Raw genomic sequence first — 64669 nt, forward strand, 5'->3', positions numbered from 1 at the left:
CAAGATGCCTAATGCAACGCATGCAAAAATACAACTAAAATAGGCTCGGCTATTTAAGATGGCATATGAATGCAATACTTGATAACATGCTTTGAAACACGTATTCAAGTAGATATTGAAATACAATGCAATTTGAATGATGTGCCGAGCCCGGTGCATGCAATACAAATGAATGATGCACTCATGCAAACATAAGGTATGCTAATTGAAATATGCCCTAATCTAACCATCGAAAGCGGTAAGTAAAAGGGAGAAAGAAGAGGGGTTGGAAGACATGCGCACACACACGCACGCTTATTACAAAAGGGAGAAAGAAGTGGGGTCCGAATAAACAAGCCAACTAGCTACGCTAATTAAGCTACTTAACTAATCTATATTAAGCTAATTAGACTAATTATTACATAACAAAATGAATAACTAGTAAACTACTTACTAATTATTACAACACTTAATTAATTAACAAACTAATTAATTAAACTACAAATTTAAGCTAACTAACAAGTAAAGCTAATTACAAAGTACACCACCTCAGCTTTGTTCCAAGAGGTTGAAGATGCATGCTCGGTCGGCGTTCGCTCAGAAATCCATTACTATGCTGTCAATTGCCTCTGCTTGCACTTGCCTTGATCTCTGAAAATTGTGCCAACCTCCAGATTGCCTTTACTTTAAAATAGGGACCTGCTGGTGAGCTGCCAGCCAGAAAAGGTGGCTGCCAGCCACTAAAATTGGCCGGTCGGCTAGTTGCTTTTCCAAACTTCTGGTTTTGCTGCAACAGAGAACAATAGAGGCACAGCAATGTATTTGCAAGATAATGTAGGCACTACCATTCTCCTTATCCTGTCTCAAGCTCAAAGGAGTGTGGCACTCGACTCTCAAGCCACCAACCAAGCACCTCGATGCATGGTGGCCGAGAACCAAGCTTATACCATGTTGATGAATGCACAAACAACACACAAAGAGCTTTCACCCTATCATGCACAATCAAGGGGGACGGCGACCAAGAAATGTGACACGTTTCATTACTTCAAGTATGAAACGTCCCATATTTCTTGTGTTTGGATTAACATCCGATCCAAACACATGCAATGCAACACACGCATGTTATCTTGGCATATTTTACTTTGCTCAATTCTTATTCACACATTTTACATTACCAATCCATTCCTTAATTGGTTAAGTCCAATGTGCAAGTCCTCTAAGGAGAGGAGGTCAACCAAAAGAATGGTTTAAGACATAGGAGAGGCCATGCCTTTGACTAGGAGGAACCCTCAAAAAAGGGTTAAAGCCATTTAAGCACAAGCCTTAATCCCAAGCTCAAACACAAACTCAAGGCCAACCAACCCTCAAATGAAATGGAAGAATGAAGAAATGAGGGAGGTGGCAGATGTTTTAGTACTGAAATGGCATGCTAAAGACCTTAAAGCATGCAAACAATGCAAGCATAACATGTTGAGGGCCAAAAACATCAAAGCTAGTAAAGAGCAATACACAAAAGGCATGCAATACATAGCACAAATGTCCAAACCAGCCCTGGACGGAGCTCAATCATGCCAAAATAATGGTCTGAACATGCTAAAATGAAAGCTCAAAATACTAGAAAAACATGCACACATGTTGGCCTATAAGCAAGGCATAATACACAACCCTCAAAAGCTATGAAGAAGTGAAGTATACAAGTGTGACTACACTATATACACTGAAATTGCATGTCAAATGGTGCCATACCATGCAAACATCACATGCATAACATGTTAAAGGCCTCAAAACTCAAAGCTAGTCAAGGTCCTTTACACTACAACCATACTAAGCAATGCTCAAATGACCTTAACCACTCAAAACAGACCTAAGGCAGGTCGAAACAATAGCAAAAACATGCTAGACTTGCAGCATAGATGGCAAGAAAAATATGCTCATGTATTGGCTTGCAAACAAGGCATGAGGTTCAACTTCTCAAAAGCCTTGAAAGAGTGATACATATGAGAGTATGACAGTGATATATGCTCTGAAATCACATATTAAACGATGACATATCATGCAAACAACCCAAGCAAAGCATGCTAGAGGACTCAAAACACAAAGCTATCAAAGCCTATCATGTTATAGCCATACAAAGCAAGCCTCAAAGGGCCAAGACCACTCCAAACAGAGTTAAAGCATGTTAAATAATGGCCAAAAACATGCTGGAGTAAAGCTAATATATGCTAGGATAATGGACTAACTCATGAGTCATGCTAGGCCAACAAGTAGGATTACACTATAAGCGTAAGATGCAAGCAACCAATGACCAAATCAACCAAAAAAAGAGTTATGGTAGGTCTAAAGAGTCACAAAAACATGCTTGAACTAAGCCACAAAAAGGGAGAAACACATGCCCATTTGGTGGGCCATCAACACATGCAAACAAGAGATGAGGAGAGGGGACCACCCCCTCCCATTTTGGCCTTCAAAACCACTTTTCCACCACTGAAATTCCTTTGGAATTCAGCAGTTAAAAGGCCAAAAATAGATAGTTGAGTAGCCTTAAAAGGTGGTACAAAAGCTTAGCAAATAAGCAAAAAAAGGGGAGTGAACCACCCCTAACTCCAACGAAGACTCAAACCAACATTTTTAACACTTAAAAATAGAGGTTTTTGTAGTTAACAACCAAGCCTAAAACAGCATGCAAAGGTGGCCAAGAGAATGTACAAAAATAAGCTTAAAAGGGAAAGAGACTTACCCTTGAAGCACAACAGCAAGATGGCAACTTCTGAGCCAAGAATCAGCTTTAAGAGGTCCAAACAAGCCTTAAGGAATCTCAGCTCCAAGGTCAAGATATTTGGCTGAGGGGGGTTGTATGCAAATATATCAAGAACACTCACTTTCAAGCACTATAGAGCACAATATATATATATATATATATAGAGAGAGAGAGAGAGAGAGAATTCTAGAGAGAGAGTAAAAAAAGCTTCTAAAATTTCTGAACCCCTCTAAAGGGAGAGGGACGTCCCCTTATATAGGCAATGTAAGCAAAAACTTGTTTTGCTTGACAAGCTTAAAGCTTGTCTCCATCCCTCCATACGTGGAGGATAGCTTCAATGCTCAACAGCTGGCTCAAAATATCTGAAAATATCAGAAAAAAGAGAAAAATGGCTGCCGGCCAGTTCAAGTGGCCGACCGGCCACTTCAACTAGCTGACCGACAACCCCAACTAGCTGGCAAAGATAAAAAGTGGCTGGCAAATGCCACAAGTGGCCGGCAAGGCCCCACTCTCCTTCAGCCAAAAAGCACCAAGGTATGGTCCAAAAATCAGGCCAAAACACAGAGAGTTTAGAGGCTCAAAGACAAGGCGCCGAGACCTTCGGGCGCTCAAAACGAGCACAAACATGCGCAATCATCGAGTGCACCACCGATGACGTCAAAGTCTTGAGGTCGGTCAAAAATGGGGTGTCTACACATTGACACAAAACAAACCACGTCTAACACAAAAAAGGTGCCGACATCCTCAAACCACAATTCTTGTAGAATAGGTGCATACACATTATCAGAGAACCATGCTTCAACGTGGGAAAGGCATGAGCACATGTCAAACTAAGCTTAACATGAAAAGGATGCAAGCAATAAAATGGTATGATGTAATGGATGTAATAGATAATGGGGTGTAAGGTTTGGGATTAGAGCTTGAATCTAAATTTCTTTGCTAAGAATTCAAAAGATTGCACAATGTAACTTTCATCATGGGGTGTTCAAAATGAAGCGCCCAAGTCTTAGGGACGGTCAAAATGGGGTGTCTACACTTGTGCACATAGGTACACAATGTGCTGGCTTAGTTAACAGGCCGACTATCACCCACACGACTTCATTACCCCTTTGAGTCCTCAAAAAACCCACAACAAAATCCATCGTGACATGCTCCTGCTTCTACTAGGCTATAGGTAAGGGTTGTAACAAACCAACTGGTCTTTGATGCTCGGCCTTCACTTGTTAACAAGGAACGTCAAAACAAACAAAACTACGTCTCTCTTCATCCTTCTCTACCAAAATTGGCGACTAAGGTCGTGGTACATCTTTATGCCGTCCAGATGTACCGCAAGGCATGAAACACTCGAGTCAGAATACACGTTCAAACCCTTCTCTACCTTCCCACTAGATATCTTCCCTTGGATAGCCTCTACTTCGTGATCACCCTGCTGTGCTTCTATAACTTGGCTCACTAATGTAGGTTGTGAAACTACCATGAACAAAATTGCCGCAAGTCGAACTGGCCAATAGCACCCAACATCTCTTATTCCTGAATGGCAATATTAGCTACACTGCTTACAGATTTCCTACTCAAGGCGTCAGTCACTACATTGGCCTTTGCCAGATGATAGTGTAATTCAAAATCATAATCCTCCATAAACTTCATCCATCTTATCTGTCTCAAATTCAAATCCCTCTGTGAGAACAGATATTTCAAACTCTTATGATCAGAAAGCACCTCAAATCTCTCACTATATAAATAATGTCTCTAGATTTTTAAGGCAAAAATCACCACCACTAGCTCTAAGTCGTGAGTAGTGTAATTTCTCTCTTATGTTTTCAACTACCGTGAACTGTACACTACTACTTTGCCATTTTACATCAATACACAACCCAAATCTTCTTGAGACACATCACAATAAACCGAATAACCCATATCCCTCTTCAGAATAATCAATACTGGAGCAATGGTAAGTCTATCCTTAAATTTTTTAGATGACTTTTCACAAGTCTCACTCCACACAAATTTCATCTCCTTCCTCTTCAATCTAGTCAATGGTGAGGCCAATCTAGAGAAGTCTTTCACAAAACATCGGTAAGACCGTCTAGCCCAAGAAACTCCGGATTTCAAAAGCTTTCTTAGGTTGTTCCCAATCTTACACTGCCTCTATCTTAGAAGAGTCTACAATCACCCCTTCCTTAGATACCACATGGCCTAAGAACTTAACTTCCTTTGGCCAAAACTCTCATTTCCTGAACTTAGCATATAAACAGTGTGCTCTAAGTAACTCAAGTACAACCTGCAAGTGTTTCTCGTGTTCTTTCTCGGAGGGTGAGTAGATTTAGATGTCGTCAGCAAAGACAACTACAAAATGGTCTAGGAACTCACGGAAGATTCAATTCATCAAATCCATAAACAAAGCTGATGCATTAGTTAGCCTAAAAGGCATCACTAAAAACTGATAGTGGCTATACCGCGTATGGAATGCCATTTTCTGAATATCCTTCTCCCTCACCTCAACTGTCGATAACCCGATCTCAAGTCAATCTTAGAAAAAACAATAAGACCCTTTCAACTAATCAAATAAATCATCTATACATGGTAATCAGTACTTGTTCTTAACAGTTACCTTGTTCAACTTCTGGTAATCGATGCACAGTCGTAAGGTGCCATCCTTCTTCTTAGCAAAGAGAGTTGGTGCTTCCCAAGGCGATGTACTAGGGCGAATGAAGCCCTTATCTAACAACTTTTGGAGTTGAATCTCCAACTCACACAACTCGGCAGGTACAAATCTATACAGTGCCGTGTCAGGCACTAAGTCAATAGAGAACTCAATCTCTCGGTGGGGTGGCAAACTAGTAAGATCTTCGGGAAAGATGCCTGGGTATTCATAAACTACCCACAGTAAAACACCTTAGAGTACATCACTCTCATTACCCAAGAAGGCTGCAAGAAGACAATTAAGCTCGCCTCGACCACGTGAGTCATGTACTGGCGACAGAACTTTATTAGCCTAGTCCTTTAGAAAATAGAAACAATCACCACTCGATGTGCACACCGTAACTCTCTGACAGTAACAGTCTATAGTAGCACGGTACGACGACAACCAATCCATGCCTAGAATGACATCAAAACCCAACATGTCAAATAATACGAAAGCAAAAGGAAGTCGCCGACCGACAACCTCTATCTTACAACTGCAACATCCCTGGTCTAAGACAACCTTACCTCCAACAAGTGACTTTACCTTGAGCGAAGAGGCTAACTGAGCTACTTCTAACCCCAAAACTGATGCGAATGTAGACGAAATAAAGAAATGAGATGCACTAGTATCAATTAACAAATTGGTAATAGAATTGAACAACAAAAAGTTACCTCTTATAACAGAGGGTGCTGGCAACTGATCTGGCATGGTAACAGCATACACACGCCCTGTGGGTCTCTACTCTACCTGCTCACCCCTCGGAGCATAGGACTGATACACTTATTGAGTTGAACAGGCTCCCTTAGTGGCCCTCGAGGCCTGTGCCTCAAACTAGACACACCAGATATACCACCTACCTAACTGCAAAACCTTCTCAAGTGTCCCGACTGCCCACACTGACAACAGGTAGGTGACTACCCTCTCCCTTGACTTTAGCTCTAAGGATGGGCCGAAAATAGTGCAGACTGTTGCCCTCCTTCTCTTTGCGGGTAAACTAATGACTTGTGGCCCAACTGACCACACTTGAAACAAGTGATTCCACCCTAACTACCTCTCCCTAAACCAAAACTCGGTACAAGAAAAGTGGGTCTGAACTATGCTGCTTAGGACTGATGTGGAGTGAAACCCCTTTGTCTTTTGTTGTCCCGAGTCACCCCCCTAAACCTCCTGACTCGTCTGCTTAGAGCCCCCCATTCGCTCCTCCTCTGCCTAGATCACAATCTCAAGATGAGCCGCCGCCTCCACAAGACAACAGTAATCTCTAATCATAGTCCTGGCTACCTTGAAAAAGAGCCCAGTTCTCAACCTCTTCTTAAACTCAATACAACATTGTTCTTCTGTCGCCATAAGTTCTAGTGCAAATCTAGAAAGGCTAGTAAAAGAGGCCTCAAACTCGGCAACCAACGTGTTCATCTACTTGAGCTTCAAGAACTGACCCCTCAACTTCTCCTTAGCAGTGGGAGGCAAAAACTTGTCTTGGAAGGCACTAACAAAGGCCTCCCAAGTCACCCCAATATGCCCTCGCGCATACTTCCACCATTGACCCGCATCTCCCTTCAGCTAAAAGGATACCAAGGTCATCCTCAAACCATCATCCTCGATGCGAAGCATCTCGAACGTCTTCAACATCTATTCAAGCCACTCATCCGCCTTCAATGGCTTCCTTAGATCTCCCAATCATCCAGATTTGACCAGAAGAACTCCCTCTTCAAAAAAGACAACCCTGTTTCAATAACATGGGCTTGGACTTGATTCTCAACCCTGAGAATGTCCATGGATTCCCCATAAAGCTCCAGCCATCTCATGGTCCAAATCACCCATGGCTTGCTAACCTGCTAGCTCAGCCACGTTGGCTTGACCAACTCCCTCCTCTTGCGCCGAAATATCATCCAATAACGGCACCTCCTGCCGCCTAGGCCTACCATGCCTACCACCACTACATCCACGTCCTGACATCCTAATAAAGGTAACACAATAGATTAGCACATTTACAAATATTCCAAAGCTAATTCACTCACATCCCAATACGGTGGACGACAATTAATTCACTCCACATAAGCACCTAATCATATAAATAGAAACAAATTTCCTTTTCAGATAATGATCATCCTGCGACATTACCAGAGTTCCAGTTAGAAATAGCAGTGATCAAGTGCTCTTCTAACAGGACTTCTAGAAACTCGTAGACGCAATCATTATCTTAGAAATTAAATCCCATACTCATTTAATCACATAAGCATGTTATCACATAGCATACCAGGTCTACTTCTAATATCATCTAGTGAGATAACCTATTATGGTAAAAACCACATCCCACGATCCCAAAGTACTTAAATATGGTTGCTCTGATACCAAGTTGTAATGCCCCAAAATAATAACAATAGCCCATTACATGACCTTACTTACAATTGAACAATAACATCACATTATATATTCCATAATGAACTTGATGATAGAAAAGATGACATATATGGTATATATTCATAAATCCTTGATCTTGAATCTATAACATGTGACATGGATACACAAATAAAGAAAAAGTAAAATCCCAGAAATTATATGCCCTAATGGCTACAGCTTTCCAAGGCAAGGCTTGGTTACATCAAAATGAATTCAACTCAATACAATTAAAGCCCAAGGCTTGTACAAAAATAATTACATCAAATAGCAAAAAAGAAGCCCATGGCTCCAAGTCCTCCCAAGCTATGTCCTTGGCAAACGAATATCATCAGCACCTAAAAGTTATTTTCTACATAAGGTAAGCCAAAGCCTAGTAGAGATACTTCAACGTAATATATGAATCTTAACAAAGTCATAAGCTAAATTCATATGCATGCCTTTTGTCAAACATTTCTCATTTCCATCTCAAAACTATGCAATGCTAGATTATAAATCAATTCATGAAAATAATCATTTTATAATAGAAAATAGGGCAATGGGTACAAAACACTGGGAATCTCTAGGTATGTGTCTCCCAGTAGGCTATATAAGCACTACCAAAGCCATTTTACCAATACTAACCAAAAGGATCGGCACCTAACCGCACAAGTTTCTGGACTTTCACTAAGGACACAAAGGGCAATATAATAACCACAACCACACCCCCCAACTAGATTCACCAAGGTATTCACCAATTTTTATCAAAACAAAGCAGTTTCAATGTTCAAGTATGCAACAATGCTCAATGTAAGATAAATGAATGATTAGTTTCAATTTACCTAATCCTTATGCAATTTCTACAACAATCAAAGCTATCCTCCACCAATAGCCCAAAACAGATATTTCTATATAACACAATTTTCCTACAATAGATATAATCTCTTCATTTTCAAAATGGGAGTGATATTACATAGCCAACTCCACCATCATCATCATCATACACATTGTTCCATTCTTACCAAATCTAACATCATTTTCCATTTTCTTTCACAAAACCAAATATCCATAATTTTAGAACAAAGCCTACTTTACTTACAAAATCAATTTTAAGTAAAGAAATCCACCATTTTAACACATCCCAATCACAAACACATAACCATAACTTTTTTCAAGAACCCATTCGAAAACCCCTTTTTTCAATACAAAACCAAACCCTAGGTTTAACCCAAAATCCCTGAATCACTAGATTCTATCAATAGACAAATAACTAAGGTTAGAATCATAACAAAGGTTAAAGAAATCCTAACCTCAAGATTAGAAGACAATAGAGAACAAGGGTTGAAGCTTGACGAAGCTGAAAACGATAACTCCTCTGATTAAAACAAAGCCCACGATGTGCTCTACATTTTTCTCCAAAGGCTAGGGTTAGGAAATCAATAAATTAGGAGTATTTGGAGCTTGAATGCAAGAACTAGAGAGAGAAAGTGAAGATTTAGGATTTTGAAATGTTTAGAGAGAGAGATGAAAAAGTGACACAGAATATCCTTTTCTCGGACTGATATACACAGACCGCTCGAGCTACCAAAACAGCGCTCGAGTGTAAGACACGATAAGTGACACTGCTCGAGTGACCAAAACTACCGCTCGAGCGCACAATGACCCTCTTTCAGAAGTTCAAACCTACAAAAGACAACTCGAGCACAAGAAAGACTGCTTGAGCAATGATAACACACTGCAAGTAGTTTTGTAGACTGTCCAAGCGCAAAAAGAATTGCTCGAGTGAACAGACGCAACAAGTCTTTTGAAAAACTATCTCCAAACCTATTTCAAACACAACCATAACTCCCAAATAGCCAAACTCAACTAGTAACAAGATGAAAAAGAAAATGAAAAATAGTTAAGGACACGAATTCCCATATTCAAAAAGCAAGAAATGGGTCGGGTCTAAATAGGAATCCTTATAAAAAGTATCGTCATGTTTCAACTAGATGCAGTAAAGTATATGGAGAATAAAATTGACTTGAAGGTACAAGGGATTAGCACTTACTAGTTAAATTTGTGACTTAGGCACACTTTTTATCTCCAAGACATCCTTTTATGATCTAGTGAACATTAATTAGTCATGAATCATTACCTAGTTGGGCCTAAACCTTTACACTTGTCTTTGAGAACTCACACAATAGGATGATTGGAATTAGTTTATGACTTTGGTCATGAACCGATAGCTTATTGTACTTAATCACATTGACAAGAATGTGACATGGATTGTTTGAGTAGGCCCTCTTGGGCCCACTCACTTGCGGCATCTTGCTCTCATGTGAATGTGCAACTTTGCTCGCAATGGCTGCACACAAGTAAGTTAGAAAGCCACAAAAGGGCATCTGTATTGGCGCAATTGATCACATAAAGTTTTCTTAGCAGAGGTGACATGAATAGAGTTTTGGAACTCTATAAGATAGAGAATTCTAGGCATGGCTCTTTACGTAGTCTAGTTGAGAATGGAAAGAAATTTCCAATATCCTAGGGACAGTGGGACCAACGTGTCTACTAGCGGATTACTCCACTAGAGAAAAATACTCTACATTCTTAGTTGTGTGGTAGCAAATGTGAAAATTTTCCACATCATCCCTAGGTGATTGAGAGGAAAACATTTATGATTACTCTGCAAAATGATAAAGAGCCTAGGATAATGTCAAAGTCTCTCTAGTCCCCTGTTTTTCAAAAGTGGATCAATATTGCACATTTTAAGACGAAATCTTTTAGGATTAACCATTTTTAAGATTTGGTTAACTTTCCGCTATAACGCGAAACTGTTCTAAAGTTATATGCGATAAGGCTTGCTAGTGAGGCTTACTTTGACTTAGGCTATGATTGACATGAGTTTGGAACTTTACTTTGTGAACATTGTGACCTAACTTCTCATTGGAGAATTAGATAAGTAGATCCTTAGGGATTTACCTTCTTCTTTTATAGCGAAAAGATAGGAGCGCAAAAGATTGCTAGTCCCAATAAATCTTTTACAACCTAAAATAGTAATCCAAATAGTGATTCTTAAATTTCATCGAGCCATGATGGGCCAAAAATGATCGATGAAGATCACTGAGGCATGATCAATGATCCAAAAGAAATTTGTCCTTACTTAATCATTAAGAGCTAGGAATTTATAGGGTTTTTGCCACCTAGGGTTGGCAGTCCTCTGTTTTAGACATGATGGACATGGATGATGTAATTTATATGCTCGAATGTACAATCCTTAGGGATTATTCTAGGACAATTCTTGGTTTGTCTTTGAAGACTTAGATAAGGAAAATCCTAGAATTATTCTAGATGTGAAATTGCAAACCCATTGACTTACCTATCGGTAAAAGCTAGAGCCCTAACTATTCTCAAATTGTCTCTGAGAGAAACAGATGACCTATATTTTTTGATCTTTTGTTGTGGGAGCCTAAAGTACATTATATGGGTGTATTCGGCATTATGAGTGTTATCTTTCGTAAATGGTCAATTGATTAGTTTAGACCATGACCTTGCTTATTAGACTATCGATAGGATGCTTTACTGGTTGTGTATAAATTGGTCCCTTGTATGATGCAATGTGCTAGCTGGGCGCATCTTGAATAAACGCAAATTGGTCACTAGAATGTCTTTAGAGAGGTAGTTACGCAAGAGGTAATGATCTTGAACCACTTTATGTGAGGCGCACATGGTAGATTCCATTGTATATGCTTATTGCAAGAGGTGCTAATAGGGCCTATGTTTAGAAGCTAGAATTGCACAAATTGTGGTTGTGTTTTTAAATCGATTGCTTGTTTTTGTGAGATTATGGGATATTGATGCTATTATGGCTTGTGTCATAATGATTAGCAGATGATGATGTTAGCAAGCAAGATTGACTCACTCACATGAGCAATCGCCCTTGGCGCTTGGGAGCGAGCAAGGATGAGACTAGTGGTTTATTTTAGTTTGGAGCCAAAAAAGGATTAAAATTATCCACTATGTATGTTGCCTTGGTTGCAGCCAAGATGAGGTCATGTTAAAGACGAAATATGGATGTTAGTACCCACTTTCCATATTCTTCCTATTATGATTAATCGGATACGAGATATCAATTTGGCACCTAGAAGGCGAGCAAATAAAGAATTCGGGTTAGGAGCTAGAAAACGACTCGTGTACTTAAGAGCTACTAGACTAAGATCTGGATGGTGTATTAAGTATGATGTTACTCTTTGGAAAAATTACTCCACCGTAGCATGTATTCATATTACATGTGCTTGGCGACTGAGTAATGCTAGTAATAGCACTATTCCTCAGCCTGCCGAGATCAGCACCCTCTTCACAGCAGCCAAAATAGCTGATCCCTTTACCGCCACAACCTCGCAACCAACTGGCCTAAACTGAAACCAAAGAACCTTTACCCCTCTTCACATGAGCCCCGCCCACACACTTAAACTCCTGATAGAGAAAGGGCACCTTAAGCCTCTTGAACCTCGACCTCTCACTGATCCACTCCCACCTAGACACGAACCCACCCAGTACTACATCTTCCATCAATAGCATGGTCATCCTACTGATCGGTGCTATCACTTACGTCATGAGATCCAAGATCTCATTAACAATAAAATCATCGCCCCACCCTCCAAACCGAATATGACCACCAACCCACTTCCTGCCCATAACCAGGTCCCACCACCAAAGAACATCAATTTTAATCCATACACTACCACCCACCTTTAATCCCAACTCATATATCACCCCATCTTATCTACCTAAGCTAGAGGTGGTTATTCCGGAAAGCACAAACATGTGCATAATGGACATAAGACCTAAAACCCAACTAGGGCCTGTGGTGGTATAAGTGGAGAAAAAGAAGAAAGCACTAGAGAAGAGGTTGTCTAACACCTAAGTTATAAAGAAATGGGCCTCACTAGCAGAAGAATATGACCCCAGCCTGTACATTGTGGCTGCTAACTAGCCAAAGCCTGTATTGCCAGATTCCCTCAGTATCAACGCCATTGGGGAAGACGAGCTAGGGCAAAATCTGCATAGCTGGCCTGAACAAGGTCAAGATGACCTAGCGGAATTAGAAGAAGACCTAGTGGACTTAGAGGAAGATCTAGAGAATCTCCACTTTTTTGAAGAAGAATATATGAGTAGCGTACAGATTGGATGGTGGGATCCAAGCCAACCCAAAACCAGCAACAGGTGGTTGAGTGAAGAAGAATCAAATATGGAGGAGCGGACAAAAGCGATTGTGAAAAGAGAGGAAGTTGGTGCTAGTAGCAAGGTTGAGGTCGTGCCTATGGCTGAGGCCATGCCTAAAACTGACAAAGAATGTGAGTTGGAGAAATTTCAATGAGAAAGAATAGAGGAAATTCAGAGGAAGATAGCTCAAGAGCAGGAAAAAGGAAAGAGAAAAGAAGGGACCGAGACAACAGTGGATGATGTCCAAACCATAGAGAAGCCTATGAGGGAGTCTGGTGACAAGGGAAAGATGCCAAAGAAACTCAGACAATATCGGAAGGAAGAAATTAAATCAACTACAGAAGAGGAGTGGTATGTCGATAGAGGATTGATGTGAATATGATCCGGGTAGAGCCCGATAATGGCCTAGCAATGGCTGTAGGGGAATGGTGGGAAGACAATGATCTGAGCCATGCGTATACTGACGAAGGGTGGAAAGCTGATACCTCTTATAATATGTGGTATGCAGATGAGATTAACCACATGACCCGAAGTGGTCGGTATTTCAAACCCCCAGCTCTAAATCAACCAGAATTTTCTGGGAAAGAGGCTGAGAAATTGAAGGAGAAAACCATTGAAGAATACCTAGTCTTGAAATAACTCAGGAAGATTCAGGTAGACATATCGAACTGGGGGCTGCTGATGGCTTCCCAGAAGCATAGGCAGGCGTTGCTAGAGGTAATGAACATAATGAAGCCTATCGACACCACCATTGACCAATTGGTGTCTTTGGTCACGTCTGGGGACATTACTCCAGTGATATCTTTTACGGATAAAGAGTTGCCACTTGAGGGTATGAACCACAACAGACCCCTGTATGTGACCCTGGAAAGCCGGAAGAAGTGGATCCCGGTGGTACTAGTGGATACCAGTTCAGCAATTAACGTGTGTTCGACAAGGACTGCTTACGCCATAGGTTTGAAGCCAGCTAACTTCACGCCTACAACTCAAGCTAGTCGAGCCTATGACAACACCAGCCAAGATGTTAAGGGGACTTTCAAGAGCCAAATATTACTCAGCCCGTCTGAGCGTGAGGTTGAATTCCATGTTATGGACGTGCTAGCAACTTTCAATCTGTTCTTAGGAAGGCCTTGGCTGCATCAAATAAGGGCAGTGTCATTAACAGTTCACCAGCTGGTAAAATATCCCTTTAAGGATGGAATTGCTATTGTTTACGGCAATTCTTCTATCTACCCTCCCTCAAGAACCACCACGCCCTTATTAGAGATAATGCATAGGGAAAAGGATGTGTTCCCTTCCGGCTTCTCCTTGGCAGAGGCCCGGCTAGTACAATCTATCATGGCAGAAGATGACGGGAACTACGTAAACACCCAGTCCATTTACTTGATGAATAAGCAAGGACACATTCCCGGATCGGGACTAGGCAAGAGTGGCAGGCAATGAGGTACTATTACCAGAGAGATAAGTCACAACCCCCATGCTTTTGGGCTAGGGTATAAGCCTACTGCCGAAGACTGGAGGAGAAATGAGGATGAGTTGAGAGGGAGACTTAAAGCGAAAAGGGCCGGGAGGCAATACGAATTAGTCCACAAGCTAATTCGAGGAACCCTGAATGGACGTTTTGTTCGCCAAGGGGAAGATTTCCCGTTCTGTGGATTTCCGAAGCCATGGGTTGACCGAGAAACAAAGACAAGGTGCCCAGGATTTGAGATTTCCTTCGGGCACCAGTTATCAGAAGATGAGGATGAGAAGATTAACCTGAGCATCAATGCAGAGCAAGACAGGACTACAAGCTTGGACATCGACGAAGAGGAGCTGCTAGGGAAGGCACTGGTTGACCAACTAATGGATTCTAATGCTAGGGTTAAGTTCGTTAACTTGGGGGATAGTGTTACTAGCTCTATGATCGGGGACAAACCAGCTGCGGATCACTCTAGTCTCATCATGGACGCGTGGTATGGCAATTTGAGAAAGGCACCATTAGTTGTTCTAAACTGGATAATGAGTTTGAATCTGATTCCACCAAGTCTGTTGAGTTGCGATCAGATTCGAGTTCTTCTAAGGACTCTGAGTTTGATACTTCTGGTGGTGGTAACCCGAATGCCAAAATCTTGTCGAGGTATTCTTTTAGTTTTTCTTTTGAGTCAACTATAACCGAGGATCTGGACTTTGCTAATGGGAACGCAGTAGATTTCACTTACCTTTATGTGCCTTTAGTTTGTTATACTGATCTTGATTTTCAAGATTTTGACTTAAACGAAAAGGAAGAAATTCCTCGGGCTTTGAAAAATTTGGCTGATCATGAGGAGGAGAGGCATGTTAAGCCCCGCATGAATAAAATCATTGCAATTAACGTCGGTACTGAGGAAGATCCCCGATTGGTCCAGATCGAGTCCACGTTATCTTTAGAGGAACGCGAGTATTTAATCGCTTTATTTAAAGATTTCAAAGATGTTTTATCGTGGTCCTACGAAGACATGCCTAGAATCGATCCTGAGATCATACAACACCGGATCCCTCTTGAACTTGAGGCCCGACCAGTTAAACAGAAACTCTGTAGAGTCCATCCGGACTGGGCGTTGAAGATTAAAGAGGTCACTAAACAGATTAATGCCAATTTTTTATGGTATTTGAGTACTCGACTTGGCTGGCCAATATCGTTCTGGTTCCATAAAAGGATGGCAAAATCAGAGTCTGCGTCGACTTTAGGGATCTAAACAGAGCTAGCCCAAAAAATAACTTTCCATTGCCGCACATCGATGAGCTAATAGATTTCACTACATGCCATGTCTTGCTTTCATTCGTGGATGGATTTTCTGAGTATAATCAAATTTTGATGGCACCGGATGACAGAGAGAAGATTGCTTTTACCATACTGTAGGGTACCTACTACTACAGAGTCATGCCTTTTGGGTTAAAAAATGCTGGGGCTACATATCAGAGGGCTGCGACCACAATTTTGCACAACATGATCCATAAAGAAATTGAGGTGTATGTGGATGACGTCAAGTCTAAGGAGCGAGAAGGCCACTACACCACATTGGAAAAATTCTTTGAACGGATCAGGGAGTACAAATTGAGGTTGAACCCACAGAAATACACCTTTGGGATGACTACAGGAAAAATGCTGGGATTTTTTGTTACGCAAAAGGGAATTGAAGTAGATCCGTCCAAAATCAAGGCCATCCTAGAAATGCCCACCGAGGACTGAAGAGGAGGTGCGCGGCTTTCTGGGTAAAGTGCAATTCATATGACGATTTATCTCAAAATTAACCTTGACTTGTGAGCCACTGTTTGGTCTTTTGAAGAAAGGGAAGAAGTTCCAATGGGATGATCGATGTCAGTTTGCCTTTGAGCAAGTCGAGCAGTACCCTCAGAATCTACCTGTATTGTCGCCACCAGAATTGAGGAAGCTACTGATCTTATACCTTTCGGTAATGGATTCGACCATGGGGTGCATGCTGGCGCAAGAATCATAAGCTAAGGTGGAGAAGGCCATCTACTATTTGAGCAAGAAGATGCTAGAGTACGAGACCCGCTACACTCCCCTCGAGAAAGCTTGTTTAGCCTTGGTATAGGCAATGAGGAAGTAGAGACATTACTTGTTAGCTCACTCTGTAATTCTAGTTTTGAGATTAGATACAATCAAATATCTCTTTGAGAAACCAATGCATACGGGTAGGCTAGCTCGTTGGTTGCTTCTTCTCTCCGAGTTTGACCTCAAATATGTCACGTGCAAGTCAATCAAAGAGAGAGCCTTAACGAAATTCCTGGCAAACCACCCAGTGAAAGAAGATGAAGCGATAGAGTATCTATTCCCAGATGAAGACATTCTGTAGGTAGAAAAGGAAACATGGACAAGGTACTTTGACAGAGCGTCTAATTAGTACACTCATGGGATAGGTGTGTTGCTAATAGCACCCGACAACTCCTACATAGCCCTAGCTTTCAAACTCCAGTTCAAAGTATCCAATAATGAAGCAGAATACGAGGTGTGTATCGCTGGATTGGAAGTTGCCCTAGAACTAGGGGCAATAAAGTTGGACGTCATTAGATATTCAAATTTGGTTGTTTCTCAAGCCAACGGGGATTGGAAGGTCAAGGAAGAGAACATGAAGGTTTATCATCAGACCCTGGATGTTCTAATTCCGAGGTTTGAAAAACTAATATTCATGTATCTGCTAAGAGAGAACAACCAGTTCACTGATGCATTAGCAACTCTATCTTCCATGATAGACATCCAGCTGAGAATGAAGGTGCATCCAATCATCATTGAACAGAAGTATACGCCTGCTTATGAGACCATTGTTGTGATAGATGAGGTTCAAGACAAAAACACCTGGTATTACGACATTTGGAATTTTCTGGAAAAGGATACGTATCCACCAAGGGCAAATGCTAAGGTTAAACGGGAAATACGGCGTCTAGCTGTCCAATTCATCATCTACAAAACATAAGCTGTATAAGAGAGGTCATCTAGAAATGCACAAGCTCTGTGTTGAAGAAGAGAAGTCGAAGCGTCTCAGGAGGCCATTCATGGAGGAGAATGTGGAGCATACATGAATGGTGTGATGTTGGCTCTGAAAATCCTCAGGCAAGGCTATTATTGGTCAACTATGGAGAAGGATTGTATTACCTTTGTTCAGCAATGCCATAAATCTCAAATCCATGCAAATTGCATGAACATCTCGTCGTCAAAGCTTTACAACATGACTTCGCCATGGCCTTTCTCAGTCTGAGGAATTGATGTCATTAAGGCAGTCTAGCCAAAGGGCTCAAATGGATATCACACTCACGTGATAAGGGGAGGGGGTACTAGCTAAATCACACTCACGTGATAAGGGGAGGGGTCCAAGCCAAATCGCACTCACGCAATAAGGGTGAACTCAAAAGGTATGACGCACACGGATACAACATAATGCGGTATAATTATTGTAATTGATATAAATATGATGCAATGCATGTTCCATGCAATGTAATAGAAAGCACGCACAAAAGTGGTGCTATCGAAAGCACCCTACAAGGAAAGCGGTAGGGAACACCCTACCGTGCATAGGGATATGCCATCACATACCCTAAGAGGAGAGAAAATCGCTCGCGAACATGCTCCATAGTTCTAAGAAAAGAAAACCGCTCGAGAATGTACTTCACACATCCCGAGATAAGCTCGAGAACCACAATCCTAAAAACACGCTCCGGCGTGAAAGGACAAACAATACAATGATGTGATGCAAATCGATGCAATAAGTGAGATAATCAATATAACAATGCATGCAGAGGAAGATGTTTTGAACCATAATGCAAAGTAAGGCAGTGTTTTTAGAAAAATACCTCACAGAGAACTTTATTTATCTCCAACTCATAGTTCGGGAATCCTCAAGTGTTTAGAAAAGGATACAACTTGCTTAGTTTTAAGTTTGGGGCACTTCCACATTTTGGAGAAATTACGGGACTCAAAATGACATAATTGGAACACAATCTCAGGACTTTCCGAAGCCAAAACAAACCCAAATTCTTCAATTTCCCCTTTAGGATGAACACAAGACCCTCCATGCATAGAATATACAAGATCTCAGTCAAAATCCGTTCTGGACCACATAAGGAGTTGGCCGACCAAAAGAATTGGACGGCTGGCCACATAATTGGCCGGCCAGCCACCCGATCAGTTTCGGGGGTAGATTAGGGTTTTCACACTCGTGGCCTACCTAAAACACATCTTGGCTCATTATAACTCACACATACCATCCGAAATCACTCTCCCTCTCTCTCTATGTGTGCGCTCTCTCTAGATTTTCACCCTACACGTGTTACCCAACAAACCACGTGACTTTTTTTCGTAAAACCCTCTTACTCCTCTACACTTTGAACCGATTGGATTTTGTTTTGGTTGAGTTTTTGGGCTTTTCATTGTTTCGGGCTCATTTCTCATGGGTTTTTCTTGGTTTCAGTACTTTCTCCCAGGTTTTGACTTTTTCTCTCTCCTAGGGTTTGACTTTTCAGGTTTTTCACCTATTTTTCTCATTTTACCTCATTTTCACTTACCACCCACAATATTGCTCATAGCAGATGACATTCCACATGATGGTGCCCCTTCCGAGGTACTAGTGCCAGATGAGAACAGCGAAGGACATCGGTGCCGACCTTACAGCAAAGGAGATCCACCTTCCCGAGCACAAACCTGGGCTACCACCACTGAGGGTGAGGCCGTTCAACCTAGCCACTTACCATCCATGGACACATGTGACATGTTGCGGTTTGAGGATTTCGCCATGGGTGTGCCCAAGGGTTTCCTTTTGAGGGAGTATGCCTTTCATCTCTTCTACAACGCTGCTCAGGTAAGAACTTTCATTTCCTGCACTTTGCTTGTTTTGCCAGTTCATTACAGTCTTTCATTTCATTATGCATCTAACACATTCTTCTCTTTTCAACACAAGGTGATGCTCTCGCCTGGAGAGGCTACAGAGCGGTGATCGCCAAGGACTGGTACCAGGAGCTCCCTGCTCGAGTCCGAGAGCAAGTTGACAAGGCGGGCTTTGACCTATTCTACTTAGGGTTCACACGACTCCAGGCCAGTCGGGCCTTACTTGGCGCTTTGGTGGAGAGGTGGTGGGACACCACCAACTCCTTCCACTTCTCATGCACCAGAGAGATGACGATGACCCGTACGACTTCTTTATGATTACAAGGCTAAAAGTATGGGGTGATTCGATCCCCTTTGACATAGATATAGGCCAATGGAAGGCTGCTTAGATTCATCTACTTGGGGCACGCACTTCTCTAGACAGACCGACTATGGTGAGATACAACTGATTCTATGACCGTTTTCACGTAAGCCATCCGGAGACTCAGGAGGAGATTGAGTAGTACACCCGGGACTTCTTGACATTTCTGCTCGGTACAACCTTGTTTATGAGCAAGTGGAATACCATAGGTCTGTATGTGCTGAGTGCTCTGGTGGTGTTACCACGAGTCCGGTTCTATGATTGGGGTGGCGCTGGCCTCGCCACCCTATACGAGTACATGAGCTCCGGTTCCGCAAGAAAGAGAACAACGACAGGGGCTACTGGATGGCCTGGGAGGTACACACAACACTTTCGCTTTCAAATTTTGTTTATTCATTATGCTTTCTTCTTTTCACTTTCTGTCTTTATCTCCATTTCTACCTGTTGACTCACAAATTGATCTTTCCTTGGAACTTTGGGTCTACGCGTACTTCCCTGCTCTTGCCCTGGTTCCACGAGATGAGGTAGAGGCTGTTGTGCCCTACTCCCGGCTATATGATGGCAGGTGTCATCCTCAGCGTTATGGCAATACCATTTTTGCTTACTACTGCCGATTCTTTGACACAGTGGCGGCACATGAGGTAATCTAAAACTCGCACCCATTCCATTCTGTTGCTACGACTTTGATCCACACTCTGACAACTGATGATAACTAAAAACTATGAATTCTCTATTTGCAGATTGTGTGGTAGCTGTAGGCGATGATGCCAGGTCTTGGGATACCTCCTGGCCACAGATCCTACTAGAGGGCCCTTCTGCAAGACTTGGTACCTGGGAGAGAGATTTTTGCACCAGACTCTAGGTTCACCTTCCCCTGTTGTTCCTGCTCCACCTCCACCATCTATGAGGACAGCCGATGGTCTACCAGTCGAGGCCATTGTACAATTTATGGCGGGGATGCCTACCCATTCTACGGGGTTGGGGACTATGTTGCCTTCATCCGAACTCATCTGATGCCACCCCTGACCAAAGCTCACGCAGGAGATGTTGCAGGTGCACCAGTTATTGGAGGTGCTGCTCATGCCGTCAAGCCTGACGCTGGAGGATCTACCCCCGCCGTTCGTGTAGCCGGTCTGCCCATGATTCCGACTGTGATCCCGTGTTGGCGGCCGAGTGAGACGACATACTAAATTCTGATTGAGCTACCGAAGGAGGAGCATGGGTACGTCAGGGACTCTGACGTGTAGCAAATATGCACTTTGCCTCACAATTTGCATTTTATACTCCCCTTTCTAGATACTGATGCCCCAAACTCATTTGCAAGTGCCAGTGGATTATATAGATGGCCTCCTCGAATAGGTTAGCTCTTTAGTGCAGATCGTGCGTAGGAGGGAGGCACTACTTGCTCTTCACGGTTATCAAGTATTCTACCTCTCTCATTTATCTGACTACTCTGATTCTCTTTTGCCATATTCATACTATTCTGCACCACACTGTACTGATTCGTCACATTCATGTTGATTATGCACTGACACTTTGTTTCTTGCTTTCAACCTCCACCCGCACTTGTGGCACCGACGTCCCCAGTGGCACCGACTCCGGCTGGGAGAAGGAGAGGCAGACAAGCTCTAGAACGCGGTAGGGATGAGAGTCGAGGTCTGGGTAGAGACAGGGGTAACCAGAGTTAGAGCAAAGAGTCCCAGGCATTGGAGACTTCCTCCTCGGATTCGATTTTGAGTGGGGATGATTATGAGATTAGCGGCACTGAGGAGTCGTTAAGCAGGCGCTCTAAGTCTGGGAGCGAAGATGATAATGATGCTGCCTCGAAGTTAGGAAGCAAGGAGGATGACACCGGCTCTGGCTCTGAGTTCCACCCTTCTGACGATAACGGCATTGATGGTAACAGTGCTCCTGAGTCCCCTCCACGGAAGAGGACGAAGAGGCCCTCTCGCGCCTGACTCTGATTTTTGTTTTTTTTTTGCTCTTTTCTTTACCTTTGTAGTTTAGCATTTTGTATAGCTTTAGATAGGTCTGTTACTTTTTGTTTTGAACACTTGTATTCTTCTTTGTAAGAACTATGATCGAGGTTGAACCCTACAATTTTATGAAAGAAGGATTTTGTTTTGCAGAGCATCTCGAGAATGGCACCTCACTTGCATGAAATGTAACTAAATATGAAACTGAAAATGCTTATATTTTGAACGATGTTCATAACCGAATATTGAGCCTTTAACTGACCAAATGCAAAATATAACTCGATAAAGGAAAAACAAAGTAAAAACAACCTAAACATACCTAATTACATGTGCCAGAAACAAAAGACTCAAAAACAAAATGGACCAAACACAACACTGTTGCTCAACTGCTTGGCCAACTATTGGTTGGCCAACCACTAGAATGGCCGGTCGGCTAGAAAAGGTGGGCCAGCCGGCTAATCTCTCTAGCTGGACAGCTAGCAACAGCTGTTTGCCACTCACACAACCTTATCCTCTATAAACGTCTTCTCTTGCTCTTTCTTTCGAAAAAACACCATTTTTTCTGTTGTTTTCTTTGAAAATGGAGATATTTCTTACGGGGAGGCTCAAGGATTGGACGGCCACCTTGGATGGCACGGAAAAGCTAATTTTTTGTGATTTCGACATAAACGTGCTTTTACTATTGAGCTGTATTTCGCTTTGTTTTCCGTTCCTTCATGCCACTGTACGATGTTGGAACCCGGTTACACATGTGTTTCGCTTCAAAGCGCAAGAGATATGTCCTACGCTCGAAGAATTTCAAGCATTAATGGAGTCCCGGCGGGATGAGAAGATTATGCCTAAACCCCGTTTTGGCCATGCATGGGCTCTTGAACGAATGTGCAGGCTTACTTTCTGCGAGGCTCTGTCCTTGACTCATGATGGGGAGCTAGATATATCCAGCTTGATTCATCGTTTTTCCGGCATTGGAGACAAAGGTGACCTTCTCTAGCGAGGTTATCGTCAACATACCCTCTGCTTATGTTTACTTGCACATTTTCTATTTACCCCTAGTTACAGCAGAGCTAGCATTAGGTTGAGCGAAGCGGCCCATTGTCTCAAGGACGGTAAGAGCTGCATAGGTTTGGCATTAGTCGAGACTTTGATGGGTTTGGATGCCTTCCATCGACAGGAGACTTCTCAGTTTGCGGGGAATTCACTACTTCTTCAAGTATTTTTTCCCACCCTCTCTTATTTATGATTTCTCACATCACTCTGGCACTCAATCTCTATTTCCTCTCAAAACCCTTTCCTTACTTTTTCTCTCAACGTACATCTTTCTATTATTTAATCTCTGTTATTTTTCATCCCTTCCCAGGTGTGGTTGATGGATAAGCTGAAGGTGGTGGACCCTTGCCCAAAGTATTCAGTCATATCCTACTTCTTTCGTCCATGGGTAGTGGATTTTCCCTCAGAGGGATTGTGATATGATTGGATGTGCAGCAAATCTGCAGTTGACATTGCTTGGCATTGCTCCTGGTTGCACTTGACTGAGATGAGCTATAGAACGTACCGACAGTCAAGTATATAGTTGATTGGTCTCACACCCTGTGTATTTTATTTTTCATTTCTGTTCAGATGCCAGTTTGGACGTGATCAGACCCATCCAGAAGAAGGGATGGAAAACCCAGCGCCATGTCCAGTTCGTGCCTCGTACTTGGCCCTATACCTCACCGTTTGGAGGATGAGGGAGCTTCTAACTCTTGCCACTAGCTTTAGCTATGCCCTTTCCGGCCAATGCTTGGCTTGGCTTGAGGATAAGACATAGGTTGGACCATCCTTGGCTGTAGAGACTTCCGACAGCGCGAGCATGAGGCAAAAGACTAGCACCTAACTCATCCTAGTTTATTGCTTTGATTTTCCTTTTCAAGTTTTTATGATGTAAAAGCGACTTTGATTAACAGAAGAGTGGAAGAATATACTTGTGTTTGAAATCATGTAATTAAAGTTATGAGTACTAAAAATTTTTCTTTTTGGTCTAAATAATGGTCTGTGTTGAAAAATGTGAAATTTTGAGAAAGTCAGCCTCATTAAAACTTTCCAAAACAATTTTCAGAAACGGTCACTACCTAACACACATGGAATCAGTCCTTAAGACGTACAACCCTGAATCAAAAGATCGTAACTGCCCACAACTGCATTCACAATCACTGCTCTGTCTTACAATTGGTCATTCTACCAAATGGACAGGACAAGTAAATAGATGGTGGAAGAAGATGGACCGATCAAACAAATGGACAGGATAGTTAAGTTGAAAACAGTTATGACCAAACTTCAGGACAAAGTTGCCTACATATCCCAAATATGGGAATCAGGTTCGGTTAGGGTTCACTTGAGTATTAACTCTCTCCGTTGCGCTCTAACTTTTGCCAAAGTCACCCTTTTAGGTTTTCAACCTTGCGAGCTCTATTTTTCTTTATTTCTAATTTTGCCAAAGTCGCCCTTTTAGGTTTTCGGCCTAGCGAGCCTCTCAAGGGTAGTATTTCTTCAACTTGTCCATGTTGATCAGCTGTCAGAACTCCAAGCCATCCAAATCCATAAGGATAATTGCTCCTCCTAACCAGATAGACTTAATGATGTAAGGACCAGTCCAATTGGGTCTGAACTTGCCCCAAGCGTCATGGATGGGAGCTCGGTTGTCTTTGAGCACCATATCTCCTTATTTGAGGTTCTTGAATTTAACTTTCTTGTTGAAGGCCCCGGTACTTCTGCGCTGATACCCTTGGATATGATACAACGCCTTCAACATCCTCTCGTTAAACAACGTCAATTCTTCGAACTTGTTCTGCTACCAATCTGCCTCTATTATCTGACACTCAGCCATGATTCTCAGCGATGGTACTTCGATCTCAATCGGCAAAACAGCTTCCATCTCATATACTATAGAATAGGGGGTTGTCCCTATAGATGTTCGAATCAACGCCCTATATCCCTAGAGTGCAAAGGGTAGTTTATCTGGCCAATCTTTGTAAGTTTCCACCATCTTTCATAGAATGTTCTTGACATTCTTGTTTGCGGCCTAAACAGCTTTATTAGTCTCTGGTCTGTATGTTAATGACTTGTGAAAAGCCACATTGTATTTCTCAAGCAAATCCACCACCTCTTTCTTGAAGTGCGAGCCATTGTCCGATATGATCTCATTTGGTACCCCATACCTACAGATGATGTTGTTTCTGATAAACTTGGCCACATGTGACGCTTTTAACACTGAGTAAGACTGCACTTCCATCCACTTGGTAAAATAGTTGATCGTCACCAAGATAAACTCATGTCTATTTAAGCCCTTTGGCGAGACTGCTCCAATAACGTCAATTCCCCAAACTGAGAAAGGCCATGGTGATGTCATGTTGTAAAGCTTTGACGGCGAGATGTTCATGCGATTAGCATGAATTTGACATTTGTGGCATCGCCGAACAAAGTTGATACAATCCTCCTCCATAATTAGCCAATAATAGCCTTGCCTGAGGATCTTCCTAGCCGACATCACACCATTCATGTACGCTCCACACTCTCCTTCGTGGATGGCCTCCATGAGACGGTTTGACTCCTCTTCCTCAACGCAGAGCTTGTGCATTCCCAAATGGCCTCTTTTATATAACTTATTTTCGCAAATGATGAACTGGAAGGCCAGACACCATGTTCCCCGTTTATCCTTGGAATTTGCCCCTGGTGGATACACATCCTTTTCCAGGAAGTTCCAAATGTCATAATACCAGGGGTTCTTATCTTGAACTTCATCTATTGCAGCTATCATTTCATAAGCAGACGTATACTTACGTTCAATGATGATTGGACGCATCTTAACCCCAAGCGGTATGTCTACCATGGAGGATAGAGTTTCCAGCGCATCAGCAAACCAATTATTCTCTCTCAGCAGATGTATGAATGTTAGTTTTTCAAACCTTTGAGTCAGAATGTCCATGTTCTGATGATAAACCTTCATTTGCTCTTCTTTGACCTTCCAGCGCATCAGCAAACCAATTATTCTCTCTCAGCAAATGTATGAATGTTAGTTTTTCAAACCTTCAAAATCAGAATGTCCATGTTCTGATGATAAACCTTCATTTGCTCTTCTTTGACCTTCCAGTCTCTGTTGGCTTAAGAAACAACTAGGTTCGAGTCTTTGATGACGTCCAACCTTATTGCCCCTAGTTCTAGGGCAACTTCTAATCCAGCGATACACACCTTGTATTTTGCTTCATTGTCAAACACTTTGAACCGGAGTTTGAAGGCTAGGGATATATGAGAATTGTCTAGTGCTATCAGCAACACGCCAATCCCATAACCATACTAATTAGCTGCTCTGTCAAAGTACATTGTCCATGTCTGCTCTTCTACCTGCAAAATCTCTTCATTCGGGAATAGGTACTCTACTGCTTCATCTCCTTCTACTAGGTGGTCCACCAGAAATTTCGCTACTACTCTCTCTTTGACAGACTTGCGAGTGACGTACTTAAGGTCAAACTCAAAGAGAAGAAACAACCAACAAGCTAGCCTACCCATAAGCACCAGTTTCTCAAAGAGATATTTGATGGGATCTAATCTCGAAACCAGAATTACGGAGCGACCTAAAAAGTAGTACCTCAGCTCTCTAGTGGCCAAAACCAAAGTTAAGCAAGCTTTCTCTAGAGAAGTGTAGCGGGTTTCGTAATCCAGCATCTTCTCACTCATATAGTAGATGGCCTTCTCCACTTTAGCTTCTGAGTCTTGAACTAGCATGCACCCTATGGTTGCATCTATTACCGACAAATACATGATCAGCGACATCCCTGGCTCTATCGGCGACAATACAAGTGGATTCTAAAGGTACTACTTGATCTGTTCGAAAGCGAACTGACATTAGTCATCCCATCGAAACTTCTTTCCCTTCTTCAAAAGGCCAAATAGTGGTTCACAAGTCAAGGTTAATTTTGAGATAAACTGTCTTATGAACCTAAAAAGCCGCGCACCTCCTTTTCAGTCCTTGGTGGTGGCATTTCGAAGATAGCCTTGATCTTGGGTGGATCTACTTCAATTCCCCTCTGTGTAATCAGAAATCCCAGCATTTTCCCTGTAATCACCCCAAAAGTACACTTCTGCGGGTTCAACCTCAGTCTGTACTCCCTGATCCGTTCAAAGAATTTTTCCAACGCGGTGTAGTGGCCTTCTTGCTCTTTGGATTTTATAATCAGGTCATCCACATACACCTCGACTTCCTTATGGATCATGTCATGCATAATGGTGGTTGCAACCCTTTGATATGTAGCCCTAGCGTTCTTCAACCCGAATGGCATAACTCAGTAGCAATAGGTCCCCTACAGTGTAGTGAATGCGATCTTCTCTGTCCTCAGGCACCATCAAAATCTAATTATATCCAGAAAACCCATTCATGAACGATAGCAATGCATGACCGGTAGTGAAGTCTACCAATTCATCAATGTCCGGCAGTAGAAAGTCGTCCTTTGGACTAGTCGTGTTTAGATCCCGGAAGTCGACGTAAACCCTGATTATGTCGTCTTTCCTCGGAACTAGAATGATAGTGGCTAACCAAGTAGGGTACTCAAACACCATCAAGAATCTCGCATCAATCTGCTTAGTGACTTCCTCTTTAATCTTCAGTGCCCAATCTAGATGGATCCTACGGAGTTTCTGCATAATAGGTCGGGCCTCAGGATCAAGAGGGATCTGGTGCTGTACAATCTCAAGATCGATGCTAGGCATGTCTTCATAGGACCACGCGAAAACATCTTTGAAATCTTTTAATAAAGTGATTAAACGTTGCCTTCCTCCGAAGACAACATGGACCCAATCTGGACTAAATGGGGATCCTTCTTAGTACCCACATTAATTGCAATGATTTCATCTATACAGGGCTTAACACGCCTCTTCTCCTCTCGGTCAATCAAATTTTTCAAAGCCTGAGGAATTTCTTCCTCTTTGTTTTCATTAAAATTTTGAAAATCTCGGTCAATGCAATAAATTAATGGCACAGAGAACTAAACAAAATCTGCAGCATTCTCATTCAGATATTCTAGCTCCTCGGTTACTGACTCAAAAGAAAATGCAAAAGAGGACCTAGACAGGACCTTGGCACCCAGGATACCACCCCTGAAGTGCCAGACTCAGACTCCTCAAAAGGACTCCAATCTGATTCTGATTCAACAGACTCAGTGGAATCAGATTTAGGCTCATCATTCGATTCAGAACTGTCACCCTTTCTTGAATTGCCAAACTAGGTGTGAAGCCTCAGCTGTGTCCACAATGAGATCGGAGTAATCTGACGCTAGTTCATCCCCAATCATAGAGATAGTAACACTATCCCCCAAGTTAACGGGCTCAGCCCTAGTGTTGGAATCCATTAATAGGTCAGCCAATGCCATCCCCAACAGTTTCCTTTAATCGCTAACCCGAGCTGGTGTTTCTACCTTGCCCTATATCAATGCTTGGATTGATCCTCTTCTCCTTGCCATCTGATAACTTGTGATTGAAGAATATCTCAAACCCAGGGTATCTCTTCTTTGTTTCTTGGTCGACCCACGGCTCTGGGAACCCACAGAAAGGGAAGTCTTCTCCTCATGGACAAAGAGTCCATTTAGGGTCCCTTGATCAGCTTGTGGACTAACTCATATTGCCTTTCGACTCTCTTTGCTTTAATTTTCTCCTTCAATTCATCCCTCTTTCTCTTCCAATCTCCTGTATTTGGCTTGTACCCCAGCCCAAAAGCATGGGGGTTATGGCTTATTTCTTTGGCAATAGTATTTCCTTGCTTCCCACTTCTACCGAGTCCCGATCCGAGAAGGTGTCCTTGCTTATTCATCATATAGATGGATTGGGAGCTCACATAAGTCCCATGATCCTCCGCCATGATAGACTGCACCAACTGGGCCTCTACCAAGGTGAACCCGGAGAGAAACACATCCTGTTCTCCATGCAATATCTCCAACAAGGGTGTGGTAATTCCTAGGGGAGGATGGATCAAATAATTTCCATAACTAGTTGTAATCCCCTCTTTAAAAAGATACTTCACCAGTGCACCGTTGAAGAAACTGCCTTCATTTGATGCAGCCAAGGTCTACCCAAGAGTAGATTAAAAGTCGCTGGTACATCTATCACATGGAATTCAACCTCATGCTCAGATGGGCCAATTAGTATTTGGCTCTTGAAGGTTCTCACGACATCACAACTGGTATTGTCGTAATCTCAAACAGCTTGAGTCGTAGGCATGAAGTCAGCTAGCTTCAAGCATATGGCATAAGTGGTCCTCGCCAGACATACGTTGATTGTAGAGCCGGTGTCCACCAACACTACTGGGATCCACTTCTTCCGGCTTTCCAAGGTTACATACAAGGGTTTGTTATGGTTGGCACCCTTAGGTGGCAGCTCTTTGTCCGTAAAGGACAATAATAGAGTAACATCCCCAGATGTGACCAAAGACACCAGTTGGTCGGTCGTGGTGTCTATGGGCAGCTTGGTCTTGTTTAGTGCCTCCAGCAACGCTTGCCTGTGTTCGCGGGAAGCCATCAACAACCCCCAAATCGATATATCTGCCTGGATCTTCTTAAGTTGCCTTAATACTAGGTCTTATTCTATGTCCTTCCCCTTCAACTTCTCAGCCTTTTTCCTGGAGCGTTCTGCTTGATCTAGGGATGGGGGTTTGAAATAATGACCACTTCTGGTCATGTGGTTAATCTCATCTGTGTACCATGTATTGTCTGGGGCACCAGCTTTCCGCCCCTCATCAATGTATGCGAGATTCAGATCACTGTCCTCCCACTATTCTCCTACAGTCATTGATAGGCCATTATCAGGTTCCACACGGATCATATTCACATTGCACCCTCTATCATTGTGCTGCTTCTCCTCTATAGATAATTCAATCTCTGTCTCCTGATACTATCTGAGTTTCTTTGGCATTCTTTCCCTATCACCGGATTCCCATCCAGGCTTTTCTATAATTTGGACATCGTCCGCCTTTGATTTGACATCTTCCCTTCTCTTCCATTTCTCCTATTCCCTGGCTATTTTCCTTTGTATTTCCTGTATTATTTCTTATTGGAACTTTTCCAACGCTCACTCCTTCTCAGCCATAGGCATGGCCTCAACCTTTCTATTCTCACCAATTTCTTCTCCTTTCAAATTCCCCTTTGTCTACTTTTCTGTATCGGATTCCTCTTCGCTACTCAACCACCTGTGGCTGGATTCAAGTTGGCTTAGATCCCACCACCCAATCTGAACACTACCCACATCCTCTTTCTCATAGAAGTAAAGGTTCTCTAAGTCCTCTTCTAGTTCTGCCAGGTCACCAAGACCTTGTTCAGGCCAGTCATCCAGACTTTGCCTAGGCCCATTAGCTCCAATGGCGTTGATGCTAAACGAATCTGGTAATATGATTACGGGCTTTGGTTAATCAGAAGCCACAATATACCAGCTGGGGTCATACTCTTCCACGGGTGAGGGACCTTTCTCCACTACTTGGGTGTCAGACATCCCTTCCTCTGGTGAATTCCACTTCTTTTCCACTTTCGCCACCATAGGCCTTGATTGGGTTTTGGGTGTTATATCCATCATGCACAAATCCGTGCTTTCGGGAATAACCACCTCAGGTTTAGGCAGATAGGATGGGGTGAAGGTGGGCAGTAGTGTATAGTGTATAGATAAGGTTGATATTTCTGGGTGGGGGAACTTAGTTGTGGACAGGGAGTGGGTTGGTGGTCACATTTGGCTTTAAGGGTGGAGCTATGACTTTGTTGTCAATAAGATCCTAGATCTCATGACATTGGCGATAACAACAATCGGTGGGGTGACTGTGCTGTTGGTGGAAGACTCAGTACTGGGTGGGGTCATGTTTGGCTGCGAGTGGATCGGGGAAAGGTCAAGGATCAAGGTGCTTAAGGTGCCCTTTCTCCATTACAAGTTTGAGAGCACGGGCTGGGATCATGTGAAGGGGGTAAAGGTTCTATATTGGTTTCGGGCTGGACTGGCGAGTTGTGAGGTTGCTCCAGCGAAGGGATCGGCTATTTTGGACGTTGTGGTGACGGTACTGATCTCAGCAGGCCTAGGAATGGTGCTATTGCTAGCATCGGTACTCTTGGTAAATGACCTCTTTGTCGGCTCACTTGTTCTCTAAACGATGCCTTTCTTAAACGTGCTCTCAATTTGAACCCCCAACTCATGCAAAGTAACAAACTTAGATGGTGGAGCAACTATCATACATTGTAGCATGTCAGGGTCGAGATTCTGAACTACCAACCGGACCTGTTCCCTTTCTGAGGACCTGTTTGTCATTCTAGCTACCTTTGCCCTCCATCTTGCAACATAGTCAATAAAGGGTTCCTTGGGACTCTGAGTGGTTGCTTCCAGCTCACTAATTGTTACTTCTATCTAAGTATTATATGAATATTGATTAAAAAATCCCTCAGACAGTTCTTCCGAGTTCCGTTTAGTTGAGTCCTCCAGTTTGGCATACCAGATAGCTGCCACATCTGATAAAGTTCTTCCATATAATGACAGTTCTGAGCCCGAGTCAAGCCCATTGGTTTCAGAACATTCGAGAAGAGACGAACATGAACAATAGGATCTCCGTTAACATCAAATCTATCGAGGCACCTTGAACTTTTTCGACAATCTTACAGAGGCCTCGGTATAAACGTCTTCAATATCTGAGATGGAATTGAAGCCTTGAGATTTCTTGAGTGCCTTCTCTAGCCTGGCAATTTTTATAAAAGCCAGATCGATGTCGTTGATATCAAAAGGAAGAAGTCCCACGTGGGGCTAGGCTAGAGGCCTGAAAGCTTGAGCTAGTGCTAACATTTCTTGGGGATCTAGGACTTGAGGGTTTTCAACTGGGGGATGTGGATCAGGATTCAACTGAGCAGCCGGGACTAGATGTACAGTAGATGTCGATGCCCCAAATGGGCGTCGCATTTCAGTAATAGTTTCATCATGAGCGACAATTCTTTGATTCAGTGTATCCATGGTTCTTTGAAAAGCTATCATCATAACAACAATCTCTTCTGCACTTTGAGCCATTATGGGTCTAGGAGAGTTAGCTATTGGTGAGCTGAGTGAGTGAGAACGGACAGGTGACTGTCGAGTGATCTGTGTTGGTGATAACTGCCTGGTTCTTCTCCTCCAAACAACTGGTGGGAAAGAGACTAACACTGGCTAACCGTCAACTAGATCTTGAATTTTGCAAAGCCTACCAGAACGAGTCCACAAAACTTGGGGGATATCAGGTCTCTCTGAAGCTATGATTGCAAGAGTACCTAGCAAAAGAAATAAAGAAAAGGAAAACAATGATCAAAAATCAAACTGCACTTCGGCCCAATTCGCAACAGATATGATCACAGTTGAAGGATTGTATTTCCCACTGAATTCTGCCCCTACAAACTGATATCAACTGTACCGTTGATATAAAGCATTCCTATACAGTTTCACTGTAAAGTACATACCAGGTACAGCCAAAACACCCCTATGAGGGAGGAGGGTTCCTTGTCCTAGATTTTGACATGATCTAGGGTTTTACTACTTCAAGCAAGTAGTATCACAAAATCTTGCATACGGGTGAGCATTTTGTCCTATGTTGGAACAGTCACTATGGCTTTACTATATGCAGCTAAGCCGATTGGTTACAAAGGTCACCTCAGCAAGATTACCTAACAAACCTTTCACACCCAAAACTGAGAAGTGAAAGGAGGATCAAGCAACATGACGGTAATCCAGATCCAAGGGTTGTGTTTCCAACATGGCAGAGCCCACGACTAGCCAGCCTTTTGACAAGCTTTTTAAGCAAGCCGTTCAGGAATAACAGATGGAAAACACAATGACTTAAGAGCACCAATGCAAATGTAATGCAAAGAACATATAAGTGTAGACAAAATTTCACATCATGAAGTTCGAGTCAAGTTCTCTAAATCCCCAGCAGAGTCGCTAGAAACTGTAGCTTGCTTTTCGTGCTCCTAGGAGGGTTTTAGCCTCCTCGGATATGATAGCCCTACAATTCGGACTCCCGTGGTTCTGAATCTAATTTCACAAGTGCAATGTGAAACAACAAAAACACAAATAGAGTCCAAAACAAGTCTTTGGAAAATTGATTTACAATTAAAAAATGCCAAAAATGGACTGCATTGCCAACTTTCAGAGTCGCCACCTAAATATTTTTCAAAAATTTAGGACACCTGTGACTCGTGCCAAAGGCCACTTGTTCTTCATAACCAAAGTGTCTTGGGTCGGGAACTTAGGTATGAGAGGAGAAAGTCATGAATTATGCACCCCACTCACCTAATCGAAGATCGACCTCTACTAATCATTATGTGATTTTTATGTACATTATATGCTCTTATTCCGATTATTATGCTAACATTACTATATGAGGCACACAAGTATAGACTATTTCACCCATTTTGGAATGCTTTGATTTTATGTTTGTTTGAAAAGAATTTCGAATATGTGCTACTTGAAAAAGCGAGCTCATATATTAAGCAAATTATCCCAACTTAAGCGAACTAGCCTTCATCCACATGCATTCAAAGAAATATATCAAATAAGCACTTAACCTCATGGTAAATATGCTTGATATGGCAACACAAACACTTACGTAATATGCTAAAGCAAAAAATGCTCACCTAGTACTCAACCGAGAAAAGCCAAAATAGAAGATTATAGTTAGAAAAATGCATGCTCTAATATGCAAGTGACTGATGCAATACATACAAAATGTAACTATGAGGTTCGGTGACTCAACTCAAAGCATGCGGTAGCGCACATATTCAATTAAGTAGGAAATGGCAACAATGTTAGATTGATGAACTAAACCCAATGCATGCAAAAAATGGATATTTTACTCATGGTAATGATATGAAACCAAAATATGATACTACATGAAACCATCATAAGCAAGTAAATAAAAGGTAGAAAGAATAGGGGTTGGAAGACATACACAATATTACAAGTTTGCCCTCATAAAAGATGGTCCGAATGAATGTCCTAATTAACTAAATAGTACAACACCAAAATTAACTAAACTAACTAATTATTACAAATTCAAATGGAGCCACTAATTAAGTACAACAAACTATTATTAAAGCATTAATTTAAAGGACTACGGGAAGCGAAGCGTTGCATGCGCACAAAAAAGAATATCCTCCCGAAAACCTCTTTGTTGTGCTATCAGAATCTGTTCTAATTACAGTCAGAAAATTATTTTGTTTTTGCCTTAGTTTCTGCTCTGTTCTGCCACAAAAATGATACTGCATGCATAGCAAAACGTGGCTGGCTGACCTTGAGTAGCTGGACAGAAAGGTGGCCGGCTGGCCACTATTTTTAGGTTCTGCCCTGCTGCCACAAAATTGAAACAGAGCAAAAATAGAGTATTTCCATGGGATGTTTATCCTTTTGGCCTCCCCTATCATGAAAATTGATCAAGAAAGGAGTAGACTCGATTCACAAACCATCAATCATCACAATTTGTTACGTGATGATCTATGAACCGATAGGACAAAAGATTAATAAATGGAAATGAAAGACCAACAACACCTCATCCCTATCATAGAGTTACCTCAAAGGAAGTAGTAGACATTGCTTATTGAATCATAAAACATCACTACAAAGTATGTAATGATTCAAGACTCAATAGGTTCAATATAACGTCCAATCGAACCCAATTCAATTTTATTACCTCTTTTTTTGTACCTCTTTTACACCAATTTTGTTAGCCTTTTTTGCATTACCTTTCCATTTCCTTATCTTTTCTTTATTTGTCCAAGAGTGATAATTACGTCCACTAAGTGCAAAAAGTGATAAAGAAAAGTGTCAAACAAGAAGTTGTGCTTAACATGAGAGAGATGTAGTTCCTTGGTAATGAACCTCCGAAGAGATTAAACCATTAAGCATGGAAAGTCTCTTTCTCATACCTTAAGCAACAACCTAGTGTTTGAGGCAACTCTTAATTAAAGAAAGCAAAGAAATGAGGGAGGTTGCAGGGATGATTATACAAAGATGATTATTACAAGTGTGAGTATATGTATGAAAATTATGAAAAAGAGCTATCAACTTAAATAGATTGGTGTCTATGGCCTAAACAACCAAATCAATGAGGACTTACAACAATACAAGCATAGTATTCAAAGCATAACTAAATAAACACACTAAACAGTCCCTAAATAGCATAAAACAGTGCTGAAAATCAGTTTGAAAAGCTAGAAAAAGTAAACAAAAAAAAGGAAAAGAACAAAGCTAGTAAGCAAGCTAAGGAAGGATGGCTAACCCCTCCACTTTTTGGACCCTTAAATCACATATTTTAGCCTTTTAAAACTCTAAAAAATAGTATATAAATCAAAGAAACAAGTGTGAAGAACAAGGATGTAAGCTATGGGATAAGGTTCAAGAAAGGGTGGTTAACCCCTCCACCTTTGGTAGCTTTTAAATCACAAGTTTCATCACTTAAATTCAGTCCAAAACAGAGTATAAACAACAAGAAAATGAGAGGAAAAGAGTAGTGTAAATAAGGGAGAAGATGGCAAAAGCTATACCTCTTGAAGAGATGATACTTTTTAGTTCACAAACCACAAAGTGATCACCCTCAAGAGCTGAAATTTTGGCTCAATAATCTCAGCAAGAAGCCTCAAAATTTTGGTTTAGGAAATGTATATATAGTGTATGTATATTGCAAGATAAAGAGGGAGAGTGTTTGGCAAGTTTTTGTCTCTTGGCAAAATTTTCTAACCTAAAACCATGAGGGATGGTCAAGTATTTATAGAAAAATAGGTTCCCCTGTCGGAAATATCTATATTGAGTCAGCTGGTGCAAGGCATACACATAGGGGGACAGCTGGTAACAAAATATCTGTTGGCCACTGGACATGGTAGACCGGCCATAAAGAGGGATGACTGGCCAATAAAAATTGGCCTGCCGGCCACTTGTTGGCCAGCAGGCCTCTGAGTGGTCAGGTTAGAAAAAATTAGGTTTTGTTCCGAAGGAGGTACAAGGTTTTAGGTTCTGAAAAGCAAAATTAAAGCCTTTTGCTGAAGAAATTGAACGATTGTACAGCGTAATAATTCATCATCGAGTGTTCAACATGAGGCGCCCAAGTCTTAAAGGCAATCAAAAATAGGGTGTCTACATACGGGTTTGTTGTGCTCTAATCCTTCCGGAGGGAGTTCCTTATTTGAGAAAGTCATAGATGGAATGGGCCCAGTTGTCGTAATCAATGACACCAACTGATTTAGTGTGGTATCAATAGACAACTTGGCTTTACTTAATGCTGCAAGCATAGCCTGTCGGTGCTCAAGTGATGCCATGAGCAATCCACAAGTTGAAATATTAGCTTGGATCTTCTTCAACTGTTTAAGGACCAGATTTTCCACTTCTTCCTTTTTTTTTTATTTTCCTTTCTCTGCGTCCTTTCCTGATGGGTCGCCTTGATCTAGATGTGAGGGCTTGAAGAAATGCCCGCTCCTAGTTTGATGATCAATCTCTTCAGAGTACCAGGTGTCATCTGGTGCATTGCTTCCCCAACCTTCATTAGTGTAGGCGAAGTGTAAATCACTGTCTTCCCATCATTCCCCTTCATTTATATATAAGCAATCATCGAACTCAACATGTATCATCCCTACATTACAATCATTCCCTTTTGGCTGGTAAAGTAATGTTGACCAGATTTTTGCAAAGATCTCCCCTCTTCTCAAAGGTAACCATGCTCGACTAGCTCTTTGTTTTTCTTTTTCTACTATTGGACTAGTTGGCCCAATATTCTCGGATTTGGGGACTACCCTTTCAACTTCTCCTCTTGGCATTTACTTTTCAGTCTTCTCTGTTTTAGATTCTTCTGCCTTATTACTTTCCCCGGTTTCACTACTTTTGCCTATCCTTTCATTCCCTTCACTTTTCTAGTGATTTGTGTTTTTTCCCTTCTGTCCTCGTTAATTTCTTCTGCTTCTGAATCCTTCCCACTGCTTCCCATCCATGGATATTGGTCAATTTGTTCAAGTCCCACCATTTGATTTGTACATCTTCTAGATTCTGCTCTTCGAAATGGAGGTTATTCCAATCCTCTTTCAAATCAACCAAGTCATCCAGCCCTTATTGAAATACATTCCTCCTAATGACACTAATAGAGACTGCACCTGGTAAATCAAGCTTTGGTTTTGGATGCCCAACCGATACTATATATCTACTAGGATCATATCCTGACAAATCCCCAATTTCTATCACTGGCACATCCATTGCCACCACAGGATTTTTAGATTCTGACTGAAATTGAGGTGAATCCATCATGCACAGATTAGTACCCTCAGGAATGTGAACTTTGGGTTTGGGTAAGTAGGGAGGGATGAAGTATATACTAGGGTCAAAGACGGGAGATAATGCATGTATAAGGTTAAGACGAGGAGGTGGCGAAACTCGATTATGGGTAGGCAACGGGTTGGTAGTGACATTTGGCCTTTGTGGTGGAGCCTATAGGGAAGCTATGATTTTGTGGTCTATAAGGTCCTGGATCTCATGGCGGAGACGAATACAATGGTCGGTTTCATGGACTTGTTGCTAGTGAAAGGCATAGTACTTTGATACATCATGCCTAGGTAGAAGTGGATCAAGAAGAGGCTGAGAGTCGGGAAGTTTAAGATGGCCTTTCACCAAGGACACAGGGTCAACATAATAACCACAACCACACCCCCTAACTAAATTCACCAAGGTATTCACCCATTTTTCTAGAACACAATACATTTTCAATGTTTAAGTATGAAACAATGCTCAATGCAAGATGTATGAGTAATTAGTTTCAATTCAACTAATTCTCATGCAATTTCTACAACAATCAAAACTATCATCCACCAATAATCCAAAACAAATATTTCTATTCAATAGATAATTTCCAACAAAAGATATAATCTCATCATTTTCAAAATGGAAGTGATATTACATATCTAACTCCACCATTCTCATCGACATGCACATTTGTTTCATTCTGTCAAAACCCAACATCATTTTTCATTTTCTGACACAAACCAAATATCCATGATTTTATAACAAAACCCCTTTTACTTTCAAAATCAAAATCAATTTTTAAATAAAGAAATCTATAATTTTAACATATCTCAACCATAAGAACATCCCCACAACCTTTCTCAAGAATCCATTTGAAAATCCCTCTTTTATATTTCAAAATCAAACCCTAGGTTTAACCCAAAATTTCCAACTCACTAGATTCTTTCAATGTACAAATAACTAAGGTAAAAATCATACCAAAGGTTAAGGAAATCCCTACCTTAGGATTAGAAGACAAGAGAGAGCAACGGTTGAAGTTTGCAGAGCCGAAAATGAAATTTTCTCCGATTAGAACAAAGCTTTAAACGAGCTTTACCTTCTTCTCCAAAGAGCTATGGTGAATAAATCAATGGGTGAGGGAGGGTGTATTTGAGGTTTTAAGTAAGAACTAGAGAAAGAGTGAAGAACTAGGGTTTTGAAATATTTTAGAAAGAGACAGGAAATGAAAAGTGATCCAAAAAGCCCTTTTCCTGAACTAATATACGCGCAGACCGCTCGAGTGACCAAAACACCGCTCGAGCATCAGACACAATAAGTGACACCTTTCAAGTGACCATAAACACAGCTCGAGTGCACAATGACCGCTCCCAAAAGCTTAGACATGTAAAAGACAGCTCGAGCGCAAGAAATACCGCTCGAGCAAAGATACTCTATTTCTAGAAGTTTTGCAGACTATAAAAGACTGCTCTAGCGCAAGAAAGATCGCTCGATTGAACAAGAAGAAAACTGGACAACAACTCTTTGAAGAAACTAACCCCCAACCTGTTCCAAACACAATAATAACTCCTAAACAACCAAACTCAACTAGCAACAAGATGAAAATGGAATGAACATAGTTAAGGACATGGATTCCCTTATTCAAGAGCAAGAAATAGGTCAGGTCTAAACTAGAATCATTATAGTTACACATCACAACATTGACTTCGGCCGCAGCAAGCGTGGTGAAAATGTAATCTCTCCAACCGAGAGTGAAACTGCACTAAGTATTAAAGAAATTAATAGTCAGAAAGAAATTCAAAAAAGGTAACAAGAAATATGCAAAACTTTATATAGCGAAGATCTATTAAAATTTTGACACAAAGATAGAAGTATAGCTAAATTAGACCTAATCGACCCTAATAAAATAATCAAAGTAAAAATAAATGGAATATACTTCTAATGATATAGAAGAATTCAAAAAAAAGATAGAAAAACACAAACGAAAGGGATTAATTAGAGATAGTAAAGTTCACATAGTAGTCTAGCATTTAAGATTAGAAACCATGCTGAAATTAAAAGAGGAAAAGCTATAATGGTAATAAATTACAAAAAAATTAAATAATAATAGTAAAAGATATGGTTATTTTATTCCAAATAAGCAAGTTTTTTTTAACATAATACAGGGTGCCTTCTGATTCTCCAAAATAGACTGTAAAAGTGGATACTAGCAAATGAAAATGAATAAAGAAAATATTCTACTAACAACCTTTAATGTGCCACAATAACATTATGTATGGCTTGTTATGCTATTTGGATTAGAAAATGCACCTCAAATATTTCAAAGAATAATGGATAGTATCTTTAAGGAACTAAATAATATTTGTTTTGTATATATAGATGATATTTTAATTTTCTCTAAATCCATAGAACAACATAGAATAGATATCAAAATAGTAATAGAAGAATGTGAAGAATATGGAACAGTATTATGTGAAAAGAAATGTATAGATGCACAAAAGAAAATAGAATTTTTAGGACTTGAAATCAATACAGGATCAACAAAAATACAAAGTCATGTTCTTGAAAAAAAATTAATAAATTTCCTAATAAAAACTATTAGAGAGATTTTTAGAATGTTTAACTTATGCCTCAGATTTTATAAAAGACTTAGTTAAAATAAGAAATCATTTACAAAAGAAACTAGAAAATGATGAGAGTTGGACTTCGAACTCAGCCGACTCTGCATTAGTAAAATTTAAATAATTAAAAAATTAAAAAAAAAGTGTAAAGATTTGCCTATCCTAACACTTTCTAATAAAAATGATAAGCTAGTACTAGAAACCGATGCAAATAACAATCATTGGAGCACAGTATTGAAAATAAAAGAAAATAATTAACTATATCGGTATTGTAGTGGAAGTTTTAATCAAGCTAAATATAATTATCCTCCCATGAAAAAAAAATTATTAGTCATGATAGAAAAGTTCTTAATATTTTTGGCGCCAAAACTGTTTTTAATAAGAATTGATTGCAAAGACCTACTAAGTTTCATAAATAATAATTTGTCTAACATGTAGGCACAAGAGAGGCTCTTACAATGGCAACTCTGGTTAAAACCATTTACCTTTAATATAGAACATATTAATGGAATAAAAATAGTTTAGCAGATACTCTAACTTGAGAACTTGCAGATGGCTTCCACGTCCACAAGACTCACACTGTCAGAGAAGGAAACACTCAGGAAGTGCTGGACTTGGTGACACAAGACAACGTTGAAATTATCAAAAAAAATGCAGGCAGTAGTAAAGAGTTGTTCCATGAACGAGCTCATCAGGACCACCCATTTAGTTGCCAAAACCTTTTTACGATTAGAAGTATTATATTTGTTTCTTCAACTCCCTTATGATATCCAAAATAAAATAAGATAATGTACTTTGTTAGATTATTTCTGAAATGGTATAAAAAAAAGTTTCACCTAACTCAGTGGTGCAACTTTAACGAACGGATAGTCTTGTACAATTACAGAATGTTAAATGTTTCATTCGATCCAAATAAGGTCATCAACCCAAAAGATTCTCTGGTTCAAATGTGGAAATTGAGAATAGTCACTACATTCGACGTTCCACCTCACCCACTGAGTACCATGTTGTCTCAAACTCACCAGATTCCAACAATTCATATTCAAGAGAATTTATGAAGTCTGCAAAGAATATCCAAGTATGACACCCATTAAATTTATAACTACATAAACGGAGGTAAAAGATAAACATCTAAATGCAACTCATTATCTAAAAAAAATAAAAGACAAGAATGACATGATCCCCTACAAATGTGATTGGTTCAAAGATTGTGAAGCATCTTGTATAATAGATCCAACAAAGGATTTTTCATAATATCTCATGAAACTACAGAATTAGCAAGGGTTGGATTTAAATTAGTTCATTATAGAATGACCACTTTTGCAGTAACACCATCCTTGGCGGAAAAAATAATTGTTCTAGGATTGCCTTATGAATCAGTATATGATTACTTGGAACAGGTAGATTTCAAAACATATTTATCTAAAAGATGATGTAAATTTTTGAAAAAATATCTGATGGAGCAAGATATAGAAGAATGGGATGAAATGATTGAAGAACATGATGAGAATTATAATCTTAGTGATGTCATGGGTGATGAGGGGATATGGAATTTAGATAATGCAATGGATTTACAAAACCATGGGCAATTTAGCAAAACCATGGGGTGTCGTTTGTTCAAAAATAATACGTGATCATCATGTGACCACATCACTTGCTTGCTTGTCTTTTATTTGTCTTCTAGCAACAATAAAATATAATATGTAAAATATTTTATGTTTATAGATTAGGTTGAAGTCCAAACTTGAAATCCACAAGGTGCCTATATAAAGGCCTTAAGGGAAAGAAAAAGGGGACACAGATTACTTGAGTATACTTAAAACTAAGAAAGTAGTCTGGTTCTCAAGCCTTCTTAGAATAAATAATACTTTAGCAATCTAACAGTTTACAAACATTCATTTCTTTGCAAATTTTTGTTCAATAAATAAAATAAAAAAATTCATTTCCAGAAAAAAGTGTGTGACTACTGTATATCAAGTTATTGATCTTAGGTCTCCTATATAATCAAAGAAACAGCTTCTGAAGTTATGATCTGAGGTAGGAAACAAAACAAATCTGTGATGAGCCTAATCTAAGGAATGAAAGTTTGAGGTTATCCACCTCTATACAACATCAAAGCCCTACACCGACAACGTTCGAGAACAGTCAAAATCTTTAGATACTGTTCTTGTTTTGAAAGTACAGTGGACTTAAAATTATAAGAAGTAATAAGTTTTTCTTTTTATAAGTTTTTATGTTTACTTTTATATTCAAGATCTGTTACTAGATCGTAATCAATTACTAGTACTAATCGCAAACTATCAATAACGTCATCATTTTTTACAAAATCTACTAAATACTAATACTGCTAAAGATATATAATTTACTAAAGAAAGAGTTGATACAACATCTCAAGAAATCGTATATTATCAACAATAACTAAGTTTAGTGTCCTAAAATAATAAAAATAAATAAATAATTTGCACACCAAAGCCACATCATTTGGGCAAAATTGGACCATATATTTCTTGGACTACCTAGCATCATTGTTACGTTTGTAGGCAATGTTGCCTCACACTAGTCTATAGTAAATATTAGGGGAAATTATAAATAAATAAATCAAAAATCAACTATTATAACAACATAAATCTTAAATTTTTTATTTTATCAATTTAAATTCTAATTTTTTAATTTATTTTTAATTTAAATCATTTGTTTATATTCGTTAAGTAAAAACCGATGAAAAAAACATTTTAACTATTAAACTCAATATAAATATACATAAAATGTCTAAAATTTCATTTTTCATGGAGTTTAATAGCTAAAATGTCCCCCTTTTTTATCAATTTTACTTAATAAAAATAGACAAATAGTTTCGATTGAAAATAAATCAAAAGATTAAGAACTTAAATTGACAAATTTAAATTCATGATTATTTTGTTACATGGGTCAAACCCTTTTTTATTATTATTATAATTAATGATCATATTATGCAATGATATTATTAATCAATTCAAAATTTCACATAGCAAAAACATATAATTAAATTAGTAAAAATTATAAATAAAAAAAAATGTCTCATTTATTTATTAATTTGTGACATAGCTCATGGGTCAATGGAAGACGTCAAAAATATTAAAAATTAATGGACATGAAATTTCAGGTGCTTCTGGTTAAATATTCCTCATTAAGTTCCCCATAACTCTGCTCTTGTGCCTTTCCTCGTATTAGCTGTGATGCTCTTCAATTGCAAGACTTCCTCTTCTGTCCACATTTCATTAACAATTGCAAGTGGCAGCATCAAAAGTTAAACCCAGGATAACTTATCCCAAGCAGAACATTTTAAATCATTTTTGCAACAAAAATGTCATCCAAGAATTAACCCTGTCCCATCACCATAACAAAACAATCTCACGTACGCATGTTAAAATGACTCAAGATTCTAGTTATCCTAACATGTCTCATGCAGTTGGTTAAGGTTAAGCTTATTTTTCTTGCCTTCAATTAGGACAGATGAGGGACAGAAAGTGAAATTGGCGTGTATAATGTTTTGCCTCCAAGGAGTGAGAGCATAATCCAGTATGTATTATGTTAACCTAACCACAATCAAATATGAAGAGAGGGGGAAGGTTGGCATCACTCACTCACAGGTCTCAAAATGTGTTATCCCGAAATCAGTTGTCCATTCCTGAAACAAAATAATCGAGCATATGCAAAATAAAAGGGTCTCTGGGACAAGTTATCTGGGTCACAAAATTTGAACCAAACGCGGGATAGGTTACTAACTAGATTGCAAACCATAACTAATAACCCGATAAACACTGCAATTGACATGTTTTTTTTTTTTTTTTTTGGTTGCATACTGAGCAACTTGCTCACTAAACAGTCATCATTTGATGTTTCCACGCAATTGCTGTGCTGGAAGAAATGGTTGTGATCATAACTTACAACAAATGGCAAAACAAGATGTGCATCATGGTTGATTAACTGATGCCCAGAAGTGCATAATTGTGACAAACAAATAAGCAGACACTAAAACACATACAAGATGGGTTGTCCATGCAGGAGACCACACATTCCCAAAAGTAGATTGCTCAAGCAACTCGGGATGCCAAGATACCTGCGTGGAGAAAGAAAAGAGGTTGGATGTATAAGCATATCTTTTATTTGTCTATTAATTTGAGAACAAATGTAATGTAACTCAAGGGAATATAGTGAAAGGGCATGAAAGATCGATGATAGCTTGACACCGAGTTATCAAAATTTGTATGGTTAAACGATTTGGGTTGCATTCGTACTTATAGATTTCAAACGAATGATTTGCATCACTTGTTCAAAGAGTATAACATTTAATTCAAATTAGTATTTTAGATGTACATTTCAAGACTAGATTCGAGTGTTTTCAATTAATGAATTTGAAATAGCTTGTTAAGGATAGTTATTTGAAATCCTTACATGAATGATTTCTACTAGAAAAAAATAATAATAACAAAATGCATCTCTCCTATCTCTATGTTATCCTATACTTTAAAATTAGGGTAAATTATACCGTCTTCTCTTAAGATTTGGAGAAAATATAAACAGTCTCATAGTTTTGACATAATTACACAGACATCCCTTTTAATAAGGCTAAATGAACCAGAACTAATGCATATGGTGTAAAAAATATACATTTCAGAAAAAGATGACTATCATTTTTCCATCAACTAACAAATTGATGTAAAAATAGGACTAAGGGCTTGTTTGGCATCTACTGTATAAGTTAAAAAGTCAAAAAGTTACTCCAAAATCCAAAAAGATATTACTATTCATCAAAAAAAAAAAATTAAAAAATCAATTTTTTTCAACAAAAGTACACACGGAATTGATGACCCGTAGCTGCTGTGTGGCAGTGGGGAAAACAAGAAATGATTGGGTGTGCTTTTTACACACACCGTTGTTCGTTTCATGGGGGCTATCACAGGTCTCATTTTGACAATCTGAACCGTTCAATGTGTAGAAATCGTCAGGTACTATATATTTGCAAAAAATCACATTGATCAGATATCGATAACTATATGATCAAGTCAGTTATGTACAACTAATGGATGGTGTTATAATTTATGATTGAAAAATAAATAAATCTGATCAGATAGCTATCGATATCCGATTAACGTGATTTTTTATAGGTACATAGTGTTCGACACATTACACACATTGAACGGTTCAGATTATTAAAATGGGACCCGTTATGACCCCCACGGGCCAAACAAAACCGTCTAGTACAATGCCCAAAAATTAGCCAATAATTTCCTACTCCAATTCACACACGCAGGTTGTACGGCTGGGCGCACTTCTCTCTAATCTTCTGTTACACATTTTTTTTATACAATTTTTTAATACACATTTTTCCATAAAAAGTCAAAAAGTTAACCCAAACCTCCATATTTTTTTTTCAACTTTTTTAGTCCAAAAAGACAAAAAGTGCACTTTTTTAGGACACCCCAAACCAGCCCTAAGTGTTATGTGAATTAAAACCTTAAAGGAGCCCAAGGAAATTAAATCAAACTTTGTGAGGCAATAATAAAATTGTATTTTCTCCAAACCACAGTGGAAGTCAATGTAATTTACCCTTAAAATTATCTATCTATATCCAATAATTAACTTTCCTACAATTTTACAAAATTGAATCTCAAATCTCCTCAGTTAAAATATACTTATCCATGACCCATTTGGGGAGTTGGCTTTTTATCCAAAAAGCTAAAATCCAAAAAGCTAAAAAGCCATTATAAGTTGTCATATCACTCTCTACTTTTCTGCACATCTTTTCATGAAAAGTCAAAAAACCAACTAAAATAACCAATTTCCAAACAGGGCATGCACAGTATCTATGATCTAATTGCTTCAAAATTGTTGTACTCACCTAAAACTACCAGAGCAGCAATTATTGCTGATATCAATTGCATGGAATACCGACTAACTTGAACAAAATAAGGGAATCTTCGATATCTCGCCCTAAATTCGCCAAGCCAGGGACAGGAGTGCACAACACTTGCAAATAACTCTGAATGCCATCCTCTAAAACGGCTGTATTGAGAAGTTAAGCTCATTTGTCTACAATTACCCTGTCAAACAAAATCATAGTTATAAGATTCTAAAGCATATGAATCACAAAATATAGATTAATTGATCATATTCATGTTCTTTAAAGTGAACTAGGGTGTTACATTCAGAATATCCTGCTGAATCAGATGCAAAACAGTGTCTCCCCTCCTTCATGCAAATCATAACAAGCAATCCACTTCACACATTGTTTTAATTATTTATTTTATATATATAGGGCTTCAACCTATTATGCAATTCCTGTATATATTAGATCTGCTGCAAGATGGTATTTAGAACCACCAAACACCTTCCTCATAATCTGACAAACAAAAGTAATTAACCTAATACCCAAATAAAAGGTTTACCTTAACATATGAGAGCTTAAAAAGTTTAAGAAACTAGCTCAAGAGGAACACTAGATCCAATTCATGTGGAGTCAATACAAGGGATCCAAGGAGAATTTGTTGATCCAGAGGATTGAATTTCCATTGTCTGGGAAAATGAAGAGTTAAACTATTGGGTAAAGCTAGAGGATGCAAACATTAACCAATGGTAAGGAATTGTTGGAATCTTTTCAAGGTTAGGGCTGATTTCAAATAGTAAAGATCGGTTTAAAGCAACCTCCTTAAATTCAAATCAAGGTCAATATTGAATTTAAGCATTTTAGTTGCAGGAATTATGTAACCAATTAGCAATTCTACCAACTACAAATGAAGTGGAGCCAAACAAACTCAGATCAAATCCTAAACACATAGACAAACCGATTTTATTCAGAAATTTGTACTTTCCACATGTATATAGACTTGAAACCTTGAGCTTTGGGGCTTTAAAAAAAAAAAACTAGGGAAGAAGGATTAGGGAAACTGAAAGGGTAATATAAATTTATTAACCCCAAAAACATCCTGGATCCTCTACTACAGCCAGTTTATGAAAGATTTTAGTATTACTTGGCCCCAGTGGTGGCGCCCCATTTTGAAGAGGGTATTCAATCAATTATTGTTTTTTAATGTCGGTAACATATATTTGAAGTTCAGCTCATATTTTGAACATTCATACCACCAGGTTTGAATACCCAGTTAGCCCACTGCTCACAGTCCATTGTCCACACAATCCACAACAACAAAAAAATAAAAATAAAAATAAAAAAATAAAAATAATAATAATGAAGAAGAAAAGAAGTGAAAAGTGAAATAGAGAATTTGCTGCCAGGTCTCTCTCTACAGCTAATTCTTTGTGAATGTTGTTCAACATAAACTAAAACTTATAATCCTATATCAGATTAGGATTTGGGGTTGGTAGGTACTGTATTATTTGAAATAGAGGTTTTCCCAATTTGAACTTCTGTAATTGCTACTTTGAATTTGGAGTATAAATCATAATACTTATTCTAGGTGCAATTTTTTGTTAATGTTTTAGTTCACATATTTGTAAGTACATCTTACTCTTGTAACTGTATTTTTCCATCATTTATTTAGATCACCTTTTTTTCTTTTTTTCTTTTTTTAATTTTAATTTTTATTTTTTATTTTTTATTTTTTATTTTTTTGAGATTTTCAGGTGCATCTTACTCTTTTATTTCTCTTATTTGTTATTTTGTATAATTGTTCAGTTTTGATAGTCTATTTGTCATGTTTAGTATCACAATTTTTATTTATTTATCTTATTTTTATTTTTTTGGATTTGCACTAGAGGGTCTGGATCAAAACCCGACTAATCCCCGGGGGTACACAGGCCCTCAGCAAGAGTCTCTCGCAAGTGTATCATGGTTAATTCAACAGTTTTCCCATAATCCGATGGCCCCAAAGAATTGTTAGTCCTGAGAGATTTCGATCCCTAAACCTTGGAGGTAGCACACCCCCAAGGCCTTGCCACTAGGCCAACCCCCTAGGGTTTTGTTTAGTATCATATTGACTTTATTTATTTATTTGTCAGTTCTAGAATTATGGACAAAATTTTGAAAAGAAAATCAACTACAGTACAAAATTCATTTCCTCTTCGAGAAACTTGTAGTGATAGCCACTTTTAAGATACTTCTAAGTGAAGTCGTGGTGAAAGTCAACTACAGTTTATGAAGCACAGATCCCCTAAAAGAAAGTAAACTGCCTATTAGCTTATAAACTAATATCTAACTCATAAATAATGGTTTCTCACAATTTTTTAGCATAGTATTAAAAATTATATATTTTTTTTCAACATATCCTAACTGTAACCGTATCCATATTGTATCGCATTCGTATCCCGTAACCATATCCACGGTTCATAAACTATGGTACAAGATTCATCTCCTCCAAAAAAACTTGTGGTGATAGCCATTTTCAAGATTCTTCAAGTGAAGTCATGTTGACTTGAACATCTGAAAGAAATTGGTCTCTTTTATGTGATTTTTCTAATACAGCTGGTAGAATTTACATTTCTTAAGGGGTTGTTTGGTAACGTTACGCTTACAGTTTTTGGTTTATGTTTCCAAAAATTTTAAAAACTGCCATATAAACATGTTTGGTAAAAACTTTTGTTTATAAATTATTGTAATCAGTTTATAAATTTGAGCAAATCCTGTAAACAGAAAAAGCTGGTTACAGGAGTTTATAAACACTGAATGGGCCCAAAAAGGGCAAAAAAAATGCGGAGACATGCGAAGGAACAGTACTCACAAAATGTTGCAGGGTTCGAATCTTATGAGGAGCAATATAACTTAAACGAAAACAAAACAACCCTTAATTACAACAGTAATCTAATCTCTTCATCATATCATATATTCAGCCTGCCTGTCGTCTACCTCCATTATCGATCTGTCAGTGGTCTTTGTTTATTGACACAGATCACAGATTGTTCAAAGAGAAAGGGTCACTGATATTTGTATACACATATGATATATGTATATATGTAAGAAGAAAGGACAGTGTATTAACCTATGTGTCAGGTGAATAAAGGTACTTGGATTCAACGAACATGACTTATTTAATCAATGTAATTATGAAAAATGAAGTAAACCATAAGCATGGTCATTGTGACATTACTCTTTTCGTAAGTATAATTAATCAAAACATATACAAACATTTTAGGCCTTACAGAACTTTCTTTTTTTTTTTTAAAACATCTTGTTCAAACCAAATGTGTTTGTATTTTTTTATTTTTCAGAAAATAAACAAAAACCTGTTTATAATTTTTTGTAAAAAATAAACTAAAAAATGTCACCAAAAATGCCACCATAATGACTACCCTACTAAAATTCATGAAGCCGCCACTGCTTGGCCCCTCAATATACTAATATGGGAACTACTTGAAGTCAAAGAAAAATCATGCCCACTAAAACAAATCCCAATCTATAAAAAGATTATCTGCCTTTCCTAAACAAATAACAGCCCTCTATCTTAATTGCACCAAGAAATTGGTGCCAAAACATAACCATAGTATAAAAAATACAGGAAAAATGCAAGTCATATCCATGTAAAATTTTAGAGTCATTTAGAGCACCATACAATATCTGAGAAATAGACATGTAACGTTTTTTTTATTTCTGAAAATGCCCACAAGAGCAGTTTGTTTTTTTTGAAAATAAATAAAATAAACCTCAATTGCCTTTATTGTAAATTTCATAGCACACATGAAGAGGGTCAATACAATCGGTGCAAGGCCCATACTAGGCCGAGCCCATCTAGCCCCACAGATGTGGGCCAAATTCTGATGAAACCATGGATGTGGGCCAAACAAGAGCGTGGGCCGAACGAACAAGTTGTGCCAAACCTAGTCTATTGTAGACACTAGGGCCAAGCTGATAGGTGGCTAGGCCCAATTACATCAGTCAAGGTTGGCTGCTTGTCGAAGACGTCGGGTTGGACCGAACATCGTTCGGGATGAACATACGAAGCAGATCAAACCCAGTAACGTCATTATTTGGACCAAGCTGAGCAAAGAAGCGGCCCAAGACCAAACATTATGGACCAAAACTTTGCTTGTGTACCAAAAGGGCTCCAGAGCCGAACAAACCATTAGTTAGGGCCAGGCAAGGCCAACTGGGAGGCTCCGGCCTTGGACTCAATTCAAAGTTGCACAAGGAAATATACATCATTATGATCCCCATGTATTGAGCAAAACGGCTAGGAAAGAATATTGTGTTGCAAAGATAAGGATCATTCGCATGGGCATGCATGCCTAACCTATTCGTAGTCCCCAGTGTTATTAAAGGCAATAGGCGCCCTAAGGCACCAAAGTCTCTTGAGGCCTAGGCACAAGGCGAGGCGCATGCTTTACTAAAGTGAGGCACGCTTTTTACGTAAAACAATATATAATTTAATATAAACAAATAATTTAACGTCCCACATTAGCAAATGAAATATTAAACTTATAAAAATATAAATACCAACAAACACTACTATTTTAACATTATTTCAAAGTTTAACACAAAACATGAATAAGAAGAGAGGTCAAGAAGAACAAGAAGAGAGGGAAAAAAACTTATCAGTCCAAAGAAGGATGAAAAAGAGAAGGAGACTAGAGAATAAGCATAAGAAGATGGAAGAAGAAGAAGAAGAAGAAGAAAAAGAAGAAGAAGATCACAACCATGTGAAGAAGAAGATAGCAACGTAGAGAAGAGAAGTAGAGAATATAACAACGTAGAGAAGAAGAAGAAGAAGAGAAGGGAATGAGAGAGCAACGTAAGAGAAGAAGAAGATAGCAACATGAAGAAGAATTTTTGGAGCTGTTGGACTAGATAACGAAGGTAGGTTGCAACAAAGAGTTCTTCGGAGATTAGGAATTAGGAGTAAATTTTCTTTTATCGTTGATTTGGGGCTGAATGCCCAATGTATCACCTTTTGATGGCTCGACGCTTTCTGTCAGGCACGACTTTTGATGAAGTGGGCGCGCCTTTTGAGGGCGCAACTTTTGATGGCACGTCTTTTGAAAACTTGGGCACACCTTTTGAGGGTGCAACTTCTACAAGGGTCCGACAAGACTCTGTAAACTGTCCCGACATTGATTCCGATTAGTTTCTACATGGGTCCGACAAGACTCTGTAAACTGTCCCGACATTGATTCCGATTAGTTTCTATATGGGTCCGACAAGACTCTGTAAACTGTCCCGACATTTGATTCCGGTTAGCTTTTCCAAGGGTCCGACAAGACTCTGTAAACTGTCCCGACATTGATTCTGGTTAGTTTCTACAAGGGTCCAGCAAGACTCCGTAAACTGTCACAACAACTGTCACCACATTGTCTGCTACAACGGTCCGACATGACCCCATAGACTGTCTTCTACATGGTTATGACACCCCCATACAGTGTCCTCTACAACGTTATGACACCACCATCCAGTGTCTTCACCAATGGTCTGACACGACCATACAGTGTCTCTTATCCTCTTTTATTTTTATGTATTTTCTTGTTTTGTTACTCTCTCCAAACTCAAGTTGGTTAGTTCCTATCCCCCTTGAGTTTGCGGGGGGCTGTTAAAATCCACCTACTCTCCACCTACTTCACCCACTTAAACCTACTCCACTAAACCTAACCCACTACACCACTACCACCTCACCTACTCCACTAAACCTAACCCACTACACCACTACCACCTCACCTACTCCACTAAACCTAACCCACTACACCACTACCACCTCCACTTCACCTACTCCTTACCTACTACACACTCACCCTCTTCTATATATAGGAATCATGAATCATTGTAATAGATATCAATATATCAATCAATAATAATACATACAATTTATTCTCTCTCTTTCTCTATACATTATTTCTTACAGTACTTAAAGAGTAGGGATTTTCTATAGATGCACCATATTAAATCAATGACAAGATTTCAAACAAAACCAATCAAAGCAACAATTAATATTAAAAATAAAAATAAAAAAAAAAAAGAAAAGCCCTCAAGGTGCAGGCCTTGGGCTTTACTACACCTTAGCCCAGTCGCACGCCTTAAGCGCGACTTATCGAAGTCACCTAGCCTGAAACACTACAAGGTGCAAACCTTGGACCTGGATGGGACTTGGGCCTTGGCGCACGCCTAGGTGCACCTTTAATAACACTAGTGGTCCCTCACACCTAAGTGTAATGATGGCCAGAGCAGGGGAAGTGCATGAGCTATTCCATGCGCACCTTGTAAAGCAAAGCAGTGTTGCCTATTATGGTAAACCTTGTCTTCCTAAAAGAGGATCCACCACATTCTATTCTCTCTGCACTCAGACTCTATATTCCTTCTCTTTTCCTCCCTAAGTCCCTCACTTTAGCATTGAAGGGGTTTTCCAGCCAACCCCGACCAGGCTGCTCTCACCGTATTCTTGCTCTTGAAAATCTCAGTACCTAGATACTCTAGTTTGGTTATGGAGCTCCGATTTATTCAACAACGTGAAATCCACTCTCGCTCAACACACATGATCTTTTCAATTGCAAACATTAGTGTGCTTACCCTTCTAGTTAATATAACGCACACAACTCACTTCATGTGAACACCCATGTCACGTATTTTTTCATATCCAAATTGCCCCCACATAATTGTCCAAGTTTTTTTTATTTTAAATTTTGATTTTTTTTGTTTTTTGTTTTTTTCTTCTCCATCTACATTCTTCTTTTTTTTCCTACACACAAATCACGTGTGTGCTCAACTTCTAGTCTAATAAAAAGGCAGCAGACATTTGGTCTTGACTTTATACAAACCAAGTGAGCAGAACTCTGTTCGATTGCATTCTGAGATGTTTCATTAATGGCAAATTAATGTTTTAGTTTCCAATATTTTTCAAGTGATGAACATTCTAAATACCATATATTAGGTACTGCAACAATTAGAAAAATGTTCACCAAAAATAAGAGAGTTTTCTAGGGGTCGTGTGTGTGCGTGTGCAATGGTTGGGGTTGAAGATCCCCCTAGTAGTCTCTCCATACCTTCCCCCCTCCCCCCTTCCCCAACTTCACAACAACCAACCAACGAACTATAGAAGACTAATGAAAGGCCCCTGTAGAAAAAAATCTTTACCCCACCTAATAGAATATATTTTACCCCTGGCACAATATAGAGACTAGCATGCTTTCAAGAACCCATATCACTCATTTTGATAATGAAGTACATGTAACATAAACACTTGATATGGAATATTGCAATTATATGATTTTGCAAAGTACAAAAATATAAAGTTGACAATATATGGTTACATACAATTCCCATTTTCATCATCACAAAAGCAATGGAAGTTCATAGTAGCTAGTAGTTCCTACTTAAATTAAAAGTGAACAATGAACAAAAAAATATAGTTCATATATATGGAAAGTAGCACACATGGGTTCAATAAAATATAATAGGAGCAAACATTACTACATGGAAACTAAGGTGGTTAACCATGTCAAAGACTCGACACTTAGGTAAGTGTGTGAGATAAGTGCCCAACTAAGTTGGACATTCACAAAATAAAAATAAAATATTTCGTATTTCGAGTACAGCATATAACTATGCATAAAACTCTATATTATGCATGGCACTGGTAAACCATTTTAATGATATTAGAAATATATTTCAATTAATAATTCAAGTAATTTTATTATTGTTAGGAGATCAATTAGGAATTTCATTTTTTTAGTTAATTATGTTAAATAAAAAATTTTGAGAATGGGGTATTTGTAATTTTTCAAATCACGGGGAGTAATCCGTATTTTAAGCAAACCTCAGGGGATATATTTGTAATTTACCCAAAATGAAATATATATTAAGAAATATGAATATTTTGTCATGTCTTGAGTTTAACATATAACTATGCATAAAACTCTACAAGAAGGCTAAGCCAACTAACGTGAGCAATAGAGAAGATCATGTGTGCTATGCAAAAGAAGAAGGCAGTTAAGAATTTTTTTTTTTCCTATATATATATATGAATCTATGGCATAACTACTCTTGTGGGCATTTTCAAAAATTAATACAATGTTAAATGTCTACACCAATTAAGGTATAGACTTAATTTAATAGAATAGATATCATGCATGGCAGCTTGTAACACAGTTTTATGATTTATCTTAAAAAATAAGAAATATATTAAGAAATATGAATATTTGTTTGTGTCTCTGCGTCCTTGGACATGAAAAGTAAATGAATTCAACACTTCAAACACATACTCGTATTAGTACCACTATCTGAGTCCATATAACATAGTTTCACACTTAGCATCCATGCTTCTTTGCTACAATACTGTAATTCTAACTTATACATTATAGTCTTATTAAACTTTTACTAAAGTTCCCTGCAATATTTCCAAGTGTCAATGCTAATTTACAATTTTTTTTCTACTTTAATTTCGGTATTCAGTATTTCTTGATATGTCTATCAATATCTCCGGCATCTTCTTTCTTGGACAACCAAGAAGGTGGTTAGATGTATTTTCTTACTTTTGTTTCCCTTTCTTTACTATTATTATTTATTCTTTATTTCTCTCTTTTTACTTGGGTGGCATTACCTTAATGTCGAGTTTTAATGAATTTGATTACATATAAATAAATTATACTTGAAATTTGGAACTTCAATATGGCTTTTTAAACAATATTTCTTTATTGAGAGGTCACTCCTTCCTATGGAATTCTGGGTGAGATCCTCTTCTTGTTCCTCTCCATCTGAGAGGACCGGGCAAATTACTAATTAGGACTCACTATTAACGTCCTTCGAATAGCCTCTCTTTTAGGCCCAAAATACTCCACTATCAAGCCCTAAGAAATCTAACCCCTCCCTCCACCTTTTGACCTTCTAATCAACCACAAAACTATAAAACAATTGCTTATAGAATTTTTAGTTCCTTAAGTATGAAAATCCACCTCACCAGCCAATTGCAGTCCTTTTCAATCCCCAAGAGCTTCTTTTGACTTATTAAGCCCTAAACCTACAATCTTTTTATAACCTAAAGACCTATAACCCAATTGCAAACAGCAGCATCCATAATTTCCTACTCCAACATATTACATGGACTTTCCTATCACCCAAGTTATTCGTGTTGGCAAAACAAGACATGGACAAGAGTTAAGATACATGCAAGGACATGTACCTGAATTGTACACTTGGATCCTCTACCTTGTGATGATGGAACAGGAAGTAGAGGCTCAGGTTATACAAGAGAGAAGGGGTTATATTAGAGTATTTCATAATATAAAGATTTTATGCATAGTTTTATGGTAAACTCGAATTACTAATTATGCATGTTAGATAAATGTACAACTATACATGTCAGACGCATATCTCATATCCTTATCCAAATGTCAAGTGTCCGACATAGGTACATTATACATTTAGAAGAGTCCACATAACATAGGGTTAGAGAGAAATAAAATAATTTTCTACTACATCCAATTTAGTTTCAAGTATATATTTAGATAATAATGATAATCAAAAATTGCAATATTAAATAAACCTAAGAAGCAACCTGTGTTAGAAGCATGTCAGATAGAAAAACTCGTTAGACATGCCTCAAAATGCGTGTCCGAACATGTCTTATTTCTTTTTAGAATAGGGCATGCTTCAAACAATTGGGGGACAAGCATGTCTATTGGTTACACAAACATGAAACACATTGCAAGTTTAAACTAACTTGAGAGCCAAAAGCAAAAATTAAAACAATGTGGATTTATAATTATTAATGCCTCCTCATTTAAGCTTTTTTATTTGAAGAATCCTAGAGTGCAAAACTTCCAATTTGTTTGGTAATAAAGCTCTTTAAAATAGATATTACACATTTTGTTCAAACTTTTTCAATATATAATATAATTGTGGAAAATGATTTTTAACCAAAAAAAAAAATAGACATGAGACAACAAATCCAATTTTCATTAAGATTTTGTTACTTAAAAAATGAAATTGCCATTATTTTCATGTATATATAATATAAGAATATATAACTATTCATTCCGATGTACTTGTCTTATTTTCTAAAAATTACTGTGTCAATGACACATTATATTGTATGTATGCCCTGTGTGTGTATTTCTGCTTCTTATAATAAAGAAAATATACTTATATGTCAAAATGTGTCCGCATCCATGTATGCAACTTTTGGACTCATACCCTAGTACACTTAGGCCATGTTTGTTTGGATGGACTAGATTAGATGGGATTAGCATTATTAGGACTATTAATCCTACGATTATCAATCCCTTTGGATTGTGTATCTTATCTTATGTTTAGATTGACTCAGGATTATTATTAGGGATTGGCAAAATCCTTCTAATTTTGCAATTTAACAAATTAGTCTAAACCTCTCCTTAGTCCTCCATTTTGTATCCCACCCCTCTCTAGGGATTCAATAATCCCCCATGTGAGGGACACTATGTACGAATGGACTACTAGTCCAAACTCCAATTTTCTTCGCCAAACGTTGGATTATACATTTTATCAAATTATTAGTCCAATCTCAAAGCCATGTCCGCCCAAACAAACATGACCTTAGAATCAGGGATTAGAACCACATCCACAATCAGTATTAGTATCTGAACCATATCACTAGATACTCTCTTCATTTGCTATCTTGGGAGACATAAATGTCAGTCCAAAAAAAAATCAATTTCTTATTAATAACGAAAAGTTAGCCATCAAAATATTTTCTCTCCTCAAGCAATATGGAGGCTATAATTCACATCCTCCGAACCTTTTTATTGTTTGCAATCTTTCCCATTTACTTCAACAAAACTCAATATTGTCAAAAAAGGACACTATACTTATGAAGATGGTTTTCCATCTGATAATTTATGATAAAATAAGTAATCACCAAAGTTATTTGTGCAACTTTTTGGTGCACATATGAGACAACACAATAAACAGGTGGTGTTCATTATCTTTCTTTTAAGAAAGTTGGAACAGTGTAAATTTATTGCTCAATTTCAGACCTAAAAACAAAAACCGTGCCACATGCATAAAATTAACTTGAGTATAATTATTGTTTTTCAGTCAAATCAACAGTAAAAAGCAGTATCCACCTATTTCGCTAGAACTTTGAGTTTGAATTGTGTAATTATCAGAAGTATGACTTTGTATGTGACTATGATTCAAATTTTGCCAACAATGACAAGAAAGTTCACACAACCATAGAACTCATATCTTCTACATACTTTATAATCATATGTAGCATTAATACAAGTGACAAACATTACCTGTGCAGCATGAGAAATATTAATGTACGATGGAGAATGACTTTGTTCTTCTCCATCTTTCCATCTCTTAGTAAAACTCCTCCTGGCCCTGTTCCCATATGTGAACCATAAAGTACCCAATGACCCAAAGACGTTCATTCGGCTGTAGTACCCTCTCAACTTGTTATTGTGGAAGAAGCTTTTGCCAGTGGCCTCATTAGCCTCCAGATCCCAACTCCCATCTTCACCATGTCTATTAGAAGCAGCCTCTTGAAGAGAAGGTGGTTCTTCAACACTTGTTTGTGTGGAATAATGGGAGCCCACCTTCCTTAATTTATTCTCCATTAAATCAATGTTGTGGTCTAAATGCACAAACCCATTCATATTTAAGTTCTCACATGTCTTGTGTTCAACAATCTCATCATTTGAACTGCATGCTGTTGTTGGATCAAGAAATCTTCTCAAGATATTACTATCTTCCAAGTCATGGTGTGTAACTTGTTCTTTTGGATTTTCTCCTGAAAGAAACAATGCCAACCGGTCTTGTTCATCCAAGTTCACCCACTTGGTGCTTTTCAATAAATCACCCACTGGTGTGTCCACCAAGCTTTTTTCCACATTAAGTATTTGTTCACTAATGGCTCCGATAAACTGCCTGTGTCTGGAAATCACATTTTCCCTTGTGTGAGACTCGTCCAACGTAGCTGACAGATTTACCTCTCTTTCAAAATCTTCCAACTGCTCAAGGGAAATAAAAACAAAACAACATTCAAAGATAAGCTACCGATAGAACATAACAAAAAAATAATTTTGAGATAAGCACCTGCCATTTTGCTGTCTCCAGTGTAGTTGCAAGATCACGCTTATGATACACTATTGACTTGAGCAGCTTCGCATCTGGATGGTCTTCTTGAACAAGACTTTGCTCATGCAATAAAAGACGAAAAACCGATTCCATCCTATATTTTTAACCGAAGGCAAAACTATCGATATGTGTCATAATGCTACCACATGAATGCAATGATAAAATACAAAATAGAGACAGGAAATAATTAGACCATCCATATAAATTATGTTAATATTTATTTTATGAGTTTAGTTATTAAAAACAAAATTGTAATTTCCTTGCTTTATAGGCTAGAAAGCAAAAAATATAAAAACAAAGCTTTGCTAACGAACTTCAATAGAACTTTTTAAAGCAAGCAAATTTGAAAGAACTAAAATTAAAGAAAAATCTAACTTGTGTACTTGTAACCAAAAAGTAACAATAACATGACCAATTGTTTCATAGATAACACGAGCAATGTGAAGATCTACTATTGCTACTCCTATTTAATTTCTTGTGTATGTGCTTACACAATCTGTATCTATGGGAATCTCTCCATTTCATACAAGAAATTAAGAGATCTAGTCAAATAAATCTGGCTGCATTCAGAAAAATTAGCAGCCACGATTTTTTGTATCATTAAAATTCAAATAAATGTGTGTCTAGCAATCACACTTCCACCTTTGAAGAGTGATTTCCCATCACGCTTTCATTAGGAAAGCGTGGTTTCTTGCTTTAATGATTTCCAACTAAGCTTTTAGTGATGCAACAAAATCATGGCCGCTTGTTTTTATAGCAAATGGTAATGATCTATTCGACTGGACCTCTCCATTTCCTCTATGAAATGGGGGGATCGAACTTCTCTTTTTGGCCTCTTTTCTTTTCTTTTCTTTTCTTCTTCTTCTTCTTCTTTTTTTTTTTTTTTTTTTTTGAGGTGTCATCGTACTTTTTCAAGTCCCAAATTGCCCAGCCAGTTGAGTGAAAGCAACATTCAAATTCAGGTAAAGTGATGATAACATGCACCACTTATATATTTGTATAGAAAAAGAGAAGGCAAAATTTTGGAAAAATTGCATTTAAGTGAAAACAGCTCATAGTAATTACATTTTCATGGAAGTGCAAGTCGAAGCAAGTGAGAGTTGTGTCTCATGCCTCACTTTCACTTGCTTGCACCTCCATGAAAACGTAATTACTTTGAGTTATTTTCATTTAAATGCACTTTTCCCTAAAGTTTATTTGCCCCTCAAATTTTGTTCAAATGTATATGTGATACCCAACTTTCTATTCTTCTATTTAAGCTCTCAAACTTTTAAAAATCAATGTAGTTCAGCCATTAATGGGGGTGACAAAAGCTATCCATGTGACCATGTCATCACATGTTTCCTAATTGAACTATTTTTATTTTTTTTTAAGGGGAAAGAAATTGTCTGAATGAGAGAAATAGACATGAGGATATAGAACCAACAACAATTTCATGAGAAATTCAGCTTCAGTTTAAGGTTTAATATATGACAAATTACTTGTTTAATTCAATAATTACATAAGCCTTTACTCCATATTAAGTAAATAACTATCACTTTCATTAACAAATTAGAATAATGACTTTTGAAAATTCAAGAGCTCAAATAAATAAAAAATAAAAAATTTAGAAGATTGAGGATGGCACTAAAATATGAAGTAAAACTCAAGGGACAATGCCCTAATGAGTTGAACAATGGGAAGCTAAAATAAGAGCACCAATAGGGCTGCCCTAAACCATTTGTTATTATATATGGTACCCAACTCATTTTTAGTATGAACAAGTTGTCACATAATTTTGATTCCCAAAAAGCCTAGAGCAATACTATATCTCCCCAAATATTTACTTCACCTAACAGTTACTACAAGGACTAGAAAGTAAAAGGGTATCTATCACTAAGGTTGCATTTGGACTATGAATTATTTCGGTTTTCTACTAGCAGCGTCAACTATAAGCCCAGCTTTATTTATTGATATGAGCAAGATACGACTTATTTGAAATTAATTGCGCGTCTCTGTTTCCTTCCTCCGGCACACTCTACATCTGTCCTCGAGCTATCCAAGGGATTGAGTGATTCCCCGAAGGGAACGGGTAACGACTATTTATGTTTCATTCACATTTCTTCCATCTTTTCCCTTTCCTTTACCAAATCTGTACCCAAAACTATCGCATCCACTACCCACATGTTGGTGTATCTACACTTCAATTAACTATTTTATATTTATATATATATATATATATATATATTTGAATCTGAAGTATAAGCAGTGAATGAAGTTGTCAGTGGCTTGAATAAGAAATCATTAATGGCGTAAATGGGAAGAAAACTGACCTGTCGGCTGAGTCTTGAACGACCTCGGCGGCAGAAAACAGCGGGTCCGATTCCCATTGGCGGAAACTCGACGCCATTTCCACCGCAATTCGCTTTAAATATTGGCCAATTTAAGAGTAATGTTTACAAAATCAAACTGTAACTGAAAAAAATAAATAAATAAATAAACAAACATATATATATATATATATATTAAAGATTGAAGATGGGGTTTAATACAAGCTTAGAATGGACGAAGATTGGGAAGAAAAATGTAAGGAATTCATTGAAATTCGAGTCTCGGAGTTGAATGAAACTGTTGGATTCAATCTGTGGATAGCTCGAAATGTATGTATATTTAATATTATTTTTTTTTAGGGTTTAGGGTTACGAGGAAGAAGGAAATGAGAGCGAGAGAGAGAAAGAGAGAGGGGACTCGAAAACAGGTAAAGGTGGAGGAGATGTCTCTGTCGCCGTTTTGATTAGATGGGGAGGTTGGGGAAGATGGTGAGCGGGATCCTCTGCGCTAGAGCCCACATTCTGCTCCGAGTGTCTTTCTCAGAGTCAAAAAAATTGCTATTGCTGAGGTCAACCTTTGACTCTGCACAACAGTACAAACCACCACCCCCCCCTCTTTTTTTTCTTTTTCTTTTTTTTTTTTAATTTTGAGAACATAAAGTGACAGTTTATTAAGGTTTCTTTTAGCAAAAGGTTATAACTTTTTCTTTTTTTTCTTTTTTTTTGAATTATATCAATTAGGGGTGGGCGCGGGTCGGTTGCGGCCACGAAGCCTCCAATCCGTCATCTATCCGCCAGATTGGCAGATTGGAAAAAATCAATCTGCATCCATCCGTCAATCCGGCAGATGTGGATTGAGCGGATTGGCGATTTGACAGATGGATGCGAATCGGTTTGGCGGTTTGAAATTTTATAAATTTTCAATATAGTTCAACTTGTGCACTTCCTCAAAAATATATATATATATATTACAGTCAATGACTTAAAAAAGTATTATAATTACTGCATACCTCATCTAAAGAAAGAAAGTTTGAAACTTTAGAATAACACAATCACTGCGTGCCTTATCCACATATTACAATCACAGCATGCCTCATCCACATAAACCTCATCCACATAAAGTATTACAATATGTGATTCTTAAAATATAAAAATAATTCAAACCACCAAAATCATGAACAGATCAATAGCAGAGATCGTATATCTCTGTATTGTTACATTTATATATGTTTTTGAAAACAAAAACCAACCAGCATATATCATATTTTCTATTTATTACTTTTAGAATTAGATTTAAAAACCAAAAAATATAGATAAATAATACGTTTATTTTTTTCAATTCAAAAAATATATTCAAGTTGAAAACTTTTTTTCAACAGAATATTTGAACTCTTTTTCAATTGAAAACACAAACAAAATATTTAAACAAATTGAAAACACAAAGTCTTACAAATTACTAAGGGTGCTTGCGGTTTGGAGGTTCGGTTGCGGACAAAAGAACCTCAAATCCGCCATCCGTCCGCCAAATTGGCGGATTGGAGAAAATCAATCCGCAACCGTTCGCTCGTCATTACGCATCTGTCCAAAATATTGCGGATCAGTTCGGTTCGATCGGTCTTAGCGGATCAGTATATCTGCTGCTCACCCTAATATCAATTCTTTATTTTCTCTTTATATTTTTTAAAAAAAATTTAATAAGTTAAAAATCAACTTTAAACTTATTTTTCAAAACAATCCTAAGGTTTTGTTTGGCATTGATTTTTTAAACTAAATTAATCACAAAAAGAAAAAATTAGCTAGAAAGTCAATATACATCTATTTGGTTCTTTTGATTCTTGCTCGAGCCAGATGATGAAAAATTATCATGTCCGGTTCCTTCGAGGGATAGAGCTATAAAAAGACAAAATGTCATATTCAAATCATAATCATTTTATTTTTTCTCTAACAAAAGTTTAAAAAAATCAAAAAAGTCAAACTAAACAAACTTTTTAATCGAAAATAAAATAACTAAAAATTCAAAAAAATTAACTAAAAAAGTCACATACCAAACGGCAACTAAAACAAACAACATATAACAAAATAACTTAAATGGCCAATCTAATAATTATACAACAAATTACAAACAACAAAAAACAATAAATTTGTCAAAAAAATTAATTACGATTCAGGAAAAACTACCGATCTTTTCATAGGTGTGGTTTGAAAAACTAGATTTGTATCAAACCAAGTAAGATCTGCATCAACGCCCGCCATCGTCATCATCGTCACTGCCCAACTTTGTCACCGCCGCCATTGTACTTCAAGCGCTGCCAAAAGCTAAAGTTGAAAAAGAAAAACACCCATAATGATATGAGAGAATGAAGAAGCATTTTGATTGTCGAAAATCTAAAAATCTATGCCGGAACCAAGGGAGAAACACTCAAAACCCTTATTTCAGACATGAAATGCCCAGATCTATACTATAGAAATGCAAATCTATACTTTAGGAGTGTATCTTTTTTTCTTTTTTTTTTCTTTTTTTTTTACTTTGACCCTTCATGTTTTAATTTATTTATTTTTTCAATTTACTCCTAAGCCTAACTTTTACTCAAAATGAGACCAAAATGTCACGTTAGCTATCACATGACATAAAAAATATATTATTATATTATAATTTGGTTTTGAGTCAAAGGTTATATAAAAAAAATTATCAATGTGTCGTTTTCTATCTAATTTTGGACTTAAGTTTTTAGAGTAAACCTAAGAAAACTTGAAACATGAAGGGTCAAAGTGAAAAATAATAAATAAAAAAAATAAAAAAAATAAAAACCTTCAAAGACCAAATGAAAAATAGCCAAACATAAAGAGAGCAAAATGTAGCTTACCCTTCTTTGTTTGTGTGGGGATGTATTTTTAGGGTCGTGCATGTAGACTCGACTTTCTTCGTGCACCCCCCTTTCAGAGAGGCGCGAATTGGTCCTATAGTTCGGACTCCTGTCACGGTTCTAAATCTAATCTCACAAAGTGCAATGTGAGACTGATAAACACCAAAGAGTCCAATCCGGCAAGTCATTTTGAAAAATCAGATTTTAAATCAAATATTGCCAAAACTGGACTACTTTGCCAGATTACAGAGTCGCCACCTAAATATTTTGTTTGGAAAAATTTAGGAAACCCTGACTCGTGCCAAAGGTCACGTATCCGTTATCACCAAAGTTGCCTCGGTTCGGGAACTTGGGTACGAGAGGGGAAGGTCCTGAAATGAGCACCCCCGCTCGCCCGATCAAAGATCGGCCTCTACTAAACATGATATGTTGTTTTATAAACAAATGTGTTCTTATTTTGATTATTATCTAACTTTACTATGTGACGCACACACAAGTATAGACTAAGTTGTAAGATTTTGAACAAAACAACTCATGTTTGTTTTTTAAAATGGTTTGAAAGTGCCACCCTCAAGTGGGCTTAAAAAAGCTCGCATTTATCGAATTGTTCCAATTCAAACAATAAAACCTTCATCCACAGGCATTCATGCAGTTAATCACTTAAGCAAATAATTTCATGGCAAGCATGCTATCATGGCAACACTCACACTCATGCAAGTATGCTAAAGCGTAAAACTTACAGTGTACTCCAAGCCAAAACAAAAACTAGTTAGAAACAATGCATGATCCTAACTATACAAGATGCCTAATGCAACCCATGCAATAATGCAATAAGATAGGCTCGGCTACCCAAGATGGCATATGAATGCTACAATTCGATAACATGCTTTGAAACACATATTCAAATAAGTACTGAAATACAATGCAGTTTGAATGATGCGCCGAGCCCGGTGCATGCAAGACAAATGAATGATGCACACATGCAAGCATAAGGTATGCTAATCGAAATATGTCCCTAGTCTAACCATTGAAAGTGGATAAATAAAATGGACGCACGCACACTTATTACAACATTGCGCCCTCATGAATGAGGGTCTGAATGAATAAACTAAGCTAATTATTACAAACCAACTAATTAACTATTCTAGTTAACTAATTGTTACAACACAATTGAAATTGAATAACTAGCTGCACAAACTAATTAAGTACAATACTCGAATCAAATAATTAGTTACATCTAACTAATTAAAGCAAGTAAAGTGGCCTCGCGGGCGAGAGAGACATGCATGCTCGGTTAGCTTCCTCCCGAAAATCCATCGCCTTGCCGTCGGTTGTCTCTGTTTGCACTTGCCTTGATTTCTGAAAATCATGCCAATCTCCAGACTGTCTTTGCTTCAAAACAAGAACATTTTTGCACCAAAATGGACTGGTGGTTGGTCGGCCACAAAAAGTGGCTACTGGCCGGTCGGTTAGTGCAAGTGGCCGGTTGGCTACTGCCATTGGCCGGTCGGCTACCTCCTTTCCCAAACTCCTAGTTTTGCTGCAACAGAGAACAACAGAGGCAAGACAATGTATTTGCAATGAAATGCGTGTACTGCCACTCTCCTCATCATGTCTCGAACTCAAAGAAGTATGGCACTCGGCTCTCAAGCCACCAACCAAGCATCTCAATGCATGATGGCCCAAAAACCAAGCTTATACAAGCTTAGTGAACGCACAAACAAGACTCAAATGGCCACCACCCTATCATGCATGATCAAGGGTGATGGCGACCAAGAAATGTGACACGTTAGTCGAGGACACCATTCTCGGTGGAGTTGGATGCGTTCGACACACCAAAGAGATTCAGCATATCGAGATTCTAGA

General features: G+C 38.6%; 1 protein-coding gene across 4 annotated transcripts; it reads right to left on the reverse strand.

Moving 5' to 3' along the window:
- Positions 1 to 40383: 40383 nt before the first annotated feature.
- Positions 40384 to 60487, reverse strand: LOC114322917 (uncharacterized). Of its 4 annotated transcripts, none has more exons than XM_082891831.1 (6): positions 59943 to 60487; positions 57589 to 57724; positions 56787 to 57503; positions 45484 to 45685; positions 43627 to 43701; positions 40384 to 40663 (listed from the first exon to the last, which is right to left on the reverse strand). In XM_082891831.1, exons 1-5 carry the CDS (start codon positions 60017 to 60019, stop codon positions 43676 to 43678), a joined length of 1158 nt encoding a protein of 385 aa, XP_082747957.1. In that variant the 5' UTR covers positions 60020 to 60487; the 3' UTR covers positions 40384 to 40663; positions 43627 to 43675. The 4 variants fall into 4 exon arrangements, with proteins under 4 accessions (XP_082747957.1, XP_028126185.2, XP_028126184.2 ...); XM_028270384.2 differs by lacking the exon at positions 40384 to 40663 and adding an exon at positions 42639 to 42845; XM_028270383.2 differs by lacking the exon at positions 40384 to 40663 and having other exon boundaries at positions 43399 to 43701; positions 59943 to 60084; positions 60162 to 60396.
- Positions 60488 to 64669: the final 4182 nt, after the last annotated feature.

The sequence above is a fragment of the Camellia sinensis genome, chromosome 10, assembly GCF_055761805.1.
Source record: "Camellia sinensis isolate YWXY chromosome 10, ASM5576180v1, whole genome shotgun sequence".
Taxonomy (NCBI): domain Eukaryota; kingdom Viridiplantae; phylum Streptophyta; class Magnoliopsida; order Ericales; family Theaceae; genus Camellia; species Camellia sinensis.

Bases quoted from the DNA above. Each gene is read 5' to 3' on its own strand.
- LOC114322917 (XM_082891831.1), bottom strand. From the start codon at position 60,019: ATGGCGTCGAGTTTCCGCCAATGGGAATCGGACCCGCTGTTTTCTGCC. The intron at 57,504-57,588 runs GTGCTTATCTCA...TCCCTTGAGCAG, and splicing joins TGGAGACAGCAAAATGGCAG to TTGGAAGATTTTGAAAGAGA. The intron at 45,686-56,786 runs GTAATGTTTGTC...TTTGTTTGACAG, and splicing joins ATATTTCTCATGCTGCACAG to GGTAATTGTAGACAAATGAG.